Raw genomic sequence first — 52,641 nt, 5'->3', positions numbered from 1 at the left:
TTGCATTCTTCACCTTTTTCTCTGGCAGGTTAATGGTGTCAAAATAAGACAAGGGAAGAGCCTTGAAACTTGGAAACCTCCCCTTTCTGCAGTTCTTTTATTTTCTTCTCCTTTCTGTAGCTAACTTTCTTTGTCCCAGGAATCAAAGGAGAAAGGGCATATTTCCACAGTTCTTGCCTCTGGGATTTGGGGCTTAACAGGCACCCCATAATATGGCACAGGTTGAGCTGGTATCCCCACCAGCCCCTCCTCTTTCTCATCTTTGGTGGGCACATGGATTCTGTTCTTCAGAGCAAAGGCTGGTGACTTGGGGATGGTGATTGGATCATTCTTAAGCCTCTGCTATACCAGGGTCAACGTTTACTGGTTAACCACAGCTAGTGATTTGACTAGTGGCCTCCTTAATTTTTGCTGACTTATCATCAGTTTAGAAATTTCATTTCCCTTGTTTGTTATTTCACTTTGAAGCATTCTAATTTTCTTATCTGTAAGTACTTACATATGATGCCTTTTGACAATGTCCCAGATGAAAGCAACTGTTATGACCATTAGTGCAGTTACAATGTTTACCATCAGTGATAATGTGATGCCATAGGAACCCATGTATTGTTTTTCTTTACTGTAATATGTATTTTATTACAGTCTTGAAAATGCTGAAGGATCATCCCTGCCTGCAGTCATCCAGCCTCTGTTCAGATACGGTGACAGTGTTTTCAGATGTCTTTGAGAAAAATGTGGAATAAGGCTGGATTCCTAACATTCAGCTTCAGCTGCAGTCTAAGTTAACCCAATGTCAGGATTAAAAGTGTATAAGCCAGGAAGAGATAACGTTTATGGGTAATATAGTGTAAAAGAGCATGGCTTGTGAATCTGGAAAGATCTAGGTTCAAATACAATAATATAGAGTAAGTAGAAATGAACAAAGGCAATATGTACTATGCTAACAGTTCCAGGAGTAAAGGTTGAAGAGATCAAGAGATTTAATTGTCATAAAGCCATTTACTAGGATTTGGTACAGTGAATATAATTTCTCTTTAAATTTGTATAGAATAAGAATTTTTTTTAGAATTTTAGAGATGGAAAGAACCTCAGGGATTATATGTTAAAATTCCTCACAGATGAGAAAACTTAAGCACGGTGCAATTTATGTGGTGTGAAAATTTTCCCCTGAAATATTCTGAAATTTCACAGAGGATGGTCTTCTTATATTTCTAAAAATGCAGTAAAATTTCTTCTATATTCAAGCTCTGGTTCATGCTACAACATAGATGAACCTTGAAGACATCATGTTTGGTGAAGTAAGTCAGACACAAAAGGACAAATGCTGTTTGAGCTCACTTATATGAATAATTAGAATATGCAAAGTCATAGAGTCAGAAACTAGATTACAGGTCACCAGGGGACTGGTGGAGGTGGCAAATGGGGATTTAATTTAATTTAATGTTTAATTTAAAACTTAATTGGTATGGGATTTCTGTTTGGTGTGATGGAAAAGTTTTGGTAATGGATGGTAGTGACAGTGGCACAATATTGTAAATGTAATTAACACCACTGAATTGTATATTTGAAAGTGTATAAAATGGGAAATGTTAGGTTGTATATGTGTTACTAGAATAAAAAATTTTCAAACCTATAGAGCCATACAACACAAGGAGTGAACCCTGATATAAACTATGGACTATAGTTAATTAGTATAACTATAAGAATATTGTTTCATCATTTATAACAAATATACCACACTAATGCAAAATCTTAATAATAGTGAAAACTGTGGGAGGAGGGATAGGGATATATGGTACTCTATTTTCTGCATGATTTTTTCTGTAAATCTACAACTGCTGTAATAAAATTTTTTAAATGGAAAATATCTTATTTAAACATTGGTGATAATATAATTGGTTCTTTTGTACCTGTTTTTAAAGACAAAGGAAGGAGCACATGAGGAAAAGGCCAAAAGTATTTCTTAAGTGAATATTTTGTTTTCTGAATTGTAATATTGATGGTAGTGTTCTGACTTTATGAAAAAACTACAGTGTTTGGAAATTTACCAAATTTATTTTCTCATCCGTTGGAAACATAACAAATCTCAATCTCTGTGACATATTCACACAAAAATTTTTACATCTTGAGCAGACTTGTTTTTAAAGTAGTTTTCTATGGAATACAATAATAAAATAACATGGTGTCTTTTGTTCATGCTATATTGGCTGAAACTCTAAATCCAAAAGAAGTTGCCCTAGAGAGAACATTTCTTTGTAAAGATGACAAAAATATTCAGGGCACCAGTGTTTTCAAGTTGAACTTCCCTGTTGAAATTCACTTCACAGTCAAAAGAAAAGGGAGAAATAAAGACTTACTTTGTAACAGAATAATAAAATTGTTGGAAAATATTTGGTGGTAGAAATAGTAACCATTTTGAAGAATTGTAGGTATATATTAATGGAGAAATACTGGAGAACTGAACTTATTTCTAATTTTTAACCTTAAATCCTCTTGAGACTTCTCATCTGTAAAACAAGCCTTAAAACTGAAATTGTGTTGGAAAGAAAAATGGACTAACTCTTGGCAAGTAGTAATATCCCTGGTATGTGTGTTAAACCCTTTTTGTACATTTTACAATCAAAGTTTTGTGATTGAATTGTTTTCTACAAGTTTTGGTCTGCTAATGTTTCAAAATTCTAATACTGAAAATCTCTCCTTGTTAAATTAGTTACAAGAGCTTTAATGTGATAGAAGCAATTTCAGTTACAACAGAGCTGTCATTTAAATTTCAAGCAGTAATTAGCAGTAAGTAGAACAAGAAGCATATTTTGTGTTGTGATCTATATGTACATATAGAAAACAAAATTAAAAGTTTCATAACAATGCTATTACTATGAGAAATGTACTCTGATATTTGATTCTGTTCTGGTTCCTTAAAGCTGATGGTTATGATCAACTAAATTAGTTTCTAGACCCCCTAATAGAACACAGCTATAGTTTGAAAGACATGGAGCAAGATATTTTTATTGGAAGAAGCAATGTTTACTCTTTTCTGTAATACAAAATGGAAATTTACTCCCTCTGAAGGGGAAAATAAATATCCAAAGAAAAAAAATATCCATTTTGGTTTGATATTGGCATGTTTACAATTTTCTACCAATAATACTTTTTAGTGTTGTATAAAAGGCCATTATTCCCGTAACCCCACATTTTATTAAATTACCCTTTATTCACAGTTTTATTTCTCTATGGTTAGTATATGTGGTTTTCAAATTATATGACTACAAGATATAGATATTAAATCATTTACAGTACATCACCAAAAGATATGTAGATTGTACTCACATGGATAATTATGTTCTCAGTTGAGATAGGAGAGAGAATAAGACAGTAAAAGGAACATTGGATTAGAAGTCAGGATACTTGGATCCTAATTTTAGGTCTGGATTTTAGTGTCCCCTTCTGTAAATGAGGGGATGGATCTAGAATATTTAAAGATTGTGTCTAATTCTAAAGTTCTTTGATTCTATACAAATGGTTGTTTATTTAAACCAAAGAGAATATTTCATTATGCTATTAACATCCTACTAGTGTGTTGAACTTGGCAAAATAATAATTTATACCTTGTTTGTTCTTATTACTATATTAAATTTTTAATATTCTTTTGCTATGCTAACAAGAAGATACTTAAGTAAATATCAAGCTATAGAATTGCACAAATAGTATAGTCTAATGCATTGTGATAATCAGTGATTATTAACCATAATTGATATATTTACACATGCATACATCTGAAAACATGATTTTTTTGTGTGTGTAATTATAATTTTAATGTGTAGTGCTTTAATGTAGAGTTAAAGGTATTTTTTTTTAATGTTTTGATAGATTTTGACGAGGTTGTGAGGAAACTTACTGTAATCAATCATGTACTATACTCACATCTCTTTCTATGCATCAAAGGGAAAGAATAGGGATCCTTTGTGTCCACAGTGGTCTGTGTCCACAGTCTAAAATAGGTCCTGACCCTGGAGTGCAATAAGGCCCAGAAGGAATCCTTGTCCAGGATGCCTGGTACTTGAGGCAAGCTTTCTGTAGAATCCTCATTAGTCCCAATTTTTTACATAGGTAGAATTAAGGTAAAATGAATATTAGGAACTGAGTTTTAAAATTAAGCTTAAGAGAGGGAGTATATGTGGAAATTTGAAAGTATTCCTACCTGCTTTTCCAATGTAAGGTGAAAAAGAAGAAAAGTTGCTTCAGGTAGATTGTATTTAGGTGAATTTTCCATTGTTTTAGCTTCAGCTCCTTGAGGAACCATTTTTCCCCAGTTATGATTTCCAGGTGCTTTGGTAGGGAAACCCAAAGAAAAGGTCTTGGGGGATGATGCTTTTTATTCATTGCACCCTAGAAGATTATTGTGCCAAAGAATTAGAATCCAAGTGCATTATTTTTCTTGATTTGAGGCATTCCAAATAAGTATTTGAATGAAAAGCCATTTTAGTTATTAAAAAAATAATAGGGAGTACTATCTAGCATCGGCCCCATGGGAACTCCATTTTGGGATTGTAGTAATGTATTTCCCATGGTAATACATTTCCTGAAATGTTAGGGTATACTGGTAGAAGAAAGTATCCTCAACATTGATTTTTTTTTTAATTCTTGAGTGATATATAAAATACATGAATGCTTATAAGAAATAAGACAATTTTAGCAGACCCGTAAAAAAGCTCTCTTAATAGCAATTTGAATCTGCAGAACGGATTGACAATAAACTTACCCTGAAAAATAATCAGGATGCTTTAGTGTGTCTGATTATGAATATATTTAGCATACTTTTTGCTTCAACATGTTGGTTCCAAATCAAGGCCGAGGATATTCTTTCCAACGCAGTTCCAGTGCCACCTCTAATCTTGGTTCTAATTGCCTTTGCTTTCTTACTAGGTAATCTTGATAAATTTTTATTGTATGAATGACAGCTGAATTTATTGAGCACTTACAATTTTACTTATTTTTTTATTAGTTCTTGAAAGTTCAACTTTTTTACACATTGTAATTTTCTAAAAATTCATATATTTGCAAATTTCTTTGAACAGTTAGTTTGGAATGGATTTCTCTTGCAGCTTTGTTCTTTTGGTGAAAGCCTGGTATTCTTCCACCCTTCACAGAAAGTGAATTGCCTTTCTTCCTACAGAATAGAGCATGTGGAGGTCAAAAGTATTTTTTGTAAGAAAAGGGACATTCAAAGAAATACTTTACTAAGCTTAATGAAAGGCAGTTGTGGCTGAAAAACTGCAATGATGTCATGTAGGTTTTACCTTGCAAAAGCAGCAGAGTGAAGAAATTCCAGAATTAATAAGTCTGCTGTACGTCTGTGCCCTCGGACGGAAAGTTCAGGATGTTCTTTTCATACTCACAACTGGACATTTTGCTCCCCATTAACTTTTGCAAGAATAATTGGCTCCCTCCATTTTCAAGCTGCTAAAAGATTTATTTATAAATGGCCCTATTTTAAAAATGTAAAATTTTAAATGTGTGCAATATATGGGCATTTTGACTAAGAATTATTCTCTATATTTGCTTTGATTTTGTAATAACCAATAATTAGTTATTTTTAAATATCAAGTCCTTTCAAATATTGAGATGGAAAATAGGAACTTAGAGAAATGATTAAAGGAAGTGGAGAGTTAAAATTCAGGAATAATAGTCTTTATAACCATAACGCTGGTTATTAAAATAGCTCTAGTTACCATCCAGAGGATCATCAGTTCTGCCAATGGTATAAAAGGAAGTTGGCTTAAATAAAATAAAAGATATAATTTCATGATCCAGAAGTCTGTTGGACAATATAATGGAAATTGGAGAATTTTCTCTAAAGTTTTGAAAAGTAGCAAATATTTTCATTTGAAGGAATGATTTTGGTGTGTTATACTGGATGATTTCTTTCAGCCTTATGGCTTCTTAGTGTCATGGATCTTTATAGAGGAAAAGGAAGAAAGATTTCATAGTTCAAAAAGGTGCACAATGCTGAATAGAAATGAATAAGTTTAATCAGAAAACACATTTGTGCTCCTGTAATTTCAAAATTAAACAAACGCATGAAGCTTGTTTTCTTTAGTTCATTTTCATCATGGTCTGAAGGTTAAGCTTTTTTGTGAGCACCTATATGACTTTGGATAGTGACTCTAAAATTATTCAATTTAATAGCTATATTTGCCCAAAATTAAGATAATGGACATGTTTTATTATTTTGTCTAGACAAAATCAAATAGCTTAAAGCTGAGTTTTATTCTGAAAAAGAAGTTATGAGCCATGAGCTCTGAGAGCATACACCTTCAGAGCCAGACTCCTCAAATTCTTCCCCTTATAAGCTAGGCTTATTTCAAGTCACCTTAGTTCCTTGAAGCTTAGTTTTCTTATATAAAATGTAGATTGTTCATAATAACTTCACACAGGATAATTATGAGAATAAAAAATGTTAAATACGATAGCCTTTTAAAGCAGTGAGTATAGTGCCTGGCATTGAGAGGTCCCTCAACAAATATTTTCATTCCTTTCTTTTTTCTTTTAATTTTTTCTCTCCTTTTCCATATTATATGTATATGAATGCAAGTGATTAGAAGAAATACCACAGTCTTTTTTCCATTCTAAAGAGTCTACCATATTTCTTCCGTTTTTGGGAAGATTTAGGTCAATAGAAAACCCATTCGAAATTCCTTCTGAATTCTTAATTGTACAGCAACTAGAGCGTGAAAATTTGGCATTTCTAAAGGTATCAGACTGCTGAGCTAGAATTACTAGACATTCCTAGGAAAGGAAGGAACATGATAGTGAACAGAGGTTTATTCTGTCATTTTCTACCCAATCTTAAAAACAAATCAAAACAAAACAAAAAACATGCAGCACTGTCCCTTTATAAATACTCCTTTGTAATACTGGAGAGTACTGTTCTATAGCTAATGTATTTCATTGTTGACCCCTCTTCTGGTGGTTGACAGGAATGGTGACACTAAACATATAACTTAATTATTTGAAGATAGTTGAAATAATGCCACGAAATTTCAATTTAATGATAAAAGTAACTCATTTTTGTGATGCTAATAAAGAACTAAACCCTTTCATCAAAATGTATAGTAAAATAGGCCTAAATTTTATTTTTTAAAGTTTAAAATAATTAAAAACCTGGCATGATGGGAGCTTTATATCTAGAGTTTATCACAGATGACAACACCATTGTTTTAAGATAGATAAACGCCAAAACTTATAAATAAAACTAAGGCATCTGAAAGATATATTTAAAAATAAACAAATTGTGTATAATGATAGTATGCATAAATATAATACTTTGACATTGTTACTTTTCAGGAATTGTATTTTTCAAATGCAAATTTTTTTTTGTTTTGTTTTAGTTTCTCTAAAACTACCATCAATTCCAATACTATATACACAGAATATTTTGTAAATACGTAATGTTGCTTCCTGGCATTTTTATTATTCTTCTATACACTTTCCTTCTTCCTATCTCCTAAACTTAATCTGGTAGAGAGTTTTCTATGGATCAGACATTGCTTTTTCTCTGATATAAACATCTAAGACAGAACTCTAAAATGAATTGAAATGGGAGGAATTTTTATTAATTCCTCACCAGTTCAATGATGTATACATAAATATATATTTTTTAATCTGCAAATTTTATTGAGATATATTCACATACCATATATCCATCCGAAGTATGCAATCACCTTCTCATGGTGTCATCACCTAGTTGTGCAAGCATCATCACACTCAATTTTAGACCATTTTCATTGCTCCAAAAAGAAAAATATCTGCCACATCCTCTCCAACACTTGTAGTTTCCTGTTTGTTTAATAGCAGTCATTCTTAAAGGTGTGAGATGATATCTCATTGTGGTTTTAATTTGCATTTCCCTAATAGTTAATGAAAATGAACAGCAATGATGTGTATATTAAAACATATTTTTAAGGTTATATTAGTTTAGTTTAAGCCTTTTATATCAATTTGTTCACAAATCTCATGATAGGTGTGTGTTACATTACTTTCAGATGCTTTCATACTCTTATATTTGCTTTTGTCTGTGTTTTATAATGGACTTCCTAAAGATTTGATTAAAGAATCAGCAAAGAAAGGTGCCAATTCAAATTACACATGCATTCTCTCCCTCTCTCTTATACATTCATTTATTCATATTAGTATGTATTTTGTGTTTGCTTTTCTAAAAATGCATAAGGCAAGTTGAACCTAATCAAAAGTCAGCATTGAGATTTGTGGAACTTGAATTCTAAGCACACCTTGGTTACTAAAACTGTAGTAGTATAATGCCTCTTGAGTCATTATCTCTCGGTCTCTTTGGCTTAACACTAAATGAATATAATAACCCAATTTAACTCTGGAGAATATCATCTGAATAATTACCTAATAATTTAAAGCACATCAAAATATTAAAAAAACATTTTATAACTTCTATGAATGACTAATGAAAAGATTTCACCCAGACATGCTATTTTCTCATAGATACCAGAAACAAAGAACTAAGCCCCTGTCTCTAGCAATAATGGCTTTACTCCTTTAGCTAGAACTCTGAAAGAGTCTATATATCTGACACCGTATTTTAATTCTAGATTCCATTTGAAGAACTTATTCAGGAATAAATCATGTTCAATGAAACAAAGATGAACCCCTTTCTGGTCAATTTTCTTCTGAATTTCCTCAGTGAAAAGGGTGGAATATTTGCTCTTATCCAGACCAGTGAAAACAAAATTATGAATGAAGACAAATTAGTTAAATGGTTTTTTTTAAAATAAGATGCTGAATAGTTTATTAGTATTTGATATGACATTGAAATTAAATGCTGTAAAAGGAAAATTGCAAAATTGCTATTACATTATTGCTACTAGTGAAGAATGTGAGTGGCTTTGCTAGGAAATAGAATAATAAAATAGCAACTTTTATGTTCAGAGGTTTTTGTGGCACATACAATCACAACTTTCTTTTCATAGGTCTTCTGTTTCTGGTATAGTGGTATCCTCTGTATTTTCAGTTGTTATCACTATAGGAATATTCTCAGATATCCATCCTTTGGGAGTCCTATTAAAGGACCGCCTGCCAGAAAGAGGATTGGCAAAGGTCATGAACCTGGGATCTGTTAGCAGCAGTAGCTCAAAATTTGGAACTTTGAATTTAACTATTTTTGATGCTCTTTCAAAACCTCCAAATGGGGTGGCAACTCTGTGGAAATGAAAAGAAAAAGAAATAATAACTTTTAAAATTTTTTGCTGGCAAATAGAAAATAATTTAATTCATAATTTTACAGTCATATCGTTATAGTCTTAGTATGTATGTTTTTCAGTTTTAACCTCTAAGGCAATCATTTCCATTTAAGTATCATGCCTCTATGATAAACAGATATTTGACAACAATTTAGCATAAAGCCCCTTTGTATGTACTCTGAATTTTGGCCTAAACTAATCTTTTCATTGTACCCTGACCTCATCACAAACATTTCTTGTCTTTATGCCTTTTGCTAACAATGTTTCCCCTCCTTAAGATATGTCCACCCTGCCTTCTCCACTTTTGTATGTCCTGGGCCTTTAAGTTCTAACTCCCACCAACTATCCCAGCCCACACTCCCTTGGCCAAATTTCTGTAAATCAATTGTTTTATATCAGTCATTCAGTGTTGTTTATGATATGGTGCTTTGTATTGTCAGTGTCTCTTTTTAAGAATAGTGTTTGGTTTGGGTCATCTGTGAATTATAAATTCTTTGAGGGCAAAAATTATGTCTTTCACACCTCTGTATAGATATCTCAGAACCTCAAAATCTTTCCATTCATCTTCTGAATAAAGTTCAAGCTCCTTATCTTGGCATTTAAGTCTTAGTTTGATTTATGCATTAGTTTATCCATTCATTCAGTGCCAGGCATGGTCATTGATACTGAAGAAACAGCAGTGAAAAATATAGTCAAAGTCCCAGCTTTTATGTTTTAGTGGAGGAGACAGAGAATAAACAAACATATGCATAGACTAGAAAAACATCCAATAGTCATAGGAGCTATGTGGAAAATTGAAATAAGGTGATGTCAGAATGAATAACTGAGTAACTAACTATATAGCTACTTTAGATTGAATAGTCAGGCAAGACATCTCTGAAGAGGTGCCATTTATCCTGCCAGCTGAAGGCCAGAAGTTAGCCATGTAAAATTAAAACTAAAGCAGTCAGCTTTTCAGGTAGAGAGAATAGCTAGTGCAAAGACCCTAAAGTAGAAATAATTTTGTCATGTTCAGGAAAAGAAAGAAGGCCTATGTTGCTAGACTAGTAAGTAGGTGAGGGGGTAGGTAGAGAGAAAAGAGGACAGAAAGGGAGATAGTGTGGGACCTTGTCCAAGTAAGGAATATGGATTTCATTCTAATTGTGAAGGGAAACCATTGTAAAGTTTTAAACAGGTAACTGATATCTGATTATATTTTCATAAAGATCACTTTGGCTGTGTTAATAAATGATAGGAGGACAAGAGTGGAAGGAGAGAAGATATTACAACAATTCAAGCAATAAATGATTGTGACTTGGATTTCAGGTGTTTTCAGTAGAGATGGAGAGAAATGGGTAATTTCAAGATGTGTTTTACAGGGAGAGTCAACAGGATTTGCTGATAAATTGAATAAAATTGTGAGGGAAAATTAGAAATCATGGTAAACTCTCTGGTTCAGCAACTGGATAGGGAAAACAGAGAGGAACAGGTTTTGCATGTGGGTGGGAAAAACAATTTAGATATCCTATTGGAGATGGCAATCATGCAGGGTTGTCCTATTCACTTTCACCCTTCGTTACAGTCAAACTGAATGAACTCTTGTTCTTTCCCTTTATGCTTTCATACCTCATTGCCTCTACTTATACCCCCTTTTCATTTTCACTCTGTGTGGAATACTCTAACCCTTATTACCACATTTCTAAATCCTCTTTAAGGTATAATTCGTATTTAACTTTCTCCTTGAAGTTTTCCCTGATCTCCCAATAGCCAGAACTTTCCTAAGTTTTCTTGGCACTCTATTTTCACTTCCCTCATAACCACATTTTCCAACTTTCATTATATCCATTGGCATGGCTGCCTTATTTCTTACTGGACTATACTCCAAGAAGATTGGAATCATCTCTGATGTATCCTTGTGCTCTTCATTACAATATACCTGTATAGTACATTATGCCTGGAAGATCTTCACACGTATTTGGACAATAGGAACTGGAAGACTCTCTAGATTCTCTTATATTGTGGAGAAGATGACATAAAAGCCTGTAAAAGATCTGATTTTCTTCGCAGTCCAACCACTTTCCAGTCTTTCTTAATCTTAATTCCTGTGTGCCTTGTACTAAAGAGGTAATAAAAGCCAGTGTATGTAGTTTACTCCAAATTTGATTTCATTACTTTCAACTTCTTTCAATTTAATTTTTTATCTCCAAATAGATTTTGGTTGTGTCAAAAAGGAAAGATGCTGTATTCTATTTCTTTTCTACCTTCCCATTGCATATGGTGCAGTGTCATGCAACTTCTGTATCAGAAGTTGCCTTTTGTGACTAATAAACTACTGTGTCCTTCCTGAGGTCTCATGATCTACCAGGTTGGGGAGGCAGGAGAGTTAACTGACTAGAAAGCTCTGTGTAAGACATGCCCCAACCACTGGAAATGGAGTGTAACTGGCACATTTCAAGCTTCAGGCTTTGCATCCTTTACTTGACTAATTTGATAGGACTAAATATTTGTGTTGCTGGCAATGATGAGTGTTAGCACAGCCTGTGAGAACAGCAGGTGAAAAGTGTTTGATTGTCACATTTTGTTTCAAATTGTCCCCAGTGGCATGAGAATAGTGACAAATGTTTGATGTTGTTTTAAACTTATTATATAATTTGATAGTCACTGACCTCTTTTTTTATCATGCAAGCAGTAGTGAAAATAATTCCAAAAAGCTTATTAAGACTGCATTAATTTATTTCAGAGACATTTGAAAATTACTCATTGATCTGAAAATTTAGCATCAAGCTTCTAAAACAATAAAATCTTGTTTTAAAATATTCACTGGCTATTCTGTTCTTCAGTGAACTTTTCTAACCATGAAATATTTTTTGTTTTGTAATAATAATAGTAATAATACTTTCATAAAATTGGTTTTAAAAATTCAGTGTATAAATCAGTTTCCAATTTTGCTAAATCTATAGTCCTTTTTTGTTTTGCACATATGTAACATTGTAGGCTTTGATTATTTTCCTTATGTATTGAATTCTGGTCTCTTTTTTTTTTTTTGCAGAAGGCTTAATACATATCCATATTCCTCCTTTTTCAGTACTATGCCATTATTTTTTTCTGATAGGTTCAGTATGCCACCATTACCAGATAATATCTTAATCCATCTAAGGAAACTTAATGGTAATCATGAAAATCAACTATATTCCCAATTTGGGCTAGAAACAAATATGTAGAAATGGAAGACAAGGTCTTTATTCCCAAGGAACTTGCAATCCCTTGAGAAGATACTAAAATTTTACTTTTTTCTGTGGAAATTGCATACTAAATTATGTAGGAGAATGCACAGGGGGCAGACAATAAGATGAAAATAAAATAAAGGAGAGCCAATATGGAGGACATCCAACCTCCCAGAAAAAGAGAATAGAACATTAGAGACAAAATCATAAGCCAAAGAAAAGATAGAAGACAACTTTCCTGCACCGAAGTAAGATGAACTTACAGAGTAAAAAGAGCTACCAGGTGGTAGGCATAATTAATGAGAGAAAAAACTACTATCTAGACATTCCTTATCAGAATTTTATTTTAATTCTTTTAATATAATAATCCAGGCAGGAAAAAAAGGAATGTTTAAGAAGAACAAAAATTAGGCTGGCATTGGTCATTTCCAAAATATTAAACAACAAACATAGTAGAACAATGTCTGATGATTGAGGAGAAAAGGCTATGACCCTTTCATAGCTAGCCAAAGTTAAAGGAAAAAATGCCAAGGTGAAAAAAAAATCAGATTTGTGTTCTCCTCCTAAGAAAACTACTTGAAGACACATCCCAGCCAAATGATGGATGGATAATGAACTCAAGTAAAATCCCAATATTAAAGATTGGCATCAATAATGAAAATCATTTTGGAAATATGGTCATGGAAATTAATTACAAAAGCAAGAGACTGTTCTTGGAAAAGAAGATTCATCCAGTTTAAAATATTTATATCACAGTAGGGTAAATATCGGTATCCAAATGAAGTGAACAAATACTGGCTGGTAGGTAGGAGATGGCCTCTCATCTATAGGTGAGAGTCAGAAGTTATGGTTTTGTTCTTGAATTTAATAATTAGAAAGATTGATTACATGTGCATTTGGCTTAAAAACAATAATTAGTAGAAGTTAATTAGAATTTCTCCCCTCCAGATCACCAAACATTACAAAAGTAAACAAGCTAGAGTTTATAATAAGCTGCACACACACAAAAAATAGAATAATCTAAGAGATAGAGTTCTTGAGTCGGACCAGCTAGCTTGAAATCCTATCTTCATCTAAGTTACTTTAATACAAAGCACCCTATTCCCCAGTCATTACATAAAAATCATTCATTTTCAATATAGATATTTGTTAATTACCTACAATGTGCAGGTACTGTCTTAGACTGTAAGATCATAGTGCTGAACAGATAGATAATCTGAGTTTCAGCTTTCATGGTACTTGCTTTCTAGTAAGGGAAACAGACTTTTAGGAAAGGAATAAACAAATAACATAATCAGCTAATGAAAATGCTATTAAGAAAAATAAAAGTAAAGAGATGACATGTACCCATATCATTGTTGAATTCTTAGGCAAGGAGGAAGAGTGCTTCTTAAATACACTGGTGGGGAAGTCCTCTGTGAGAAGATATTTTAGCAGATCCCTGAAAGATGTGAAGGAGTGAGCTAAAAATATCTGAGGTTAGAACATTCTAGGCAGAAAGGACAACAAATGTAAAGGCCCCAGGTGGGAAGGGGCCTATTATGTCAAGGAGCAGTAAGAAGGCCAGTGTGGCTAGAGCTGAATGAGCTTGGGGGAGAGAAGTAGAAAATGGACTTTATTCTACATGTTTTCACTGGAGGTTTTTAGCAGGGAAGGGAAGCAATCTGATTTATATAGTTTTTACAATCTCTCTCTTACTGCTCTGTGGGGAAGAGCCTAAAGCAGGGCAACTGCAAAAGTACAAAGTCCAAATTAAAGCCTTTTGTAATAATCAAGTTCAGAAATGATGGTCATGTGGACCAGTATGGTAACACTGGAGGCACTGAAAAGTGGTCAACTGTATACTGAAGATAGAGCTACAGGACTTTGCTGATAGTAGGGAATGTGAGACAGACAGTGGAATCAAAGATAAGTCCGGGGTTGTTTGCTTGAGCAATTAGATATATAAAGATGCCCTGAGGCAGACTGGGGAAGGAGCTGCTTTGGGGGCTGGAAATCAAGGGTTTGAGTCTAACATGTTAATTTTTGCATGCTTTTTAGACATTTCAAGGGAGATGTACAATGGACTAGATGAAGCTCAGGGAAAGAGTGAGTGCTGGGAATACAATTAGCATCATCAACTAGTAGATAATATTTAAAACCTTAAACTACATACAATCACAGCCTAGAATGGGTATAGAGAAGGCAGCACCCCAAAATTTAGAACTTGGAAAAGGAGGAGAAGCCAGCAATGAAGGCTCAGAAGGAGGAAAACTTGGAGAGTTTTGTGATCTAAAAGCCAAGAGACAAGAGTTTCTTGAAAGAGGGAATGATCAACCATGTCATATACTGCTGAGAGGTTGAGTCAATTGATAACTGAGAATTCAACATTAGGTGTGATAACACAGAGATTAGTTCTTTAAGTGAAATGGTGGGATATGGTCATGATTGAAATGAATTCAAGAGAGAATAGAACACTAAGAAAGAGAGACAATGATACAGAGCACCCTTCAGGATAACTTTTTCCTATCAAGAAAAAGCACAGAAATTGGGAATAATTGGAAGTGGATCTTGAGAAAAGAGAGAATTTAAGATGGGAGACATTTTAATATGTCTGTATACTGATAGGAATAATCCATTAAAAAGACAAAAAAATTGGTGCAGACAAGAAAGAGAATACTTGTAGGACAAGTCCCAGAGTGAGTGAGAGCATTTGAGTATCAGTATAAAATTGGGGGGACTGACCTTAGGAACAGAACAGGTAATTCATCAGCGGTTAAAAGGAAAAAAGCAGAACATACGGGTTCAAATGTACATCAGCTGGTAGATTTGGTGGTGGAAAGATGAGGTAGGTCTTACCAATTGCTTCTATTTTGTCAGAAAAATAGCAAGTGAAGTCATCAGCTGAGAATGAGGAGTGGCGTGGGGTATTGGATATTTTTGGGAAAGAGGAGGTTTGAAATTGTCTTCTAGGGGATTGGCAGAGTGAATTGGCTAGAGAATATTACTGGGTTGCTTGGCTGATATTTGTGGTTATCAATTTAAAGTGAGACCATAAGCAAAATTGTGTGGTTTTCTCCTGTCATGTTCAGCTATTCAAGTGCAAGTGCAGCATAGACAGACATATGGATTTAGCCAGAATTGTAACTTTACCAGTTAAGTACAACAGTTAAAGAGTCGAGCAAGTTTGATAATCACTCCTGTGGAGTGATAGTGATGGATTAAGGAATCTAGTTAGAGAAGGAGAAAGTGTGGTCAAAAGGGATTGATGGACTTTGAAAAATCAATTAGTGAATGAAGAATTATCAAAGTGAAGAATAAAGGACAAGCAAAGATAATAAAGTGATAGAGAGTGGGATGCTTGAAATCAAGATTTTTGGAAGTGGCATGGGTTTTGGTAATGACTTAAGGAAATCCAAGGGTGACTGAGGTGAGGTTGAGAAAATGATCCTTAAAAGTGAGACACTCAGGGACTTGAGAGGGCCAAGTGTTCAATGGCTCATTTACATGGATGCTGAAGCTACCAAGAAGTGATGACAGGAGGTGCTAGGGAGGAAGACAGTGAGCCAGATATTCAAATCTTCCCTCAACAGGGGAATGGCTACAGAGTGGGTAGATGACCTCAACAAGGAGTAGAGCAGATAAAACTGTATCATATTAATGTAGAATAGTTGTCAAGCAAGGGCTCACTTCCTGATGCCTACAGGGGTCAATACTATGACATTGGGATTTTGAGAAAAGAAAGAGAAGTGGAGGTTTGACTTGGCTTAGTCCAATTGGTTAATTATAGAGTTGACCACATGTGGTAGAGTGGATATTAGGCCAGACCTTCCTTATTGATGGATCTCTTGCATTTGATTTGCTTCCCATCCTCCCTGTCCTCATAATCTTGGTTCTAAGGGAGGTAACCTTTGTTTCTAGTATCTCAAAGGTCATCTAAAAGACAAGAGTCAGTGTTTCCTGCATACGCTTAAGTTATATGCTCTGCAGTTAGAGAAGCTCAGAAGAAAAGTTTACAGGAACAGAGGACATGTCCCTAAACTGGTTTTGGCCTGCCAATGGTTTGGGAATTTCATTTCTCTTTGGCCCATAATTGTCTTGTATTCCAGTATTTTATTCTCCTCTGCAGAGCAGCGTACTTCATTTTCTATTGCGTCTCTTCTCAGGGTGACTGACCTTATAGTTTTTTCCCCAAAATTTCTATGGAAGATATGGTTGATAAGAGATCACTGACTGGCCCAGTAACCTCAGTCTAAGGTAGTATCTTGGCAATCAAATTAGTAGAGACTTTCACATCCAGGGCCTAAAACCTTTATTCTGGATGTAAGAGAAATAAGTTGCACAAAGAACTTTAAGAACTTAGATCATCATTCATGTGATGCTTTGCCATTACTTCATAAGGCATAGTAATGATGAAAGCTAATATTTATTGAGTGGGTACTATGTGCCAGATACTGTTTTAAGTGCTCTCAAACTCTATTGGTATACAAATCACCTGGGGTTCTTGTTAAAATTCAGGTGCTGGTTCTAGGGTGGGCCCTGAGATTCTGCATTTCTAATTAGCTGCCCGGTGATGCTAGTGCAGCAGGTCTATGAACACACATTGAGAACCAAGGCATTACAGAATTGTTGCATTAAATCCTCCCAACAACCCTATGAGTTGCTTCTTTTTTATATCCACATTTAACAGATGTACCTGAGAAACAGATAAGTTAAATGACTTGCTCAAAGTTGTGGAACCAGGATTTGAATTCAGGTAGCCAGAATCACCGAAGTCCTGCTTTCCTAGTCACCATTTTATACTACACCACCACTAGAGAATTCTTATGGGGTATTAGGCCTCCTCAAATCACTTTTTAAGAGGAGCACAATGTTTAGGAATCTCACCCTACTAGGGCTGTGTCTAAATGATGTCAGATCAGGATGCTGTCACATTCTTGACACAACTAGCTGACTGAATGCCCAACCACTTTTATCATCTGATTTTACAAACTGAAGAGTCTTTATGACTCAGAATTGATTCAGTACATGATTAAGAGTTCAAACCAAGCATGGGACCCTTCTAAGAGTGAGGCCCTGTGCAACTGCACAAATTGCATGTCCATCCTGGATTTAAGAATGAATAGTGATCCATTAGATACAAAGGACTGGACTTGAACACTGATTTTAAGCTAAATTTGGTCAGTTAATGTTGTACTTATCAATTCCAGAAATGAATTTGAGTCACTTATTTATTTATGTTTCTGAATTAAATCAAAGAAGAAATGTTCTTCTGCCACTGAAATCCAATATTTGGGTTTGGCATTTAATGGACCATTTTTTCTCCTTTTATCCACATCTACTTTTTCCTCCCAATTTGTGGGTCATTTTCTTCTCTGGAAAACAAAAACATTCCCTTCCGTTCCAGCACCCATCCCCTACCTCCTCCCAGTGATCCAGCGCAAGGTTGCTGTTTGGAAAGCAGAATTTTCTTTTCTTTGGCACCCATGAGACTATATCCTGTTTGCTTGAATTTTTATTGCCCTCGGCACACAAAAACTGAGATCATTAACAGAGATGTTAAACATTCAAAGTGAGAGACTACTTGTAAGACTTTTAAGATCTCTGACAATAGTTTCAAGTTTTAGTTAAAGTGAAGGAAGCAAAAATTTCCACTGAAAGATTTGGAATAGTTTACTGAAAGATAAGAATGCATCTTATTCATTCCTATAACATTAATTTCTAAAACATAGATCTGACTTAAAATGATTTTTTACTTTGTCATCTATTTAGTGACTAATAAAGCTCAGATTCACAGTAAATAGGTGATTTCTTGCTTATTTTAATTGATCAGTAATGGAGGGATGCATTTGTAAAAATTAGTAGTGCTGGACATTTAACACACCCATGAAAGTTACTGATTTTTCTCAAAGATAAAAGAGTAGGTGAAATGGTTACATAGAAATTAAAATAACTTATTCTCCTAAATAGCTAATGTATATAATATATTTTAAAGCGTTTAATCACAGAATATAGTGCAACTTTTTATTTTACAGATGAGGAAATGAGAATAAGGAGAGATAAAGTGACTTGCCCAAAGTCAAAGCCTTTTGAAGTGGAGCTGGGAACAGAATTCCAACCTCCTTGCTCCCAGTTTAGTTTTCTTCACATGTTAAATAGGTTTAATATAGTATTATTTGAATAATAGAGTATTAGGATATACTCAAATTGATTCCAAAAATGGAAAGTTGTATTAAATTATGGGTCATTTTAAAATTGTGATTAGAATTGGGAGACAATTCTTATACAGTTATTATCAACAGTGAATGCTATTAGACTATATTTTACCTTTCTATGCTTTATTAACAATATTTAATAATTATTTATACAAATGTGGAGCTACCCAATAGTATTATTTTACTCTTTGCAAGGGACTTTGGGGATAATAAACAGAAGGGAAAAATGATAATTCTTTTTACATTTTATTTTAAAAATATGTGCATAATAGTTGTGTGAGGTACTCAATTTGGGGAAAAATTATTTACTCATAATCTTGAGTAGTTTGGTAAAATAAAATCCTGTTAAATAACCTACAGCGGGGATGATAATAAACCAATTTATATCTGGAACTTATTTTAACCCCTCTTTTAAATTTACTGGATAGTGTTATGGACTATTTCAGAGTGGTCTTTTTCACATTTACTTTATAAAGTTCCAGACACATGTTGAGATTATTTTGCCTATGTGATTTTTTAAAATAAAAATGTAAAATATAAAATGCATAAAGAAAAGTACACAAATTGTAAGGCAAAACTCAATAAATATTATTTTATTTTCTAATTTAAAATATACTTCTATTGAATTATAGAATAATCTTTATGTTGGCCTTGTAATCCTATGACCTTGCTAAATTTGCTTATTGATTTTAATGATTTATTTGCAGATTCTTTTGAGTTCTCTGTGAACAGAATCATGTCATTTGGGGATAATGACAATTAATTTTATTTTTTTCCTTCTCTGTATTTGGACCTTTTAGTTATTATTCTTGTTTCATTGTTTAGCAGGGATTGATAAACAAACTCTTTATGTTTGTATGTATATTTTTATTTTAATTTTTACTTTTAAAGGATATTTTCACTGGATATAGAATTATAAATGGGCAATTATTTTATTTCATTATTTTAAAGGTGTTACTCAGTTGCCATCCATTATTTCAGGTAGGAAATCAGCTGTATAATTGTCACTCCTTTTAAGATAATGTGTCTTTTTTTCCCTCGTCTTAAGATTTTCTTATTGTCTTGATTTTCAGCAGATTTACCATCATGTGCCTTTGTGTGGTTTTGTTTGCATCCATTCTTCTCGTGTTCTGTAGCACTTCTTTTATCTGCGACTTAACACCTTTTGTCAATTTTGAAAAATTCTTGGCCCATCATTTCTTCAAATACTGCTTCTGCTCTATTCTCTCTCTTATTCCCTTCTGAGACACAAATCACACAAATACATTGGCATTTTTATTACTGTTTCGAATGTCTCCTCTGCTCTTTTCCTGTGTTTTTGCATGCTTTTTTTCTCTACATGCTTTAGTGTGACTGTTTTCTACATCTGTCTTCTGATTTACCAGTCCTGTCTTTAGCTGTGTCTGATCTGCTGTTAATTCCATTTATTAAATTTTTTAAGAATTTCTATTATTAAATATAACACAAGTACAGAAAGCCTCATAAAAGTGTACAATAACTTATAATAAAGTGAACAACTTTGCAACCACCACACATGTTAAAAGCTACTCCAGAAGCCCTATACAAAGTTGCTGTACTATCACAACCCCTGCTTGCCCCTAATATTAGTTAATATCTTGACTTTTATGGCAATATAAACTTATATAAAGAAGCTTATATGTTAATTACCCAAGCATGCTTCTCTAAATATTATAGTTTACTTTTGCCTGTCTTTTTTTCATATGTTTTTAAAATCTCTTTTAATCTATGTATTTCTATATATTGCTCCTCCATCTCATTTCTTTGCATTTTCATTATTGAAGAAATGGGGTTATTTGTTCAATCGAGTTTTCCAGAGCCTGGATGTTGTGCATTACATTCCTTTGGTATAGTTTAACACGTTCCTCTGTTTTTTGTTTTTTTTGGTATTGCCTGTAAATTCTTATTTGGATCTAAAGGCTAAATCTTTTGATTTCTTAATTTCAGTTACTGTATTTTTCATTTTGTAGAATTTCCATTTGATTAATTTATTATTATTATTATTATTTTATTAGAGAAGTTGTGGGTTTACAGAACAATCATGCATAAAGTATAGGTTTCTCATACACCACCTTATTACTACCTTGCATTGGTGTGGTAAATTTGTTACAACTGATAAAAGCACATTTATATGATTTTACTATTAACTATAGTTCCATGATTTTACTTAGGGTTCACTGTTCATGTTGTGTGATTCCATGGATTTTCCTTTTGATTAATTTTTACACATTTTCAATCTGCTGGAATTCTTCATCTTGTCACCTATTTTCTTGAACATATTTCTCATAATTATTTAAAATCAGAGTCTGAGAATTCCCATAATTCGGTCTCTTATGGGTTTGCTTTTATTATCTATTATTTTCTCTTCATTTTCAGTCATTTGGTTTTGTCTCATAGGATGTATGGTAATTTTTGACTGATGTTCATTATGTATAAAAAAATTGTAGAGATGATTTGAGTCTCTGGATGGTATTGTCCATGTCAGGCAGTTTGGTTCAGGGCAGGTGACCTTAATCCAAACTGGAACTGCATTGACTGGGATCTGGGTCTAATTTGTGAAGGCTGCTCTATTCCTGGTTCACCTTTACTCTTATGGTATAGTTTTTAAGGCTCGCAACTGAAAGCTTAGAAGATTTACTAGAGCTCCTTCTTGGCAAACCCTAAACTTCTTCTATTTTTGGTCTTCCCAGACTCTTGAGACTGCTGTAAGGTTTTCTCAGCTTCTCAGCTTCTTAATAGTTGCCAGTGAACCAGCAAACACCCGTATAGGGGAAAACTGGCACCAAATGTCTGTGTTGACTTCTGTAAATTTCTTTTATCTCTAGGATCTTGGCCTTGAAAGTCCTCACTTTCTTGATAGCTTTCAGTGCTTTCAAATCTTTGTTTAAACTTTTCCAGTTATTTTTGTGAAGTTATTCTAGTCAACCATAGCTGGGAATAGAAATTTTACCTATGTGATTTTTAGTCTCATTCATTTAGCAAGCATATAAACCAACAGTGTGATTATACTTAGTTGTTAAGTAGACTTTTAAAGCAATGCATGTAATAGACAAGACCATAAACTTTTCCTGTCCAGGTACATATATTTATATACTTATGGGCAGAAAGTATCCTAAGTCTACTTGATTGAGGTTATCTGTGTTATCACATCATGTTTTGCTTCATCTACTGATGTGATTTAAGGATAATAAAGAGTCTAAGAAGAGACTGTCATGTTAATTAATATTTAATATTTAGCCCTTATGTGTTTATTTCTATTCTGATGTATATATAAAAAGAAACCAATTTTCTCAAGTAAAGGAGAGGTATAAGCAGACTAAAAACTCCCTCTTGCTCTCTCCCTCTCTCTTTCTCTCTGTTTCTCTGATACATACACACACAAACAAACATTATATGTTACATTTATGAAAGCCTTGACTTTACACAGGGAGCCACATTTCCTAATCTGACAATATTATGTTCATTGATAAGAACACACTTGGTATTTATATAATTAATAGGCATCTCTTTATAACCAGCCCCAATAAACCAGTATATCTGTAGAAATGGAAGCAAGTGCTCAGCAAGCATGTGTAAACCACAAGATAAACAAAGAAGTTATATGGCATCTCTAAAGCACTAATCTCAAAAACAAGCCTCAAGCATTCTATTACTTTCCATGTTTTCCCTAGAGTTTCACACTTTATAATTTTCTAAACTCTTCGTTTTGGAAAAATATATATATATATACATATCATTGATTGGAATGGGCCTCCAAACTCCTTTCTCTGCCACTCCTCAAGCCATCCTTAAATTCTATGGCATACCTCATTTATGAAATAAATGTATTACTAATATAACAGTGTGTGAAAACTAAATTTTTAATAGTCCATTAATTGAAAAAAGTACTAAAGAAGATCACTATTTAAATGAAGCCATGTGGGATTCTTTTGTAAATGAAAGGTTCACTACTTAATTTATTCACTTTTAAATGAATAATCATTAAGCAGCCTACAAATTGGATCTACTATTCTGTGGGTGTGCAACAAGATGCTAGAGTTATTTTACTCCAAAGTGAAAGACAAGTGATCAAAGAATGGATTGTGAGAGCATTAAATATATATATATATATAAAAACATGGAAATTACAAAATGGATAACAGGGGAAAATAAATGCCCGTTAAGTGAACTATGGCACAGATATTATTTGGCAGTATTTTTGGTAGCATAATTTTTGGTATGTACATGTACAGGAATCTTGGGCCATAAATCCCTAAGTTACCTTTAATCCTGCCTAAAACCTGCAAAAATATAAATTAGAATCTAGAGTTACACTCTAATTCTCATACTTCTTCATGAGAATTAGTTCTGAAATTCTTGAACAGCATTGTCACTTGAAGCAACCCTTGCATTAGAAATTATTATTAAAATAACAATTTTATAGTGTGGTTGATAATCTTGATGCTATAACAGTGATCCTTTTGGATAATTTTCTTAGTTTTTATACTAAAAAGGACCAAGATTTGGTATATTAACAATATTGCAAAACAGAGTTTTAGCCCAGGTTTAGAAATAATCCTGCATTGCCATTTAGTCTTTTCTTTTTTCCCACCAAAGGATTCTGTTCTCTGTACCATGATGGATAAAACATGGTATTATGTGCCAGCAGTGACATCCAGGATACTTGAGTTACCTGTTAAAGCTTCTGTAGTCAGGTAGTTCTGCCTTTCCTTCAGGCTTGAAAAATTTAGGGCATAAAGCCTCTAAAAGCTCCGGATCATTGCTAATGGCCTGTTCCCAGGGAGACTGATAGTACTTAGGGACAGCTGTGGTGTTGAATCTTTCAGGGGGAATTTCCTTCAGTGGTCCAGAATATCCTTTGAAAAAAATATAGCAAGAATAAATAAACACAGAGTGATTGAGAGTTACTTAACTCCACCTAACATTTTATCATGTTTAATTTGTCATGCTGGGGTAAAGTTATGAAGATTGCATCCTTTTTACAGTCCCTCAAAAAAAGTAGTCTGAAAGTGTTAGACATTTAAAAACCCCTTTAAGCTTATGGAATTCTAAAAAGAAACTACTTTTCTTAATTTAATTTTTCTAAATCGTACACTTATTTCTTCCTTGACTATCTTAGTACATATTTGTTCATATAAAACTAAAAATTCTGTTCATTTAATTTTTAAAAAACTGTGTCCTGTACATTAATTTATACTAGGCTTTAGATACCATAATTAATTAATTAAATGTAAAATGTGTATTGAATACCTAGTGTGTTCTAGGCTCTGGGGAAACAGCAATGAAGACAAAAACCTCTGTTCTCTCGGAGCTGATTCTTTAGAGGAAATGTTAGGGTCTTGCTATCTTAAATTGCTAAGTGGTCTGTGAAACATTTAAGCTCCAAAAGGAGAAGTAACTTGTTTTCTCTGCCTTATTCAGCCCTTGATCTTACTCCTTTTTGTGTCCATTGCTTGTTGACTTTGTCCCTGAAGATTTCTCATTTAGCTTTTCTGTTTCTGCTCCCTAATTCATACTTCTCACAAGAGCTAGGCATTTTCTGTGAGTTCCTTTTTAAAATCACACAAATTCCACACATTCTGAACAGAACTCCAAACCATTTTCACATGAATCAAGTGAAAGCCCCTGGAGCCTTCTAAGGGACAGCTATCTATTTCCCATTTACACTGCTATACTACCTATTTATGTCCTTAGAATTGTGTCTTGCGCTACGCCAAAACCCTTTACTATTTGTCTGTCCTACTTTTAGGTTTTCCCAAAGCTCTTTCCCTTCTCTGAAATGTTTTCTATTTTCTTCATCCAATCATACCTATCTTCTCTTTACACTAAAAAGATTATCCCCTTCACAAATCTTCCCTGATAATTCCACGTTTAGGCAGTCATTTGTGGTTATTTCATTTTCTTCTGATTGCATCCAGTATCTAATGACAGTCTCTTTTGGCCGGCTGCTTTTCTCTGTAGACCTATGAAAAACTGGTGTTACTCTGACCTCTCTCTTTACACTTTATGCTCTGGTTAGACAATTCATTTTATATGTGACGTACATATTTATGATTCCAGTTTTGTTTTGTATTTTTAATTTCCAGGCTTTTCTGTTCAACTGCCTTTTAGATTTTTTCAAATGAATGTTCCACTGGCACCATTTATAAGCCATCTAGACCTAAATGCAGTCATTTTCTAATATATCCTGTTTCTTTTTTCTCTATTAGTCATCTCAACTAATAATAACTCTTCACTTTCTTATGTCCAAGGCAAAAACATCAATCTAAACTTCCTCTCATCCTCAAATCACTAAGGATTGCCAATCATGCTTCTTGAGGATATCTAAAATTGTGGTTATCAAACCTTGTGTTTCTGAATCACCTTGGGAACCTATTTAAAATGTAGATAAAGAGGTCCCCCCTCCAGAGATTGGGCTTCAGTCTCAGGTATGGGGTCCATAAATCCAAATTTTTAACAAAACTCTCGTACAAATCTTATGCTGGTGATCTGCAAACAGGATATTCGTTCACTTCTCTGCATTTCCATCAATACTGCCCTGCTTCAGCCCCTCTCCATCTCTTGCTTGGGCTTTCACAATATTCGCATCCTAATCTCCTTTACCTCTCAACCTCTCTCCTACCCATCCTCTCCTCTGCCGCCCCTAACTGGCAAACTTGATCATGCCACTCATCCCACTGCTCAGACTGCTCTATCAGCCCCCCAGGATGAAATCTAAACAAGCAGACACACCTAGGCTGACCCACCTGTCCAGCCTCATCTCCTGCCATTCTCTGCTCACATTTCAGGCTCTGGAACTACGGGTCTGCTTACAGCTTTCTTTATGCAGAAAGGTTTTCTTTTCTTCTGCCTCCCGACTTGGCCCATGTTGTTCCGTACACCTGGAAGGCTCTCCCAAATTCTTGTCACCTGAAAATTCCTATTTTAAGTCTTAGCTTGAGGTTGTCTCTTATATGTAGCCTTCCCTGTCTCCCCCAGGAAAGCAGAGTTATCCTTCCTGGACCTTCCCTCTGTGCATTATACATACCTCCATTATCATAATTGCCACATTTTATTTCCTTTTCTTTCCTAGAGTTGATCTGATGTCAGCCATATGGAAACTGGAAATTTTAAGTATTATAATATTTTAAAATTTTTCTTGAAATCTCACTACTGTAACACAATTTTGTTTATTTTTGTGTATTTTCTGTAATCTTTCCCATTTTTTTATTAGAGAAGTTGTACGTTTACAAAAAAACCATGCATAAAACACTGAGTTCCCATATGCCACCCTATTTTAATACCTTGCATTACTGTGGTACATTTGTTATAATTCATCAACTTTTCTCGTTTTTAAACATTCAGATTTTTTCAATTTCTTTTTTATAGATAGCATTACTAATAACTTTTTCATTTATGAGGTACTGAATTATTTACCAGAAAGAATAGATGTTTGTGTGTTTGTTTAACCTCTCAGAAATACCACAATTCAGCAATACTATATATCAATATTTATTTTATTTTTAAATATATTTTAATTGCTTTGTGTTTTTTTTAATATATTTTGATGTAACATTTAATATAATATAAAATTTCATTTCAAAGGAACTTCAGGATTACATTTTAATACTCTTTTTAATATTATGTTCAAGAAAAGTTGGCTTTTTGGATACATAGATGGCTAATCAATAAAAAATAATTAATATGCTAAATTGAAATACACTATAGTTTGCTTCCTGAATTTGTTGTACTCATCAACCAAGAAGGAAGGTCCCACTACTCTTGCTTTATGACAAACTACTTGATAACCCCAATCTCTCCCTTTTCTTAGTCCTATATTATACAGACATTTTCTAATAATTGGATATTTCGCTTTTAGTAGCAGTGTGAATTTGTTCTTTAAAAATTTTTCTTGAAATTTATATATATATATATACACATGCACACACAGACACACACACATTCCTGACAGTAAGTAAAATGCATATATGATATTAAATTATGTATGCAGATAGAAAGTGAGACTATGAATATAATTTGGACACTTGTCCTGTCTCCTTCTATCTCTTCTCGGTTTCTGAATTCCTTGAGGGTAGAGATTAATTCTTCTATTCCTTTTAGAATTCCAAAGTATACAATGATGATCATATAATAAAAGTTCCAAGCGGTGAGATTACTAGGCTATGTGTGAATATAAACTTTCCATATGTTCTCTCTTGTTCCAATTTTAAAAAAATACCTACAAGTATTAGATGGCAAGGGGTGCTTTACAGTGGTTGAAGCTAAAAGAATATGTATGTATTCTGTTACATATCCAGGATATAAAGGAAGATGGGGAAAGGATTAACTTTAACTGAGTACTTACATGTTAGGGACTATATTTGTATTATCACACTCAATTCTCACAGGGATCCTGTGCAGTGAGTCTTGTTTTCCTTATTTTACATATTATGGAAACAGGCTTAAAGATTTATTTAAAGGGAGTGAGGGATGGGAGGAGTCAGAGGGTTGAATCCAGATCTGTCTGATTCTAAAGTGTGTCTCCCTCCATGTGCTTAATGCTAAATACATAGAACTTGTTACCTATTTTTATGTCATAACCTTTGGTTGAAAGCCAGCTGGGAACTTTATTACAATACTATATTTCAGAATTCTAAATATGTTCTTGCTATCCTTCAATGATTTTTTTTTAGCACAAGTTTTCTAACTTCAGTGATATTTTGTTTGATCTGTCAGTTTTTCTCATCGTGTTCAGTAAGAATGGCCTAATAAATCTGAGCTCAGCAATGACTGCCCTATTTTAAAATAATATTTAATATTATAGAGTTGCTTCCTTTATGGAACTTCAAAAACAGTATTGTTATTTGAAAATTCTAGCAGGAATTTTGCTAAATTTACTATTATTATAAAATATGACAAAGATATTGCAAATTTTTAAAAGTACTATTTTAAATTTTTAAAATCTAGTTTATACATAACTGTTGAGAAAATTGAATTCTCATTTTCTTCTGAAAGATTTCATAGTTCAAATCTAACATTATTTCTAACTATTATATACTGACTAGATAAGGATTTGCTTTTAAGATAAGAAACAAGCATACACTCTTCAGAAGCTGCATTTCAAGTCCTCTGAGGGGGCAAAGGGAGACTACATTGCATGGACTCGTATAACTGAAGAAATTGCCCCAGAGTCACTTCAAGTGAGACATCTGTAAATTTGTTATCAGAAGACCTAATTTAATTCTTATCCATGTGGCCTTATAGATATTCATAACCTTAGTTATAAAATGAGGATTGCAATAAATATGTCACAGAGTTACTGTGAAATCAAAGAAGACAATATATATCAAGGCATTTCACAAATTGTACAGCCCTATACAAATATAAATTCAACATAATTACTAATGTCTTAAATTTAAATATAATAGGTATTTGCCAATGATACAAAGGAACATTTATAAGAACCTACAGCCACAATAAATGTTCTACATAACTCCTTTAGATCCAAATCTTTACATTTATTTTGAACTTATCCACAAAACAGATATTTATACAGAAAAGCTGTATAATTTGAATACAATTTAATAATGGCTTCAAATGACTTGAGTCTTATCGTTAATTACAAATAGAGCATTTTTATTGTTCTATTTGTAAGGGTATTACTTACCTGGTGCAATGCTTTCTGGATTTGGAGGGCTTCGTGGATCTGGGGTGTTGGGAGGAGTCAACGGGGCTTGCTGTGGACCACCTTCCAAGTTGCTTCCATCCATTTTCCCATTCTGTATGGCAATGTTGTACTGTATTTGATCAAAAGTAAACTGTTGAAAACTCAAAATCCTAGGCTATAACCTATGCAATGCTCCATTTGTCTATTTAAAATTTAAGTACAATGTCACTTCATTGTTTCATGGGGTCTCAATAATTTTACATGGTAATATGGTTGAGTAGTTGAATGAGAAATACTGACATCAATCTAAGATCTGTTTTATATTAACAATCCACTAATTAAAGTTCATATTAATTGAGCTGTACAGTATGCCAGGCACTGTGCACAGTGCTTTGTATCAATTATTTACTTTATATTCCCAACATGCCTATAAGGTAAATCTATTTAATTTTAAATCTTACTAATCTAATAATGTACAGCATATTGGCCAAACATTTGACTTGGTCATTTTTACATTACCATTTTATTTTATAGTTGGACTTTAATTAAATTCTTTAATATGTCTAAAGTTTTAAAATTTAATTTGAAAATTGCTGTTGAACAGCTGTCATGCATATTAAAATAAAATTTGTACTTTAAGTTGCATGAACTTGTATAAGGAAGAATATGTGATTTCTAGACATTGTCTTTTAAGCTTAAGGTGAATTTGTTTTACTATTATAATTTAGGATTTATTTTATGGCAATAAATAATACAGTACTTTAAAAATCATATAGAACAATCAATTTGCATGTTAAGAGAGAAATATAGTCATCGTAACAGGTTATATCCTGAGGAATAAGGCTAGGCCTATCCCTATAATAAAGCTTTTGTTTAGTTATAATGAAAAATATATTTTTTTTAAATAGAAGGCAAAGCATTTAAGAAGTACATAAGGTTGAATTATCTCTTAACATTCCGAAGGAAAAATTTGGTGAACATAGTAAATAAAGACCAGTTTTGATTTTTTTTCTCTGTGACATATGCAGAAAATATTTATTAATGCCTTTTCATTTCATTTATAAGATATTATGGAGAAGTGTAACTTTCATTTTAATACTTAACTTTATAGAAATTTGAGGATAAAAAACTATTTTGCCCTAAAGTTGAAATACTTACTATTCCATAAATTAAGGGAGGGACTCACCTGATAAAATTATGAAGGAAAAAAAGTTAATCCCCGTTTTCAAGCCTCACCTACCCAGGACCACTCCCCAGGTGCCTTGTGCATCTGCAGCCTCCCAAATAAATCTACTTTTAAATCCATAAATCATGGTCCCAATATACTCCTTTGCTTTTTTGTCTGTTTTATCAAAACTCTCATTCAGTCAGAGCAGATGATGTCAACTGATAAAATGAAACCTTCATGAATAAATTGTATTTGTGTAATATTGATAATCTGACATGATGTGCTAACTTCCAGGGACATACGTATTTTCAAAGAATAGTTTTTAAACTAAAGGATTCTGTTCCTAATAGAATTTTTTAAAACGTAATTTGGGGAGGACCTTTCCAATATCTATGTCTGTCCGAGGTTAAAATTTTTATAGGAAATCTATTAAAACTTTTTAAAGAAGAATTTAAGAGTTAAGAACTCCCCCATCCCACCCCCACTTCAAAGTTTGCTGTTTCTTCTTGACACTCCCATGTCATTTATTTTCCATATTTTGCATTGTTCATCAACTTCTGTGCACTGTCTTATTTATTAGCTTGTTAGCAACCTGAGGACCGGAAATTTTATCTTATTCATCTGTCTCTTACAAAGCCTAGTATGGTGCCTTATATACCACAAATACTCAGTGAATATTTGCTGGATTATTAATGAATTAATCATCAAATCCAGCTGAATTTTTTTACTCCAACCTTTTCAAAAATTTCGTCTTTCTTTTTCACTTTATACTTTATGTGCATATCCTCATTGCTTGTACTTTTATCAAAATGATATTCTGCTCTGTTCATTTTCCACCAAGCATTTCCTCTTCAGTCAACCTGAATATGAATACTCCCGAATACGGCATTCCTCTCGTCTTTAGAAATTATTCCTTGTTGCCTATTAGATCAGTTTCAAACTCTTACACTGGGTAACCAAAACCCTTTTGTCACCTAGTAAGTGGTCTCTCTGAAGCTCTCTTGTACCTTTTACCAAGCCAGTTCACCATTGCTAACATATGCTCTACTCATTCCCAAACCATCCATACTGTCTCATCTGCCTATATTTCCTCCAAGACCAGGCTTAAACCTTCCCTCTTCTTTCTGACCAGCTTCTTCTCTCATTGTTCCATTTATGACATTTTGTGTCACCCAGCTAGTTTATAATCTGGTTTCAATGTAGTTGGGCTCCATCATTGTTTTGCATTCCTTTCCCTTAATTCTAAGGAAGTGTTATACCTAAAGACTGTTCTCAACAATTGATTGCTGAAGAGAAATCACCATACATGTATATATGTGTGTGTGTATATATTATATAAATATATATATATAATTTAAATTTTTGCAGTTTGAATTTAGCTACTATCTTGAGGGCTTGACATAATAAGTGACTACGTTCATATCTTTAAATTTTACTCTTGAACCTATACCACCTCTTACAAAAGAGGAAAGTTCCTTCCAACTTTAATCATAAATAAAAAGGCAGTTGAGATAGATATAGGAAGTTTAAAAATATAATGTATAGAAAATTAATTTTCCTAACTTCCTAAATGTGTTCCTGTAATGACACATATCACTCTACCTACATTAACTTTTAAAAATCATTATGCTGACCTTCTGTATAGACCTTTTCCTGGGGATTACTGATGAACAGGAAAATCCACTCTTTTTGGTTTTTCACTAATTTTCAGGAGACACCCAATACCTCTATTGCCATTTTAAGTATAGAAGTAAAGCCTTATAATGGTTTCCTTCAGGAAAGGTTTGAAAGAATGTGTTTCATTTCATTTCAGTTAATGCTAAAGAAAATAAAACCGTAGAAGAATCTTATAAATTGTAAGCATGTAAGTTATAAACACATGTATAATAGATATTACATGATTTCTGTTGAAATACCAGTAGAAATAAAGGGTTTTTGTCTGTTCTATAATTCATGACAAATACACAAAAGAAGTTACTGTTTGAGTAAAATAAATATATAGTCAGAAGCCCAGTTTATTTAGTTTAGCTTTATTTCAGAATTCCTTTCATAATATATTTTTCTTTTACCCAGTTTAGGATTTTCAGGGATTTCAAAAACTCCACAGTTAGTAAATAGATATGTGGTCGTCAATGTACAATGTATGGTGATTTACAGAAAAAATTTTAATTATCATGAATTCCATTTTATTTTCCCTTAAATGTTTCTTTTTTCTTTTCTTTTCTTTTCTTTTTTTTTTTTTTTTTTGCCTTTTTGTGTAAGAAGTTGATCAGTTTATGAACTAAAGCTTCAAAATTGGCTTTGTGTAGCAATGTTTCTTTTTTAAGAATGCACGTTTCTGTTGCTATTGTTAATGTCATAAGAAAATTGTAAATTTGCCAGTGAGCCTTAGCAGTAAGAAAGGTCTACCTCTGGCTGGTTTGCCAGCCAAATCTGCACTTATTTCTTCTGTTTTGAAAATGATACTTAATATTTGAACAAAAGGCATTAACTACCAAAGAATTTGTTTATATCTGCATTTTATGACCTCTTAAATATTACAACAATGTAAGAAATATGTAAAGAAAGGCTAAATAATTATTTTGACAATGTCTAGAGTTCAAAGAAAGCAGTAAAACTAAGAGCTCATTCCAGAAAATGTAGTCAGTTAGTCAGGTTAATGTGGTATAAATCATACAAAGAGGATTTAAGAACTAAATTGTAAGTAAATAATTGTTCTTTATCTTTCCATGTTATTTTGGTCTTTCCATCACAAGACAGGGTTGTATTTATTTATTTTTGAGCTCCCAGTATAGTATGTGGAGCACAGTAGACACTCAATAAATATTTGCCAAGAGTATAAGTCAATGACTGGGAATAGACCTAGACTGAATGTTATTTTTTAAATTCCTATCATATTAGATATGCTATAAATTGCAATGTAGTGCCTTGACAAAGTGACTGCATCATCACATACTGTGGTTCAACATCTTCCTCAATGATTAATTGTTTAGGTAATCTTAAGAATTAAGATCAGAGAATACATAGATCATTCAAGCTGGAAGGCACCCTGGAGAGTATTTGCATCCTTACTCTTACTTTATAAATGAGAAAACAGATTCAGAAAAACAAAGAACCTGGCTCCTAATCAAATTCTGGATTCCTGGTTCCCAGGCCAGGGTTTCCTTCAGTAACACCATGGTGGCTATCAGTGCCAAGAACTCAAGAATTCTGAAAGCTGGGTTTTAGTCTTCTTTATTATGGTGTTGCCTAAATCAAATAACAATCAACAGGCTTCCCTGAATACCACTTTCCTCATTTCTAAGGAAAAGAGAGTAAATTTCATCAGAGTTCAGAGTATGTTATGTAAGTCAATGAAATGTGACTTCATTGCATACATTATAATTGTTTATTGCTCTGAGTTATTTATGATAATCTGCTTGTTTAGGGTTACTTATTTATGTAGTGCTCAATCTCCTAGGGACACTGAAAAATTGTCTTACACATTCTATGTATTAGCAGAACATTCGGCCACAGGTATATAAGAGTATTGTTAATAATTTGAAATACTGGTGATAAGAGAATATATTATGTCCATAAGGGCAATTTTAACCTCACTGTACCTTCCTCCAGGCTGTAATTAAAATATTATCCTTAGAGTATATCAGATGTAAATGAAAGTTATGAAAACTGGCATTATTTGTTTCAGATGTCTAGACTTGTAGATGACTTTTCAAAGAATTTCCTTGAGCCACCTTATTTTATATTATTTCATAGACTTTCTTTTCTGTTGTTACTGTTGAAAGAAAATAATTATGTAATCAGATTCCATCAGATGGGGTAGGGAATATTTTAGGCTCTTACTGTATTAGCCACAGACATTTTCTGCTAAGAGGATACAGAGCATAATTATAGGGTAACATAACATTACATTTTATCTGTGACTTCAAGTGAAAAAATTATCCTTCACAAATGTAAATGCTGTAGTTGACCAAGATTTGATGTCTAACTGAATTCATAATTGTAACCAGATTTAAACCAGGAAAGTTGAAGGAAGCTCATTAATGTAAAAAAAAAAAATATTTAATTTAAAATATTATCTCAACTTCTACTGTTAACCAGAATCATAACAACAACAAGGGAAATAAAAATTTCGGGAATGAGTAAACTTTTAGTGTTTGTGGGTGTGAATATTAGTTTCCATAATATGTTTTAGTATTATGGTAAAAGATCTCAGTGAAACCATCTGTTTGCTATGAAGAGAGCTGTCCATTCAAAACAGCTTATTAGTGATAGCAGCTGGTAAGTTTTAAATTCATAAGTAAACCTATAGACTTTTTATAACTATTAGAAAAACCCTCAGTAAATAGAACTTAAAATTTTTTGTATTCTCTACCATTCCTTCAGGTTAAGGACCAATGTGCTATTTGTTTTTGTTCTTCTTGGCTTGTATTGATTTTTAAAGCCATTGTCCCAAAGCTAGCTGCTTTCCTACTGTGAACTTCTTCCTCTAAGAGCTCTTTAAATAACAGTTTAAGTGACTATAATATGAATACAATATGTAAACTATAATATAACTTATTTATGTTTGCTCATTTGTTTGTATATTAGCTTTCATTTGGGGAAAACCTTTGTCCGAAGACTAACGTCCGCATTGGTTATGTAGTGAACGGATTCCAGATGTCTCTACACAACGTGGAATAAATGCTTTGGAAAGAGATAGAATGGTGTCTGTAGTTTCCAGGCAGTTTTCAGTGCCAGGATGTATTCAGCCTATGAAATGCTTATAATTACTTTGTGGAGCTGTGTGTGCTTTGGATGTGTTTCCACCCCAAACATTTATCTATTGGCGATAAGACCATGGAAACATTTTGTACCACCTCTCTCCACTCCCTTTCTCATTTTTTAGCAGAACAAACTAGCTCTTCAGTGCCAAATCTACAAACTTACAATGTCCTATTGAACCAAAAGGATACTCAAATCATACATAATACTTCTTTTGTTTACACACCTAAACTGTTCCTTACATTTAAAAAAAAATTCTGACAGGACCAACTGAAATAAATATATAGAATACTTCTTTGGCAATCTAGTACCACAGACAAATTTAGAAATGCTGCCCATTCATTTAGATACTGCAAGGTCAAGTTATACTTACATTCATTTGTGCTTTAGATTGATACTGGAAATTTTCAAACGTGTATTTGTCAGATCTTCTTTGACGCATCTTAAATAGTCGGGCACCACGGTTACTGAGATGGGATAATTCTTCCAACATGATGTCTCTGGGGATGCTGACCTTTTTGCCCAGGTCTATGCCATCTACATCTGTAAAATCATATTCATGTGAATGAAAACCCCCAAATAGGGTTTTTTTTTTTATGCCTTTCTAAATCCATAAATTATTGCATGCCAAATGCTAGTGTGGAGATTAAGATACAGCCTCTTTTGTCAGACTGCCTTGGTTGGAAGCTTGGACCCATCACTTTCTAACTGTGTGGTCATAGATGTGCTACTTATTTTCGCAAAACCTCAATTTCTTCATTTCTAAAGTGGAGCTAATGGTAATACTCACAGTATAAGGTTGATCTGAGGATTAAATAAAATGCTTCTTATAAAGCACTTAGTATGGTACCTGGCACATAGAAACAATGAATTAAAGTTAGCTGTCATTATTATTAGAATTTAGTCTTTCCATATTTAGTGAATTTCAAATAGTACTGCTTCTTAGTTATAATAAGCTCTATTCCTGGAATGCCTACCTTCCTATCCCATCCCACTCCAATTCCCTGTTGTCTCTGTCAAAATAGTATTCACTGTGGTTTCCTATTCACTGCTGTTTTCTTATTTAGTCTTTGTGTCCCCCTTAAATGCAATAGATGTTCAGGAAATGTGTTATTTTTTATTTCCAGTACTAAAAGGCTTTTCCAGTTAAAAAGAGGAGAAACTTCCCCACTTGCTCCTTTAATATAAATGAGAATCAAGAATATGTTTTTGTGAAACCTTCTGAGTTCTTTTGCAACTGTGGACTGCTAGTAAGTGTACAGGAAGAAAAAATGTGCCATTAGGAAAATAATAATTATTTTGATTGATTAGGACAACATTCTTTGATGATGTAACAAACTGACCATGATAACTAGGCCTTTCTGGGTTCTTAGGGGTAAAACAACAAAATTCCTTGTTAAATTTTCTCCCCATTTTGCTTTGAAAAAATCAGTTTATTTACATGTTTTGATGTGACATGGAGAGGGTCTCCACTAATTGTAAAATCATAGTATTAAGGCTTCTGCTTCTGAAAAGTTAGAGTAGAAACGTTTTTCCCTATTCCTCCACTAAGTACAACTAAAAATTCTGGCCATTATATAGAAAACAAGCATAAGAAGACCCTGAAATGGGGAGAGAAGGCGGCAGACTAGCTAAAGACCTTAGGACCCATGGAACACCATGTGGGTGATTTCTCGGGATTTTCTTTTTGCCTCATATACTCCAGACTTGTTGCTGAAGATGCTGGCAACACAGAAACACCAAATGGATGCAGGTTAAAAAAAAAAAAAAAAGTCCAACAAAAGGCTGCTCTCTCTAGCCAAAGGACAAGGAAAGGGGAAGCCTAGCAAGACAAAAAATAATTTTTGGACAATAGCCATTCTGCTTCAGTCAAGCACCACAGAAACCTTTGGACCCAGCCCCACCCATGTCAGCAAAGGCTGAATGGGCAGCTCAGACTTCCACTTTACAAGGTTGTAATGAGTTGCCCCAAGACTCCCACTGAGGTGGTTTCAGAAAGACCAAGTTGGAAGCCAAGTCTTTCATTCCTGTTAGCTGATAACAAGCTCTCTTCATCCCCTCCCAGCAGTAATGAAAAGCTCCTGATCAGGTTTAAATTGAAGCCAAGTGGGGTACCTGAACTTCTACCTCCACCTAGCAGTAATGAGGTGGCACCACTCCCATCTCAGTTGGGTCAGTGCCAAACAAGTTCAGATTAATAAGATCCAAAGCCTCAGACTATAATATGAAAATGTCCTGATTAAAATAAAAATCACTTATGACATCAACAATAAGGAAAATCTCGAACTGAATGAAAAAAGACAATCAATAGATGCCAAAAACACTGAGATGACAGAGATGTTAAAATTGCCTCACAAGGATTTTAAAGCAGCCATGCTAAAACACTTCAATGAGCAATTACAACTGATTGAAACAAATGAGAAAGTAAAAGATTTTAGCAAAGAAATAGAAAGTCTCAGAAAAGAAATACAATACAGAAAGAAGAACCAAATGGAAATTTTAGAACTGAAAGTACAATAATCAAAACAAAAAGCTCAGTGGATGATGAATGTTCAATTATATGATGATACTGTGAGCCACTGATTGCATACTTTAGGTGGATTATATGGAGTGTGAATATATCTCAATAAAGTTGCATTAGGAAAAAAAGGAAAGAATAGTAAAGCAAAGATAACACAGAATGAGAAAGACACTGATTTCTCCTTCCTTCAAAGTCCATGCTTTGAATTCAACAGATTTCAAAGCAGACTAAATATCTAGAGTCAAAATTATGAATAAACATTAGTATTGGATTAATTCTGAAAAAAAAAAAAGCTCAGTGGAGGGGTAGTGGATGGAAGATTAGTGGATTCTACTCAGCAAATACTGAAAGGTGGGGACAAATGAAAGAAGCAGTGAACTAGGAGACTGGACAATAGAATTTGCCCAATGAAAACAATAGGGAGAAAATAGACTGAAAAAAAATAAAAAGAACAGAGCCTTAGAAGACTTGTGGGACTATAACAAAAGTTAAAATACTTGTGTTATTGAAGTCCCAGAAGGAGAAGAGAAAGAGGGTGGGGTTGAAAAAGTACCCAAAGGAGTAATTTCTGAAAACTCCCCAAGTTTGGAAAAGACATGAACCTACCAGGTCAAGAAGCTAAGCACATCCCAAATAAGATAAACCCACAGAACTCCACAATAAGACATGTCATCATTAGACCTCAGAAAACTAAAGATAAAGAAGATTGTTGAAAAAAGTAAAAGAAGAATGATACTTTACCCATAGGGGAAAAACAATTAGAATGATAGCAGATTTTTCATCAGAAACCATGAAGTTCAGAAAGAAGTGGCTCATTATTTTCATGTGCCAAAACAAAAGATCTGTTAAACAAGAATTTAGGGTGAAGAGAAAATATTCTTCAGGAATATAGGGGAAATGAAGTCATTTCCAGATGAAGGAAAACTGGGAGTATTTGTTGCCAGGAGGCCCACACTAAAAGAATGAGTAAATGAAGCTCTCTAAACAGATATGAGGAAGTAAAAGAAGAAAACTTGGAACATCAGGAAGGGAGAAAGAATATAATAAGCAAATATGGATAAATACAGTAGACTTTCTGTTTCCTTATGTTTGACTGTTGAGGCATAAATTATAACAATGTTTAATGGAGACAATCATATTATAAACAGAGGAGGAATGTAAAGGGAGATAAGGTTTCTCTATTTCACTTGAACTAGAAAATGACAACACCAGTAGACTGTGATAAGTAATGCATTAAATGTAATATTTAGAGCGGCACCTAAAAAAGCTATGCAGATAGGCTCAAAAACATTATAGATAAATGAAATGGAATTCTGAAAAATGTTCAAGTAAGTCACAGTAAGGTAGGAAACAGAAAACAGAGAAACCAAAAACAGAAAGAACAGGAAACAACAAATAAAATGATAAAGTCTTAACACATCAATAATTCTATTAGATGTAAATGGTCTAAACATACCAATTAAAGATAGAGATCATCAGATTGGGTTAAAAAAACATGCTCCAATTATATGCTGCCTGTAAGAAACTCACTTCAAGTATAATGTTATAGGTTGGCTGAAAGTAACAGGATGGAAAAAGATATATCAAGCAATAATAATAAAGGAAAGTGTGAGGGGCTATATTAATATCAGATAAAGTAGATTTTGGAGCAAAGAAAATTACTAAGAGAGAGGGGGGTATGATATAATAATGAAAGGGTCAATCTACCAAAAAGACAAAGCAATCCTAAATGTGTATGCACCAAAAAACAGAGTTTCAGATATGTAAAGCAAAAACTGATAGACTCCAAGATGAATCAGACAAATCAACAATTAAAACTAGAGACTTCAACATTCCTCTCTAAACAAGTAATAGAACAACTATACATAAAATAAGCAAGGAGATAAACAGAAATCAACAACACCATCAACCAACAGGATCTAATTGACATTAATAGAATACTCCACCCAACAACAGCAGAATACGCAGTATTTTCAAGCACCCATGGAACATAAACCAAGATAGACCATATCCTGGGCCATGAAACAAGCCTCAACAAATTTAAAAGAACTGAAATCATACAAAGTATGACCTCTGACCTCAGTGGAATCAAACTAGAAGTCAGTAACAGTAAGATAACAGGAAAATCTCTATATTCTTGGAAACTAAACAACCTACTTCTAAATAATTTGTGGACCAAAGAGGAAGTCTCAAAAGAAATAAAAAATTCATTGAGCTGAATGAAACTGAAAATACAGCAAAACAAAATAAGCAATGCTAAAATGGATAATTAGAGCACTAAACACATACATTAGAAATAAAGGAACATTCTTAAATCAATAATCTAAGCTTCTACCTCAAAAGCCCAGAAAAAGAAGAGCAAAATAAACCCAAAGCAAGCAGGAGGAATGCAATAATAAAGATAAGAGCAGAAATTGAAAACAGTTAAGACAATAGAGAAAAATCAAAGAGCTGGTTCTTTGGAAAGATGAAAAAAATTCACAAACCTCTAGCACGAATGACAAATTACCAATATCAATAGGAATGAATCAGAGAATATCTCTACAGACATTATAGACATAAAATAGATAATAAGAAAATACCATGACCCATCCTACACATATAAATTTGCAACCTAGACAAAATGGATCAATCCCTCAACAAACACAAAGTGCTACAGCTTACCCAAAATGAAGTAGATAATTCAAATAAGCATATACCTATTATGTAATTGAATTTGTAATTTAAAAACTGCCAAAAAAGATATCTTAGGTCAAATAGCTTTTGTGGAGAATTCTACCAAATGTTTTAAGAAGAATTAACACCAATTCTACAAATTTCTTCCCAAAAATGGAAGAGGGAACACTTCCCAATTGATTTTGTGAACTAGTATTATCCTGACACAAAAACCAGACAAAAACAAACAAACAAACAAAAAAAAAACACTACATACCAGTATCCTTCACAAATATAGATGCAAAAATCCTTAACAAAATATTAGCAAATAGAATTCAGCAATTTATAAAAAGAATTACACACATGAGCAACTGGGGTTTATTCCAGGGATGCAGGGCTGGTTCAGTATTAAAAAATCAATCAATGTAATCCACCACAATAACAGGCTGAAAAAGGAAAACCACATGATTACATCTTTGGGATATAGGGCTTCCTGGTATGCCAAAAAAGATTCCTTGCTTCACAATGTCCAGAGGTGGAAGAAATGCTAGCCAATGGAAGAGAAATAGAAGGAATAGAATACAGTAGATAAAGGTTCTTTTAACAAGTTTCCTGGGAAGTACTTGCCAGCAAAGCTGAATTCTACAGGGAATATTCACCCTTGCTATTGTGCAAATGTTTGAAGTCTCAGTCACTGTGTGTTTGGAACATGGAAGGAGGAGCTTGATTATGTTTCAGTGTGTTTTTGAATATCTCTCAATATGCTAGAGTATGACAGGGGTGGGCCATTTCACCTTTTTGATTCTGGAATCAAAATAGCAAGTGCCCATTAGATTGTAAAGGACAGCAGAGATTCAAATCACAGTATTGGTTATAACAATTTGGCATAAAAAGGGGAGTCTCCTTTTTAAAATGTACCTTAAAAGGATTCAGTTAGCCATGCAAAAAGAAAGAAAGAAAGAAAGAAAGGATACTAACACAGAAAATTGAAGTCCATAAAACTTTCTCCATCAAACATTTCTATAATTACATTACATGTAATGTTTTTAAACAAATGGAAAACCTTTCTAATGGGTCATTTTCAGGAAATAAAAATATTCCCGAAACAGGCAGCCCCTAGAATAATGCAGAAATAATAGTCTTCATAGTAATGGAAATCTTTCTCCTTATAATTAAGGCTACTAAGACTTTCACTAAAGAAACAAAAACAGGAAGGCAACTTTTCTTCTCCTCCTCCTCCTCTTGTTTTTCTTCTTTCTATTACCAATTTGAGCAATTTGAGTCATTATAAGCATTTAAATGAGAATAGAAGGGCTAGAAACAGAAATCACATATTAATTTTATTTGTTCTAAATGCCAAGCTATGGCATAAGTTTAATTTTTGGGCCCCAAGACAAAAATTTGAGGAAATGTCTTTTATATTCCTTCCCTCTTCCTAATGACCCCCAATATCAGATGACTCCACCAATATTTCTGAAATAACCACACAACCTAAGTGAATTCAGTTGCCCTGACCCCTGAGATCTATGACAATCTTCTAGGATGTTATTTAACAGGAATTATTCACCTTTGTGATTGGTTCAGGAACAGGTGTGTGACACGGCGTAGTCCACTGAGAGTGAATTATCAGGATTTTTCTCTGGGAATGTGCCAGAGATTTCTTTTCTGCTGGATGTAAATGTAGATGTATATTGCCCGGGGCACTGTTGGCAGGTTCTTAGGAGAATGATAGAGCAAAGCTTGGGATGAAGCTTACACCATGGACATGATAGTAGAGACAGAAAGAATCAAGGTCCTTGGTAGCAAATTTGAACTGCTAGGTGAACCCTTAGCAGAGCACCTCTAAACTTTTCAGTTATGTGAGCCAATAAATTCCCTTATTGTTTAAACTAGTTGGTTTCTGGTTTTCTGTTATTTTCAACTGGAAGCATCCTAACTGATATAGTTACTCTCCCCAGAACTTCTTTTCATTGACATAGGTCAAAAAAGTATATTGAGATGGGAGTCACAGGAAAGGCTGAAGAAGCCCGGTAGCGGGGGCCTCTAAGAGGAAAGGGAAAAGACAAGAGGGACATAAAAAGATGGATATACCCCTGACTATGGACTCTTTTGGGTTCATAGGAAACCTTTACTCCTCTTTAGAAAAGCACTACAACCATTGCTCTGGCTACTATAAGGAATAGACATACAACAAGAGCAATGGAGAACCTACCTGCCCTCAATGGTAGGGCTTCCAAAGAAATGAGCAGCTGGCACAATCCATTGTTACTAGTAAATTTATACCACCAGAGAGGAAAAATATGAGGCAAAAAGAAAAAGGAGGAGAAGGCACACAAAATGACTAACTCTCAACTTCTTTTATTATTCTCTGGACTCTATTCTATGTCTGTTAAGCCTAAATTTTCTCCCCACTCCTTCCTGGTTAAAGGACAGTGAGTTAATTGAATATGAGTAACAGAAGGTAAAATGGTCTCTGGGCCAGAAGCACTGGATCATAAATTCAGTGGTGTGCTAAAGTCGGCTTGCAAGAACTGATTGATAAATTTTCAGGAATTCTGTGAGCTGATAGTTAAACACAGTCAACATAACCATTATTAAAATTAAATAATATAAACTTAATAATTAAATAAGTTATATTTAAAAACAAAGCAATGAATACTCAAAATTGATCACTTTTTAATTATTTTATGACTATTATCTATGCTCTTGAGGTTATCTGTATCCATTATATCTATATGGTAGAAACACAATATAATGGTGCACATCTCTCCCCAATTTTGCATTCAGTGACTCCATTCTGCTAGCTTGAAGGTGATTGTGGTGGGAGTATTTACGGAAATCAGCAAACTCTGTAAATTAAAACGTTTTTCCTCCTGGATAGCTGGTTGTTAAATATTTATTGGCGCATCACTAGACAAATCTAAACTGCTTTCATCAGTGCCAGGTATATTAAGTCAACATACATTTAAAAAATAACCAACCAACCAAAGACATAAATTTGACATAAACATAAATTCTCCAAAGTCTCCTTCTCTTTCTTTCCGATAATTAAATCTGTGATGTAACTGGAGCTGGAGTTCCAAGACCATTTGTAAGTTGGGGAATTTCATGCATGAACCCTCTCATTCCTTAAACTTTCAGAGTGAAGAACGCTGCCAACTGAGCACACAGAATCCAAGTTCAGCTGTTCCCTGCCCTTTATAACAAACCCCTGCATAGGGTCTTAACAGTGTATTTACTCTTAATGCATGATAATTGATATGTCTTATTCAGGATACATACCCTTGCCCTCATGACTTAGAAGGTTGTCTTTGTGGCATTAGATCATCTATTGAAAATAATATTGCTGGGCATACTTTCCTGTTGATGTCATTTATGGGTGATCCAGAACTTTTAATTTATTCATTTAAAGAATTCATAGGAATTAATCTATTAAATTTTACTATTTCAAGGAAATCAGTGATTGTTTTGAAAAAGTTAAATATCTAATTGTAAATAATATAGACATGAACTTTAGGGTCTTGATCAAAATTAAGTTAATTTCCATCAAAAACCATTTACTAGAAATATTAAATAATTGATACCAGTATTCCTTCTCAGTAGTTTTCTTGAATGTATAATATTTTTATTTTTAAATTCAGATGTAAAATCTTACATTAAAAAGTGCAAATATTAAAAGTTTTGAGTATGTTTTCCTTCCACCTTTCATTCCATGGAGACACATTATTACGATTTCTAGAAACCTGATGGAAATTTGCATTTTCTTTGGAGAATATCAGGGCATTCTACTCATAAAGATACCCATATATTAAAACAAGTAATTTCAGGGTTAAAATGATGGCCCCAGGGGAATTTATAAGAGTTTCAATGCAATCAAAGAAAGAGAAAATAAAGTTATTTAAAAGGTAGCCCCCAAAATAAATATTAATGCAGGTAATTCAAGTCCCCCCTCCTCCTCCATTAATTTTATTTAATATTTGTAAACAATTTTGTGAGAGGGAGTTATGACGAATCCCTTTTACACTTGGTAAATCCTGCTTAATAAATTTAGATATATGGGGGGCCACACACCCCCACAATTATAATTCCAATTATTCCAGCATACCTATCTGGCCTGGCCTTATTTCCTCTATTTACTCTTTTCCTCTGCTTTTTCTTGACACAATGAGAATGCTAATGTGAAAATTTAAATAAAACAAAAGTAACCAAACCAAAACAAACAAAACAAAAAACCTGTGCACTTAACATTAGGTTATATTCTTTTCCTCTGCCAAACTTTGGCCTTTCTGGAGTCCTCATTTTGAGGTTGATGATTTGATCAACTACAGATTAAGATATGCTTGGACAAGGAAAGTAAAGGGGTCTTTACAGACTCTTTCATCTGAATTCTACAGAGTAAAATTCATACTCTGTACTTTTCCTGTACTTTTCAAAGCACCCTTAAATTTATGTCAATATTATCATTTTCTTTGTTACTGGTGGGGAAACTCAAACACACAGATGTTTGACTTCAGCATATAGCACAGTAAATTAGAAACATGGAATTTTAGAGTTGGACGTAGCTAATCCAGCCTTCCCCAGTTTCAGACGAGGAATCTGACGTCTATTCTGGAAACCGAGCCTCCTGGTTCTGTATCACAACAGCTCTCCACTTAGAGCCTGGGCTTCCTGTTTTCAGACCACAAAGCTGAACTTTCTTCCTGAAATCACAAAAACAATCCGCCCAGTTTCTTCAGAGTGCTGGGGAGAGCTGCTCGCCAGTCATGGGGAGAAAAAACAAACAAAAATATTTAAAAAACAAAAACTCGGTGTTTTTTTGGTGGGGGGGAAACTTTTGGGTAACTAAAGCAGCCTCATGAGGCACTGTGATTTTCCCTGTTTTTTAGCTTTTGTACTAAACTATCAGTGATACCTGTTCTTGTGGTCAGGGGACAGCATTCTTCCAGTTCTTCTTAAGGTTATTTTAATTCCAATACCTTTCCCCTACCATTTCTGGACAGATGCCAATTGCTCTAGAATGCCTCCTTATTCCATTCTTATTCCCCCTTCTCTTTCTCTATCAACTTATTACTTCCTATCTTTTTAGTCTTCCCTATTTCTCTCTCTCTCCTTCTAGTTTTCAAGCTTCAAATGAGTTATTGAGAAACAGAGGAGCATGATTAGGACTGGAGGACATGTGCAGGCTTGGGGTAAACTGAGCAAGTCTGGTGGCAGGTGACTATTATAGAGCAGCTTCTTGCCCCCATACCTAATTCATGAGCAGATAATGGCAAAATATTTTGTGTTTTTGTCTTTTAGAATATCATTTGTTAAATGGCAATGATGGCTCCACCACCTCTGTATAAAGCACACAGTTTTTGTATCACAATTGCAATACATGACAGCTACTGCTGTGACCTCTGTTACTGATAATATGATGATGGTGATGATAATATGATGATGAAGATGGTCGATATGAGCCTATACAGCCTTAGTACAAGGAAATGCCTTTTATTATTTTGTTGGGAGTGTGGCATATTTGTTTCTGGTACATAATTTGACACCAAGTCATAATGGAGCCATAATGAATAACAATTTGGGCTATAGTTAGCAGCAGCTAGGCTTTTTACTCCTTCCATCCAATTAGCACTGTAGCCTGTATGGATAGGATTTCTCAGTAATTATTTCAGGTTATTCTCCTTCAGATGGAATGAGTGCTCTTATACAAAACTATCCCTTTTTGGTTCTTCCGTTTTCCTACAAGTTGTCTCAAAGGTTCACCAGCCGATTGTGGTCTCTCTCCACTACAAGAACTGAAATTAATTTCCGTCTTAAGCTTAGAAGGCAGTTTCTTTAGCCAACTCATTGTCACATTTCATTCTCTTCTAGGCTAAACATTTTTGAAAAGTGGTGTTAATTAAGATAATAATACTTACAATAAAGAACAAATGAGTTATCATACTGAAAAAATCTTGATGCATAAAGGGAGTGGGAGGTGAGAAAAGATGTTTGAAAATGTCCTTCTAACTTCATTTTTATGAAGGACAATTCAGTCCAAAATTCACTTATTTAGACTTATGAATAAGGTCAAAACAGTTGCAGGCTTTATCCTAAATTATCCAGATTTTTACTGTTATGACGTGTTTAAGAGTTTGGAGGATTATTTCCAAAGAGGTTTCTCTGAAATTGATGTCTCATTTCTGCATTCTTGGAAACAACAATTCTCCCCCTAGCTTCAGATCTCTAAATACTATGCCTTAGACACTTCCATATATGATGTTAGAAGAAATAAGTGAGGAAAATGAAATGTTTAAGTTGTTTAATAAAGTGTTAGAGCTATTTTATCTCGGAGGATAAAGAAAGAGTGTGATTATCCCTGCGTTATCTGGAATAGTTGACATCCACATGAAAGCAGAGCATGTGACTCCACTTAAGGTGGCTGGAAGTCTTCCAGTGACTTGGGAGGGACGACGGGCCCCAGACTTTACATGGCCAGACTTTACTGGTGGTGAGAGAGTAGATTTTATTTTTTTAGGCATTTCATAGTTTTTCTTCATATTTGATTTCAAAAATTATGATTAAAAAAGAAAAAAAAAACAGGAGAAAGATATTCTTACCATTATAGATCTATGTCAGGGCCAAAACAGAGTAGAATCCAACACAGGATTTAGATTGAGAATTAAATGTATTAATTGATTTTGATTATGATGCTTATTCTAGCAATTAGATAACTTATCTAAAGTCCAGTCTTAAGGTAAATAATTTGGTCTGAAATCCAACTGATTTATCTGATTTTTGCCTTACTAATCAGGAAAACTATAAAAACAATTTTTATGTAAACTACCTGAAACAGGAAATACAAACAAACAAAAAAAAGCAAAACAAATTTAGGGAAACATGAATTTTTGGGATTTTGGATTGGTATTAATTCAGTTCTGGGATCTGGTTCAGAATTATTCTCATTTTATTTCAAGCTACTTTGACATCATAGTAAAACATAGGAATCAAGTTGAACCCAGGATGGTAAATTTATATTCCAGAAAACAGAACACAAAACTTAACAACCTTTAGATGTGACTATACTGTATGTCTGTGTGTGTGTGTGTGTGTGTGTGTGTGTGTGTGTTGCGTGGGGAGGGAGGAGGTGTGGGGCATGTGTAGGGGGAAGGCGGGATTGGATCTAAACCCAACTTTGATTTGTTCCATTCATTTTGCTTTATGAAAGGTGAAATACAAAAAATGATATACTTGGCCTGGTCCCTGCTGTCCCCACAGATCTCATGCTTCTAGGTCCCAGTCTTGTTAAGGTGAAAGGTTAAATACCTTGCCAATGAGGGGAAATAAGGAGGCAACTAAAAATCCCCATAAATACATCTGGAATGGCTCAAATCAGCCCTTAAAAGGATCTGGTCTGGATATTACATTTAACTTTTAAAGTTGATAGCTCTTTGCTTATGAACAGAGTTCATTTCCTTCATAACAATCAAAATGCAACATATAAAACTTTACTCTCTAGAATTTAGTAGAATTTAAGGAAAAGGGTTATCAATTTAATCTAATAATAAGTAATGGATGGGAATTCCAACTTAATTCTAAATGTGAAGGAAGAATAGAACAAATTAAGAAGGAAGAGTAGAACATATTTTGAATGATTTATGTAATATAAAGTAAAATAAATTGAGATGGACCATATGAGATAGACAATGAAGCCCTGTCCAAATATATATATATATAGAATTGAGAGTAATATTAATTTATAATGTGAAAGGCAAACCAAGCAGAATGTACATCAGCTGTCAGATTGCTTCATTCCTTTAGAGCAGTTGTTCAACTGAAAATAGCTTTCAAATGAGAAAGGATGACTACAAAAGGATTAGTTACCATAGGCTTTTTTACACCCTCTAGAGCTCCCAGCTTTGTTAGAATAGCAAGAGTTTAAAGGAGGTAAACTATAGAATATTAAATAATGTTAGGTAGGAGCTGAGCTATGTTAATGCTACTAAGGATTTTTATTGCACTGATACCATTTCCATGGATTTCCTTCATGATGGCTGATGCTTGATGTTTCCTCTGCTTCACCATGGTATTATGTGATAGCATGTTTTTTTTTGTTCCCTGTTAAAAATAAAGGGACATTATTGAGGCAATGTGAGGAACTCATTTGGAGTATTTTCTAATCATCCTTTTGAGACAGAGCATCTTTGTTCTTTATTAAGAATTTATTGTTGCTTTCTACTGAAAGACTTTCATATGCACTCCTTGTCTGGTGACAGAGATTGTTATTCACTGACAGGCAATGTCACAGTGAACAGAGGGTGATAGCTGCAGTTTCAGACCCAGTCTTATCTGTACATTAGCACAATGGTCATCAGGCAGTGAGAAGCAATGAAAGAGCTGGCCTCCTTTCCCCTCCCTCTCTCTTTTCCACAGTTTATTTAATGTGTCATTGTTTCCTAGTTCTTACTGGCCTTAATTTGTAACAGCATCACAGTACATCAATTCCAGCAAACTGTAAGAATGAAGAAAAGATACCAGCTTAAACCAGAACACTTTGGTGGTGGCATTATAATATTGGCATCAATAGCTGTCCTTTAAAGAAAAAGAATGCCCATTATCTGAGTCACAACTCTGCACTTCATTGGACAACTGACTAATAAAACATTTTAGGAAACAATATACTCACCTTGCTGTTTGACTGTACTTTTCAGCAGGGAAGAATCCCAATTTGTGTAGGAAAGACTCTGGAGATGGTCTACGGATGGCACTTGGGCCCGATGGTTTTTATCCTTGAGCCTGGGGCGACATGGTCCCTAGCTCTGACTCAAACTGGGGAAAGAGCCTTTCTGAAGAGACTGGCATCCAGCTGACATCAACTGACTATATATAGCACCAAATACTTCAGCTACTCATATCTTCCTGGCAAAAGAGAGGAATAGAGAAAGATCAGCGTCTCTCCATTGTGTTTTTAGTTTGTGAGATGGTTGAATGAAATCTTCATTCATTGGGCATACAGCAAGTTTTTACTGTGCACCTTTTGTTTGAGGAGATAGTAGCTAAAAGTGATTTTAAAAATGTATTTCAATAAAACTGAATTAAAAAAAAAAAAAATGTAGGTGTCGCTTCCATGAACCAGAACAAATGTATGACAATACAATTAGACGTTAATAATAGAGGGGCATATAGGGAAGAACTATATACCTATTACAAACTATATACTACAGTTAGTAGTATTTCAACATTTTTTCATAAACAGTAACAAACATACTATATCAATACTAGGAGTCAACAATTGAGGGGGGTTGGTTAGGGATGGGGAGGATTAGAGTTTCCTTTTCTTTTTTTCTTTTTTCATCTTTCACTTTATTTCTTGTCTGGAGTAATGAAAAGTTTCTAAAAATTGAACAAAAATTAAGTGTGATGGATGCACAGCTGTATGAGGGTACCCAGGGGCAAGTGATTGTACACTTTGGATCTCTGGATAATTGTATGTTATCTGAACAATCTCAATAAAAATGAAAAAAAAAAATCTGTAGAATATGGGCCCCAGAAATGGAAATACAATTTTTCAACTCTTAAAAAAAAAAAAAAAAAATGTAGCTGTCATGCTCTTTGCAATTGAATTGAGGAGCAAGAGATATACGTGAATTAGTACAGAATAGTGGGTTGTTAATCATGAAAATGATCAGTACAGACAGTAGTTTCTATGGTATTTCAAGAAGAAAGAAAGCAAAGTGGAGTTTATCCACTCCCTTAACCAGGAGTGAGAAGTTGTGTTTTGCTCAGAAAAATGGGTAGTATTTTAACAGTAAAAAGGGAGCATTTTGAAATGGGACATTAAAGGTTAAGTCATGAACCTCTCTAAATAAAAGCTTAGACTCATAAATAGATTCCACTTCTTGAAGAGTTCCTGTACAGACCAATCTCTGCAGAGATGACCAGTCTCTTCAAGGTCTGAAGTCAAGGATTCCTGAACTGGGGGAATGAAAGGATAAGAGGTTTGAAAGGTAGGCCATGTTGGCCTCCTTACCAATCTGTGCACAAAGAAATGTGTTCCCATCTCTGAGCTTTTGATTTTACTATTTCCCACATTCTGGGACATGCTTCCCACTACCCACATGGCTCACTCCCTCATACATTGTAGACTCCACTCAAGTACCAATTTCTCATAAATTCCTACCTGACTAGCCTGTCTAAAATATGACACTGTGCCACTCTCTGTTCCCTTACTCTGCTTCATTAAAAAAAAAAAAAAAAATCTTTGTTTTAGCTAAAATTAAGGTCAACTACAACTCAACAATAAAAAACAAACAACCCAACTTAAAAAATGGAAAGGAATTTGAATAAACATTTCTTCAAAGAAGATATACAATTGACCAATGAGCACATGAAAGACACTCAACATCATCATTAAGGAAACCAAAACCACAATGAGATATGACTTCACACCCAATAGGATGGCTATTCTTTTAAAAAATGTAAAATAAGTGTTGGTAAGGATGTGGAGAATTTGGAACCATGTGCATTGCCACATGGATGAACCTAATAAACATGCTAGAGAAATAAGCCAGACACACAAAAATATTGTATGAACACACTTATATGAAATATCTAGAACAAGCAAATTCATAGATAAAGAGTAGATTAGAGGTTATCAGGGCCTGTGGGGAGGAGGGACTGGGAACTTATTGGTTAATGTGTACAGAGTTCATGTCTGGGGTAATGAAAAAGTTTTGGTAATGGATGGTAGCAATGATACCACAACATTGCAAATGTTTAATAAATTGCAAATAAAAGTTTAATAAATGTTAATTATTCCTTTTACTATTATTTTTCCTGAAATATGAAACAATTTTGAAACTCAGTACAATCAACTGCATTATTCAATAAAGAATAAAAATATATTTGGAAAGCCCCAGTTTTCCTATTTGATCATCTTCTTCATGTTATATACAGTTCTAAGGGATGAAATGGTGTCCTCAGTAGACAATAAATGTTATGTTAATTTTGGCTTCCAAAATGAAAGGAGAAATAAAAAATAATTTAATTTTTAAATAATGTATCTTGCTTTATTTATTTTTCAAATATCTTATACTTTAAAATTACTTTGATATATATCCCCATCCATTCATTTGTCTATCTATCATCTATCTATCTATCTATCTATCTATCTATCTATCTATCTATCATCTATCTATCTATCTATACATATCCCTGCTAATTTTTTGGTTTCTGAGTTATAATTTGTTCTCAAAAAGAAGAAAAAACAAATCACCAATATTATAGTTTTAAGACCGCGCATGCTATCCATGTACTTCATGGCATAAATGTTGACTTTAAACAGAACTTTAATGGTTTCTAGAAAGGATTTTCAGATGGTCTATTGTGAAAGTCAACACATTTTAATTTTAAACTGAGTCACAGTTAATGTATTTCATTTCATCTGCAAGAGATCTGGCCACAGACAAAATTAAAACCTTTCCTGAATTTATCATATTGTAATCTCTCTTTGACCCCAACTCGTACCTTCCCATCCCTATAACTGCTTGCTCCCCCACAACATATTCTAGAAAAGGGTCTTTTTAACACCTAGGTCCTCAGTTTCTGCTCTTGCCCTCCTCATCATCCCTGTCCTAAGTTTTTTCCTTAGCCCCTGTTTAAACAGAGTAGTACCTTATTTTTCCTTCAAGACCCTCAGTATTTTAAACTAAGTGGTGCTAAAGAAAAAAGTTCTTGTTGGCAAGATAATGGGATCCTAAAGGCAGAACTTTGTGCCTTGGGAGGCTAGTGAAGAAGTTGTTTTTGGCAGAGCTTTTCAACACCCCTGTAACCAAACTATTCCTACTGTTGGAGCTAACCACAGTTGTATTTCCAACTCCTTCACCATTTGCTAAAAGAGAAAAAGAAGATCAAATAAGGTGAATTTTACTGCCACATTACTGCCCAACAAAAATCCACACCATGAGGACCCATGAAAGGCAACCTTATTAAGCCAGTGGTAAACATGAGCACTTGAGCCAAGTGGTACACAAGGTCTACACTGATCTTCCTTTAACTGGGCATTTGCTTTTTAATTCTGTGTTTCTCCTTGTCTCATTTACAGTCTATATTAGGGGGTTGTGGGCAGTTAGAGATTAGGGCAGGATCCGGGGAGGCCCAGGATGTGGGAATTGACTGTCTGTGAGGTGGGCAGACACAAAACTGTTATTCAAGCTTGGTTCTGGATTGGTGCACACATAACCCAAACAGGGCAGCTGCCAGCCTAGTGCTGAGTAGCAAATCTGAGAGGGCAATCAGTTCTTTACCTTCAGGGCCTCTGAAACGGTGCTAACTCTGGGAGGAAAGAATCTGTATGAAAGGATGACAAATGAAGTATAAACTCACAGCTGATGAAGCTATTGGTGGAAGCATGAGCTCTGCTTCATGCATAGAGCCTTATGCTTTCTCCTTGAGGGCTAATTGGCTTGCTGTATCATCCAAGATTTCTATTATCCCTTATTGAGCAAGGTCCAGCCTACAATTGACCTCCTTAGGAGGCAGTAACAAGGGCAGAATAGTTATAAGCAGCGGTGTAGTGATCATCCTACCAGCCAAGGCAGGACAGAACAAAACAGAATAGATGAGTTTGCAACTGGCCTCATTACAGTAAAGGCCTAAGGGCAACATGACAGTGGTAAGAGGAACAAATACAGACACCTTTTAGTTAATGCTTACAAGGCACCACCAGTCCTCATTTTGCAGATGAGAAAACAGGTTCTGAAAGACTAAGTAAAACCCCCAGAGCATCATACCTGTGAGATACAGAGGTGGAATTAAAAATTGGCTCTGTCTGATCCAGAGGCTTGTGTATTTTCACAATGTTGTGCAGAAATCTCTGTCTTCCCAATCTTCTCTGAATGTCTCTGTACTGATACCTACATAGCAAAAATAGAGAGGCAGAGTTGAGAATTGTGCTGCTTATTGATTTCCTTTGCAATTTAGCATCCCACCACTAGGTTTATTTTGGCCAAGGTGTTTTTTACTTGTAACATTTGTGGCTCTTTTCCAACTCATGTTTTTCTGGTTTGTAGACTTTTAGAGTTCCTCATTGTGTCTATTCTCAGGATGCTTTCCTTTCCTTCAGCTGTGCAAATACTGAAGTTATTAAAATGCTGAACATAAACAAATGGAAGTATGTGTCATTTGCTGTGCAGACCGTTCCTTCCTTTCCTGGCCCAAGTGCCATACCAT

At 34.1% G+C, this 52,641-nt stretch overlaps 1 protein-coding gene and 1 pseudogene across 1 annotated transcript; both read right to left on the bottom strand.

Moving 5' to 3' along the window:
• Nucleotides 1-4,300, bottom strand: part of LOC119530431 — a 4,761-nt pseudogene extending 461 nt beyond the window's left edge.
• Nucleotides 4,301-8,819: 4,519 nt separating this feature from the next.
• MYOZ2 (myozenin 2) lies at nt 8,820-52,246 on the bottom strand. Its single transcript, XM_037830560.1, has 7 exons — nt 52,203-52,246; nt 48,098-48,330; nt 47,439-47,529; nt 34,633-34,802; nt 28,328-28,457; nt 23,354-23,537; nt 8,820-9,225 (listed from the first exon to the last, which is right to left on the bottom strand). Exons 3-7 carry the CDS (start codon nt 47,512-47,514, stop codon nt 8,991-8,993), a joined length of 795 nt encoding a protein of 264 aa, XP_037686488.1. The 5' UTR covers nt 47,515-47,529; nt 48,098-48,330; nt 52,203-52,246; the 3' UTR covers nt 8,820-8,990.
• Nucleotides 52,247-52,641: the final 395 nt, after the last annotated feature.

Source organism: Choloepus didactylus, chromosome 3, assembly GCF_015220235.1.
Source record: "Choloepus didactylus isolate mChoDid1 chromosome 3, mChoDid1.pri, whole genome shotgun sequence".
Taxonomy (NCBI): Eukaryota; Metazoa; Chordata; class Mammalia; order Pilosa; family Megalonychidae; genus Choloepus; species Choloepus didactylus.
The sequence above is the reverse complement of the archived record's forward strand: the minus strand, read 5'-3'. Positions and strand labels throughout refer to the sequence as shown.

Coding starts and splice junctions, on each gene's coding strand:
- MYOZ2 (XM_037830560.1), bottom strand. CDS start 47,514: ATGCTATCACATAATACCATGGTGAAGCAGAGGAAACATCAAGCATCA. Junction 34,803..47,438: donor GAAGGAAATCCATGGAAATG/GTATCAGTGCAA, acceptor ATGATTTTACAG/ATGTAGATGGCATAGACCTG. Junction 9,226..23,353: donor GACTACAGAAGCTTTAACAG/GTAACTCAAGTA, acceptor TCATTTCCACAG/AGTTGCCACCCCATTTGGAG.